Below are 56,435 nucleotides of genomic sequence, written 5' to 3'. Positions count from 1 at the left end.
CACACTTCGGATGGTGTTCATTACCTGCTGGGCACGTTTCAAAATACCCCGAGCTGAGGGCAGGCTTTGCCCTCAGCCACACCTGGAGCCCTTACCTCCAGAAATGCCCCCAAAGGCACCCCGCAGTGCCAGGGTGAGGGTGGCTGGAAGCACTGGGGCACTGCCATGCACCCGCCAGCTCCTCCTGAGGGCTTTGGGAAGGAGAGCTCAGCGATGCTGTGCGTGGGGACCGGCCGCTACAGCCCTCGGCAGTACCTAACCGCCTGTATAGGGTTAGAGGCAAGGGTGGGGAGAGCCTTTGTGGAGATGGAAGGACGTTCAATTAAACAAGCATTGCACCTGGATCCAGTTTAGAAGACAACAACAGGTAGTTAAGTGCCTTCCTTCCTTCCAAACGTAAGGCTTGCTTAAAGGTTATCCTTGTAGCTGTGGCACAGCATAACGTCTTTAGTTTGCTGCACGCTACTCATTTAGGGTACTTCGTTTACAGAGCTACCACAACATCCGTCCATCAGCAGCACAGAATTCTGCACAGCATCTTGGGCAATCTTAAAAATTAACAGTCTGTGCACTGTGATCCTTTTATGTACTGCCACAAACACCTGCAAAGTGCGCTGGCTTGACGGAAGCGCAGCTACCCACCTCGGCCGGTGGATATTAAATTTCCAGGCTGTCAAATAAGAGACTTGCAGGTCTAAGAACGAGGTGCCAAGAAAACTCCTCTTGGCAGGAAGAGATCAACACAACCCTGAGCGAGGAGAGATTGCAATGCCATCCGCCGCCTCGCTCTGCCCTGCCGCACACCCTCATTGCTCTCCTGACCTCCCCAATACAGTGCAGCCGCAACGTGCATCGCAATCATTCACTACAACCTGTAAGACGGAGCAGATCAGACATTTACATCTGTCCCATCCTCCCAGCTGTCTTCAGACAAAATCCTTGTGCCCAGGCACGTCTGTATGCCTTCAGCCAACGCTTGCTTGTCTCCCTCCTAGGAAGCAGGAGTCCACGATAGCAGAACCCCGATTATGGTAACAGGCCGGATTCACACAACAGAGCCACAGCTTCTCCCCCGTGGGTGACCCACACGCCTGGTGGGGATCTGGAAGGAAGGAGAGAACGTGGGAGGGTGCGAACAGAGCGGAGAAGACGTGCTGCACCAGACCTACTCGTGCTGGGCGAGACAGCCCTAACACCGCAGCGCTTCCCAAACCACGTGGAGGCCCCCTGCGCTGCACGGTGCCCACCACAGCTGACAGACCCTAATGCTGCCAGCACCACAAAGCAAGGTGTCTGAGAGGTCTGTTATCCTGAGAAAATTATCTGAAAAAGTTCTGTTTTGGGGATGGAGCCAGGGAACTGCCTGATGAGGAGACAACATCAGACCTCCATCTACAAACTGCTGCACGAAGGAATGATTTTTATGCCGTTACGAGCAGAAAAGCGATTGGAACTGGAGGCACTCCATGCAGTGGGGGGCTTCGATTCAAGCAGGCAAGGGAGTCACCTTGTCTCCTCCTTTCCCTGGTCCTGATGTGTGATTCAAACCTGACTGTGCTGTGGGAAACAACTCTGAGCCTGCAAACAGTGATTCACTCTTACTGAGGCTGAAGCAATTCCTGAAGAACAAAGCTGGGATTATGAACCGCCAGATAACAAATTTCTCCTTGACTGTCACACCTGGCAAGCCTTAGAGCTCTATCAAACACCTCTGAAATGCCACCCTAAGCAGTCTCTCTCGTTATGAACTCCACCAGTTGCAGAAAGGCTCCCCCAATACTCCCCAGTCTTTTTGCAGACCCCTTCCAGTGCGCTGTCTAAGAGGAGCTGGAGAAATGTGTTGCTATTTAGTCCGTACCTTCTCTTCGCCCTGACTGGCAACGTTTCAGAAACACCGAGAGAAAAAAGAAACTCAAGGCTGTTGTTGACCTCTCTGGGCAAGGCAAATTTCTGCTGTGCTTGGCAGAACTGTGGAAAGAAAGTGAGGAGCGTCCCAGATTAGCTGTCCAGTCTTCTCCATTCCTTGCTATGTTCCTTGTTCCATGAGTTAAACCTCTCCACCCCTAGAAAGGGACCCTTCATTGCAACTCCCATCACAAGGCTAAAAAACACATCCATATTCAAGTCAGAAAGTTCCAGCAGATAAATATCCCATGGTGGAAAACATTAAAACTGCTTCTAATAGGCCCAAATTAGTCCACACCCATTTCTCCCCATCCCCCCACATCCCTCCTGACACTTCAACTTTAAATTTGAAATCTTTGTTCAAATTGTACATTTATCTTACCAGGCTTCCGTGGCCAAACACCTGATTATTGGTGGCTTCTGAACAGGAGGAAATAAAAGCATACATTTGTGCCTTGGCCAAGATGAGTACTCTGCAGACAGAAGGCTCTGTGTTCTTTCATTTCCTTGGCAGGACTAACAACCTTGGCCATTTTAGGGGAGGCTACTGTATTAGCAGGAAAAAAAAAAAAAAAATCCCACAAAAAAAAACAACCCAGCAACAACAAAAAAGGTTTAAGAATGGTCTGGTGTATTTGCAGTAAGCCAGAACACACTGGCTAGACCAAAAAAAAAAAAAAAAGCTAGAAAAAAAAGCACACTGGTTACAAAAAAATGTGGAGAAGGCAAAAGGATCAGGACACATACCAAAAAAAAAAAATGATGAAGGAAAGAGCGAATAACTCTGAACGCTCAATAACACTGAACAACAGTTTGAGACCGCACAACCGACTGCAGCAGCAGAGCTGTTGATCGATTTGCCTCTTGGATAGCCCCCAAGCTGAAAGCCCCAGTTCCACATCACCACCAGGAGCCAGTCTCTTCTGCACTCCTACATCCTTCAGCCACTGATGAACGAATGGACGAACACGAGAGATAGTGGATAGAAGTTGGCTCCTCTGGCTTAAAGCTCCTGGATTTCTGCACAGAATTTCTGCTCGTGCACCAAGCCCTGTGCTCACTGAACTTACTGCTCAGGCATCGATCCTTGTGCCAGCACGTCTGGAAAGAAGCAGACTTGCTGGGGATTCACAATGGATTTGATCTACTCAGAGGCAGTAAATCTAGCGAACCAGATGATGCGGGTCGCCTCTGCTACGTGTGCTAGACCAATGAACTGCAGATAGGCAGTAGATGCTCCTGGATATTCCACAGGCCAAACCTAGCCACTGCTTTGGCCAAGCTGCCACGCATCTAAAAATCCTGGATGAGCACAGCGGAGTTGAAAGAGCTGGCGAGAATTCTTTGCCAACAGATGGAAACTCAAATTTTATTTAGCCTTGTCATCTTTCATGTTATGCTGTCGTCTCTGTTTGGGGTGGGCTGCATGGAAACAGAAGTTAAGTCCTGTTCATTTCTGTTGGAGTTGTCACTTGTAGTATTCTAATAAATAATTTGATTTCTTTAGGAAACATTAAGCTCCCTGTGCCTGGAGGCACCTTATACTTCACGCTCTTGCTTCAAGTACAGAGGATGTTCCAGCAGTGAACGGATTCTTAGCAGCAGAGCTCATGAAAGCGGTTGCTCTTCTTGCAGACAGAGCAGCAGTGCAACATGGCCACATAGGTCTTGCCATCCCACTTGCTGCTTGGCCCATCTACAACCGCAAATCCAACCCAAGAGAAACTTGTAACAGTGAATTCATCTTTCCAGCAAGTGTTCTCTAAAATGAATATTCATGAAAAGGCTCCCTTCCTCTGAGCCTGAACATCCTTCAAGTGTTTTCCTGAAACACTGAAGGCTTAAGTTCCACGAGTCACCTTGCACCTCATCTTTGCATCAGCCTAGAGAATCACTGAACTTAGCTCTCACCTCATTTAAGCCCCATCTAATTATGAAATTTAACTACAGTCAAACAGCAGTTTTGCTGCATATGCAACTCCCGTTATATTTTGATGTGGGGAGACAGGAAGAAAAACTTTATTTTTTTAAAACATTCAAGCATTTATACGGGACTTGAGTGATGTGTAAAAGATCGAGTCCTCTCCAATACATTTAAATTGGAAAAGCTTCTTCTTGCGTGTCTTGGATGCATCTACATCTACCTGAACTGAAAGGTATAAATCCTGGTGGGTTTCATGCTTATTTTTCTTCAGGACTGTAGTCTGCGAACTACAAGAACAGCAGTTTCATTAGCATGCATTAACCAGTGACTTGCGTATTACCGCTGCTGTCTCCAATCAAGGAATCATTTATGGAAAACAAGGGCAGAGGGAACAAGATGCTTTGGCAGCTTTAAGATTATACGCCCAGAGCTTTATACCCCTCTGTCTTATATTTTTACGTTAAAGTATCATGAGATATTACCATATTTTTCATTATTATTTGTGGCACTAAATACTGCAGCACACAGTGCCAGATGGCTAATATTCAGAATAAAAATAATGCAAGGCCAATCTTAGAAAGACTCAATGAGAATGCGACAGCATGTATCCATCCTACTTTCCTAATGCGCACAGCTAAAATATTAACAGACTTAAAATCTGTTTTTTCCAATTTGGAAGAACAGCACATTATAGAACTACATGGATGCATATATACAACTCTGTAAGCATGTATCAAATTTACACGTCTTTCAATTTTATTTGTGTGTTTCAAGCATCTTAACACAATACGTAAGCACATCTTCTTTCACCGTTTGTAAGGTTATTTTGCCCAGTAAGGAAAACCAAATAGTTTTGAAATACATTAGTAATATAAGCAAAAACCTTTTTCCAGAGACTGTTATTGGTACTTTTTTTTTTTTTTTTTTTTTTTTTTTTTTTAATATATAAACAGCTTGAGTCCTAAACTTAACCAGATGGAAACGTGCCTACAAAGAGTTGGCTCCAATTCAGGAGCGACTGACAGCCAATAGATGAGCCAATTTAGACCATCGTATGCCAAAAATGGTCAATCATGTTATCTTATGTGTGACTCTACCCTGGCAGATGCCAACTCTATCCAAATGACTTTAAGCATCTTTTTGGAAGACAGGATTATTTTACACACACTTAAAAACATCATAATAATGCTTGATTTTTCTGGAAATATTCCACTTAGTTTCAGCATTTTCACAAGAGATTTTTATTAATTTATTTTAAAGATTTTTTTTTTTAAATACAGCCTCCTAACAGAAAAAAATGCTTTCCAATCCAACAAAGACTGATTAAAAAACCAAACTGCAGTTCAGTAAGAATCCCCCATTTATTTTAATATTAATAAAAGGAAAGGCTTACACCTGTACAAACCAATTTAGCTTCTTTCTCCAGGTAAAACATTTACTTTTGAAAACAAAAAAAAACCACAACAGTAAGCATAAATTAAGTGTGCTTTATGTTACCCTCATCATCTCCCCCCAAAATAAAGACTAAAGTTAAAATTAATGGATGTTTTTATAGTGAAAATTGTTTGCTTTATTTTGTAACTCAAGTTCTTAGGGAATTATTATTATTTTTACCTTCTAAGAAGGAATATTGAAGGTATGCTGCTAATCTGCCCCAGACTGCAACAGGAAAGGATCTTTTCCTCCGTCTCCACTGTAACATTCACATTCCCCTTCTAAGGAATGTGGTGCTTGTATGCTGACTTCTTGTACCTAATTTAAATAAAAATAGTAAAAGGGGGAAAAAGACTTTTTCAGTCATTAGTCCGTCCTAACGGCATAGGACAGTTCAGTTAATTCTCCAACGCATCACATAACCTGTATTTAAGCCCGGTATCTGCTTTCAGCTTGGTCTCTGTTTCAATTTGGTCTGATTTTTTGCTTCACACTAAAGCCCTAGGAGGTCTCAGCTGATGAGATTTCTATCCATTAGATTGAAAGCTACAGAAACCAGTGTAAACACTTAGTAGATCATCTTCTTTCACAGGACACTTTGCAAGGCCACATTTAAAAAGATGGATGTCTTCAAATCTATTGTTTCCCCAGAGAACAACGCAAGCTTTTCTTCCAACAAGGAGGGCAGTCGATCTGCTAGATAGCTTGTAGTTTGGGTGTCTTCCTGAAAATCACGTGCAAAGTTGCAATTTCATTCCCCATTTGTACAGCAGGTAATTGCACTGCCTGTGCGAAGTAACCTTACCTCATCTGGCAAAAGGGAGTCAAGGCAATTAATCTATAGGATTTTATACCAAGGTCTCAATTTCCAACCTTTATTCATAGAACCTTTTGTGATAACAGTAATAACCCAGACTTTGAGGGCCACAGACACTAAACGTTTAGAAAGGTTTGGACATCTGCCGTATAGAGCAAATACACATTCAGTCCTTCCTGCTCCTCTTCAAAAACATGGAAACACACAGAGCTCAGCTGCAGATGTTGGCTTTGCACTTGAGGCTACTCCACTAGAAGTGCTAGGTCACCTTGGAAAGGTTCACGTACACACTCCCTGGGCATGTAGACTGCAGTCTGTGGCTGATGAAAAGTCCAGGTGTAGGTAACAGCACCCTGCTCTCATCACGCTTTTCCCTAACTAGTCCCAGTAGCTAGTTTGTGGATTATAAACCTTCTCATACCTTGGCAGCACTCTGGAATCATTTTAAGATGTGCCACCTAATCCTTATGGAGCTATAGAACTCCTGGCACTTTTAGGAACAGGCCATGACATCAGAGTGCCATCTGCATGCTGATCCACAAAGATCACTTGCCAATCTGCCCCAGAGAGCAGCTTCAAGGTGACTCATTCCATAGGATCAATGGTGCTCTGTCCCAGTCTGACCCCAGCCTGCTGAGAAGGTATGGAGCCCTTGGAAAGAACCACAAACTGCTGGAGAAGCTCTTGGGGAAAAAACAGAAAGCTCAATGATTTACTTTTTTAGTCACTTGGGCTGATTTTGTTTTAAAATAATTAGTTCATTTCCTGTGTTTATGGACAGCTAGTCAATGGGTAAAGAGATATTAGTCAGCCACAACATGGCTGATCACAGTTTTTTTCCTGTTGTGCATTCTGAACATCTGGTCAAACAACATCAAGAGGCTTAGAGAGCGCCAAGGGCTTCCTTCACATATTCACTATCTTTATCAATAGCTGTTGCCCACCTCTGTTGTATGATCTCTGACTCACAAGCTCTGGCGGTAACAGTTGGATGATTCAGCAAGTACACATTTTTTCTGAGGCCATGTTCTTTTTTTGCACCTATTTTAGAGAAGAGCACCATCTGAATTTAGTTGGCTACATTGCCACTACCTGGTAAATCACTGTTTGCTGCAGCTTCTGTGCAGCTACTCCAACAGCTCTTCAAACAGGTTCAGTAATGACAACTTTAGAACAAGTGTGCATTAAAACAAGTTGATGTTGCCTTCAAAATAAATCATAGAGGAAGCCTTGTTCCGCTGCCAGGAAGCATATACTTCAGTCACAGGGCATAACAAACTCATCTAGCAGGGAATCTTTCCTGGTAGAAAGTCACAGCTCTTCTCCTTAATTGGCCACAGTTACACATCTTGCAAGTTCAGGACCTTCTACATGGAGATGGCATACATGCACCTGTGAGCTTACATCTCTAACACTGCCCATTTCATTTTAAATCGTCACCAAGTTGCTTTGAACCATAAAGCCATTAAGCCTGCTTTCACCCCCCATGTAGATAGCACTGGTTAGCACTGGTCGTGTCAAAGCGCTCAACTGCGAGGACTCCATGAAGTTCCTCTCCTCTTGTGTTCTCCGCAAAGTTCACTGGCTAACTATTTTCACCTCATTATCTCCTGCAGTCAGAGAGAAATAATCTATTAAGTAACTACTTTTTAATCTGTCTCAAGCATTAAGAATGGGCTGTGGTCGTTTACACAGAAATTCACCCAAATGACAACATGGGGCCAAGAAGACCACTTTCTGCTCCCACTCTGGGACACAGCCACCCCACTTCCACAGCCGCCTGCATCTCACTACAGCCAACAGGGACAAAAAACAAGCGTTTACCAGATGCCGCGCACAGTTTACAGATTGTCACAGCTTTCCAACTTTCTCTAGCTGATTGTTATTACAAGATTCCCCGTAAGCCACCATTGAGCACTGCAGCCCCTTGTTCTGCTCATCACGTTCTGACTGATGATGTGAGCTGTCAGACCAAACTCAAAGTTGTCAAACAGCTAAAATTGGCAGATTTAGTAAAATCCTTAACATTTCTTTGAGCAAAGTACTCAAGAGATGCATCCAGTGGAATTTAAGGACTAAGCAAGTCTGTACGGTTTGCTAGTTAGACCAGGATCTGCGCAGGACAGCTCAAAGGCCAATAAAGCAGCTGTGGTCTAAATCAGAGATGGCTATTAGAGGTGAGCTTGCATTTCCACTGAATGGATTTCCACCAAGACTTGGATACCTGAGACTGAAAACACAGCCACTTGTAGGATTTGCTTTTCTAGACACTTATTAGAATCACATGGACACTTATTTGCAAGAACTGGACTGCTTTCCAGTAGACTAAACAGCGAGAAAGCTTGGGACCTTAAATTAAAAGGACACAAAATCCACAAAATAATCAACATAAAACACTTTTTGTCAGCTTCCAGAGCTGATCATCCATTGAGAAGTAGTGAGAACAAAAGGGAAATACAGCAAACAAGCCTTATTTGCCTTTGACTTGCTGTAAATTACTTTTATGCTATTTATACTAGGTAATCTTCTTAATTTTGCAGTCTGCCTTCAGTCGTTTCTTGTTCCTCCTTTCATTAACTGTGGTCTCTGGGTTTGTATTTAGTACACAAGGCTTGATGGTGAGGCATGATGGCCTTTTCTGTATGAATTCGGAGTCGAGTGTTACATGTGATCTGCATACACATCTGCAAAAAGATATAAAATATTTTAAACATACCACTCCAGTGTGTACGGTGCTCAAGGCAAGCATTACGAGCTGCAGTGCAGAGAAACGCTTTCCAGATTGTGGCTGAGAGCTGTTGCATCACAGAAGCATCCAGCCAAGTCTGACCGAGTTATGGTAACTCACATGTAAAGCTATGACATGAGATGCACAAGGGGAGCTTTCAAAGTCTTACCTACAGCCACGTTTTGCTACAAAAGATTTAGTGATTTGAGAACCTAACACCCATTGGAAATTCCAGCTGCTGATTCTGCTGGCAGCACAGCTCAGGCAAAATCAGGTGCTTTTAAAAACATCCTAATGTGCAGCTTTGCATGCTGCTGGCACGTACTGGAATCCTCCTCTTTAGCGACAGGTAACTCTTGCCCACGCTGTGATTCAGCAGGTGAAGTTTCAGAATTGTGCATTTGGTGCAGGAAGGCTTCGACGGGCTGGAGATTTCCAGGGGACTGGCACGAAAGCACAAGGCTGAGGGGAAATGAACTCAGAGACAAAGGCACAGCACCCAAACATGCAGTTCAACAGCCAGGCGTGCTCTTTGCAGCAGCGCAGAGCAGCAGCACAGGGTCCTATCAAGCACTGATTTGGGTGCTTGAAGAGGCTACAAGAAAAACTCCTGCAAGCAGCCACTGTTTGGTGAGGCCAAGACCAGCATTAAAAGCTTGCAGTTAAGGGATTGATTTTAAAGGTCGTTCTCCCCACTACTCCCCTGAATTTTTCTTTCTGTGCCATTTATATTCAAATACTGTCATGCATTAAAAAAAAAAAGTCATCACACTGTACAACTTCAGGTCATCATTTATTTTTGCCCTAGAAACTTAGGGGACACTGCTATGGCCAGTGCCATTTTCAGTAACTTCCATGATGGTCGCCTACGGTGCGCACACAGCACAACACTGACCGTGAACCGATGCCCTCCACACCCCCAAAAGTAAATGTCAGGAACCTGAAAAATTGCATTGTGGAATTGTATTGTGGAACACCTGATCTTTTAAAATTCTTCCCAGCCTCCACCTTAAACAAGTCTCAGATACATGCACACACTTTCTACTTCACAGATGCATAGAAGCCCAAATTCAACCATTTAAAAGTCTAAACTCTGCCAGGGTATTTCTCTTGTTAATACTACAGATGTTTGTGACATCCACCATGCAACCTCTGGGACAGCTGGACAAGTTCACCTGACATTCACCTACTTCATACAGCAGCTTCCTGACTTCGTAGCAATACATTACTTCTTAGGTTTTAGTTGTTTGGCTTAACTTGCTACCATTTATTAAGCTGTTCCTTGGAACTTCTTTCCAGCTGAGACTGCAGGATTGTCATAAGACTTGACCAGGTGCGTGTTTTTCTGGTCCAAACACCCAAAACCCATTACCCACCCAATCCCCATACAAGCTCTGAAATAAACCCATGTGAACTTTGCACAGGGTAGATACAACAACTCCAGCCTAAAACACTTTTGTTTTGTGCTCCTTCCCCTCCCTTGTATCCTGCCAAGTATCCTAGATTACTTGAACCACGTAACAGTTAAACAGCATCAACAACCCCTTGCCCCTCATCACCTTTTACAAATTCTGCAAATGCTTTTTTTTTTTTTTAAACCAGAAAGCATTCCCTGGTTTTCATTGTAAATAGGCTCAACCTTCTTCAAAAGCCAGGACCTTTTTCAAATCACTGAAGAAATAAAGATTTTTTACATCCCTGTGTAAAAACACGAGCATACATTAATAAAAATAATGAAAAGTTTTTTTTTAAATGAAATATTTTCTTTTCAACCTCAACGTTTCAAAACATTTATTGGGGCTTGCACAAGGCCAGTAAAATCCTCAGATGACACTTGTAGAGCACTTTACAATGCATTCAAAGGATGTAACACAAGTTGATATATGGTGTTCCAGCCTGTTTCTTCCTCTCCATAATGAAAGGGAAAAAATTCTCTTCTTCCCCCCCTACTCTCCAGGATAAGTCTGATAGCTTTACAAGACACATTTTAAGTTGGTGTGATATAAACGCTTGACAATTTTATGAAGGGCTACAAAGCACTGAAAACTGGAAATGAAATGTGGGGGAGCTGAGAAGTCACATTAGTCTTTTAACATCAGGGATGCTATTTTAAATTCTGCCCTGAGACACAAGTAAAAATGATTTTTAAATTATTTTTTTTTCCCCACTACCGTGCAGCTTAGTACAACCAGCACTTCTCATCTGAGAAACAGACCCTGTGCTGAAACACCAAACACCTGTGGTCATGACTCCAGCGCAGCTGTAGGTTGTAGGGAACTTACACAGCAGCTTGGAGAAGTCCTAGGTTGAATTATGCACACAAACCACGTTACACCAGTGGCTTGCCAGTGTGAGCAGCAATACTGCACGTACAGAGGGTTGTGGTGGGGCTGAGCAGATGGCCCTGCAGACAGGCACTCTGTGACTGCACACAGCAGTGTTTTGGGCTCCCTCCTGACACATCCCCCAGAAGATAGGCAGCAATACGTCCCCTCAGGTACACAGCAACATACAACAATGCTTCCAGGCATTTGGCTACTGCTTTCCAGGGCCAACCAGGCCCAGCTAGAGAAAACTTTCTTACTTTAAGCACCACTGATGGGCTCTGGCAGTGTCCTGGTGGGAGACGAGAGGGATCTCTCAGTTTCTGCTGGGCTTCCAAGCTGCATAAAGCTCCAGTCTTTTCCCTGAGTTTAGTCTCAACATCTGTGGAAACTGATCAAAAGTCATATAACAGGGATTTAATATATATTTTTCAGGCACTAAGCATCTGAGGATTTTCTTAAGAAGAAATTGGGTTTATGCACTAAAGTAGCATCCAAATTCTAAAACCTCAGGTCTACAGGACACTCAGATAACCAAAATTTCACCGCTGACAATTTCATTAACAAGACAACCATGTGTCAGAGTACTGCCAAATCACTTCACACAGCTTTTAATCACTATTTCAGAAAGATGCTCTGGCTTCTTCCAAGAAATATGACAAGCACATCAGCATGCAGTTACAAATGCATCCGGCTGCCATCAGATTTCCTGTCCTGCATGCTGGCCGAAACTGTAATTTCCAGTAGAAGTCACGATGGAAGGTAGGGAATAGTGTTTAGATGCTTGACCAACCAAAACACGTCACAGGAAACGTTTTACTGGGAAACAGTGGATAATCGATAGAATATTAAATTGTCACTTCTGCAACCATTGTGGGAACACAGATGGGATGTTAAATGAGCATGGTAACCTCAAAATGATTCCTAATTTATGTGAAGATTGGAAAATGCTAGATTTGTAATTACTGTTTTCCTTGATGCACACATGCAACTCAAATTAGCACAAATAGAAGTTATATGTATACATGAATTAAAAACACACTCCCATTATAGCTCTTCCTCCTCAAAAATTAATGACATTTTTGTCAGTAAGCATTTATAGAGTATTCCTGCACAGTACCACTAAAGATTTAAAGAAAAGCAAATGAACCTTTAGAAACAACAGCTGGAAGTTCATCCAGTCATCCTTGAAAACAGCAGCTTGCTCCTGGATCTCACGTCCTTCATTCCAGACACGCAGCGTGCTTTGTGAGACCATGCAGTGCTCGGTGACCGGAGCTTTGAAACAGAACGACAGCAGGACCAGCAGCTACTGCGGCTCGGATCAACATGGTGCACAGTACATGAGAAGAACCACCAAAACCACATGTAAATAAAAACTATATCTTGCCTTCTCATTTGATAAGGAGAAACTCGCGTTGCAGCTGCACAAAATGATCTTCAGTCAGTAACTAGACCCAATGGCACATCAAGAAAAGGTTCAAGCAAATTCGTCAAACAGATCTACTTCTATTGTTCTCAGGTTCAGTGCTAAAGAGGTAAAACAGTTCACATTTATAAAAATACAGCATTTTCAAGTAAGAAACAGTCAAGCTTTTTAACAACAGATTTTCGTTCTCATCAGCATGATGCATCTAACGTGAGTGCTCTTCATATGGCTTTGCAGCTCAGTACACTGAAATTTAAGGAGATAGAAGTTGATGGGAAGAGAATCTGTGTGCACTACACAAACTTACCTTTCTAATTGATCATCTGGAATTTGGCTGCCTTATGCTAACACACAGCCCTGTAATTTGTTAGGGATTTCATTGTCATTCCCAAACATTGCAAACAATTGCTTTCACTAGAAAAGTCAATTCAGAGCTCCCCTTGCTAGGTGGAGAAGCCATACTCCCTTAGCTGTTATTAAAATCATTTTAACAGGACACCCGTATCTATTCACAAAGATAAATCCTTTATTTAGTAATAATTATCTGTACACAGATGAACAAGAGGAGTCAGGGTAAGAAGTCTTCCATCAAGCTGTTTACACAATATGATCTTAAGCTATCTCGTTGTTCTTGAACATTATCAGCTTACTGTACAATGTATATTTTACATTTCCATTCTGAAAAGAAGTTTGCACATAATTTAAAACCTTAATTTTAAGAGATTTAGGTAACTACTAACCTATATAACAGCACTGCTGAGAATAAACTGAGGGGTCATCTGCAAGTAGCAAGTTATAAACTTCCATTTGTAACAACCAAAACACCATCAACCTCTCCACCAACTAAGCAGTTTGCTAACCTAGAGGTTACAATAGGCAAAACATGTTGTTTCCTATGCTTAAAAGATCTTGCATAGGAATTAAAACTAAATTCTCTAAGTTTACAGTTGACTATATACTGCAAGAAGCGGCCACTTTTTTATGTCTATTTTTCACAAATACATCTCCTTTATAAATAAAGCAGAAAAAAAAGTGAATGGCTTTTTCCACTCTAAAAACGCGAACGGGTTTTATAATGGTACTAGATGATTTGACTTTTGAAAATTGACCAGCTAAAAGTCCAGGGAAATTTCCAGAATATGAAAAGCTGTTGTTTAGAATAAGTGGTGTTCCAGACTACAGAGAAGCAGAATTACTAAAATTCACTGAGGTTATTAGAATGAGTTCAAAATATAGCATTTTCCTCTAAAATTGTACGGCTTTATAAAGAGATGCCATACATACCATCTTAAGACTTGATGTACTACAGTGACCAAGCCCTCGAAGACATGACTCTCCCATCATTGTGTTTTAAATGTCTGCTGAAAATGGTGACCTTTTGGAGTCACAGTACATAAGAACTCCAAAACAAACAACAAAAAGTCTGAGACAAATAAAGTTTTACCTTCTAGCAGACAGAAGACTCACCAAGCATTGCTACTACTTCTCCAAGATGCCTGCTCACAAGCTAAACACATCGCTCAGTATTTTATCACTGCAGCCATTCAACAGAATTGTGTGAGGCTGCTGACAGCAGAGGAGCCTCATTTGCTTATTTACAACTCTTCAGCTACGCATTGCCTTGTTCTGCTTTTACAGGAAGTGTTTCACCATTTAAATCGCACAGGTAACTGGGGGAACTTTTGCTATCATTAACCTTTTTGGTTTTCCATTTCTTGTGTGCTGCTGCTAAATTTATAATGGGAAAACGTATTTTGGTAACCTGTGCCTAAGAAGCGGATGGACAAGCACAAAAAACCATTCACTCAGACAAAGCAACAAAGAAGCCAGAGTGTTTATCTAAGAGCTCCACAACACAGCAAGTTATTAGACATCTTCAAAACCTCACCTTAACTCTTTAAAACAAATACTCTACTGTGTGACTACCCTTTTTTTTTTTTTTTTTTTTAAAGGAAATGTCTTTGTGAAGGATTAATAGCAGTCATACAGTTTGCTCAAAGCTTCAGCATGTGGATTGGCACCAAAAATGATGGCAGAGACAGGTAATGGCCTTACAGGTACACCAAACCTTTTACAGGTTTAAACTTTGACCGCTTCTCGTATTTACCATCTGAAAACAGTCTTTGACCCAAACCTGTAATACTCAAGACTCTTGGGGCATTTGCAGAATCCATCCGCAGTGATTAAAGACATCAGCTTTGTATAATCATTTGTTAACCTGAAAACTTACCTTCACAATCAAGCATGGCATTAAAATGGCTTTTGGGTTCAGACTGTTTAGAAGATAATGCTAGCTTCTGCATCAACTTCAGACAATTAGTAGGATGTCTAAGCCCTGCAATATGGGAAATTGTTCATCAAGAAAAAAACAACTTTTCCTCTATTTTTCAGACTTGTGGCATTTCTAAAGCTTGTGCCAAAAGGGAAAAATAATGTTCTTAATTGAAATACTATTTACAGCCTTTCTACATTATCCACTGTATGAAGCAGCAGAAAAAATATTTAATTCCAAAAGCTAGCTCTTGAGGTGTGGAGGGAGATCAGAGTAAGATGACATGTTTTCTTTGTGGGTGTGGTTTGTTTTTTTTTTAATCTATTTTTATTTTTTATTAGCCGCAATATAGGAAAGGGAGACATCTCAACACTTGCATCAACCTTTTGCTAACTGTTTCTGGCAGTTCAGAGATAACTGCACCTTTATAATCAACCATACTGCTGTTAAAAAATAAAAAAGAATTAATTAGTAAAAAGAAAAGGAAGACTGTAAGCTAAAGGAATTCTGAACTGTCACTACATTAGCAAGGCTTGCGGACTCAGAGGATGAAAATAAAAGTCCCTGTGTTTGATACAATTTTCAAGTAATTTTTAACTGGGGATTAATTACAATGGTGGGGGGAAAAACCTGTCATAGCAAGAAAATGAGTGAGTAGCAAAAAATATTAAGGTTTTAGTTCCTTTACGTTACTGTTCCTATATTTTATTGAAGAGTAGAGTATAACAAAAGAACAAATGCTATTCAGAAGTAAGTTTCCAGAAGCACCAAATTCAGTGCTTTGCTAGTGCCCAATCTAAGAAATTTTGCACCTGATTTACTAGTGTAATTATAGGGGTGTAATTATACTGGTATAATTTCCCAGAAAAAAAAAAAAAAAAAAAAAAAAAAAAAAAAAAAAAACAACAAAACAGTTGCTTTTCAACATCCAAGACTTTTTATTTTTTAATTCCAAAATGGGGAATTATACCAGAGTAACTAGTGATAAATAGATATGGTAAATCTCCTTGAAGAGATAAGGCCTAAAAAAATACAATCCCATTGTGTCTTGCAAATCACAAAGATTGAGGTTTCTGGGCACTGAAGACATTTTGACTATTGAAATCCGGAGATTCTTGCAGCTGCACTTTCAATATTATCCAGGTCATTTTCTCACACATTAATGACATAATAGAAATTCATGGAAGTTTTTATTGAATCTTAATTGCTCCCTAAGACCATCACTGAAACAGAAAGAAGTGACTGCATTCTGCTTTGACTACTATAACAGATGTTGAAGATAAGGAATCCTGAACTTGGACTTTTTTTTTAATTAAGGAAAAGCTTCAGATTCTTAGTATATACATGAAATGTTTCGTATGTTTTCTGTAAATTTTCTGTAAAGTTGTACCAAATTTTTTCAATTCCAGGTTTTTGCCAGCTCTTAAAAATATTCATGTTCTTTTTAAAAGAATACCAATACATTTCCAGATAGTCTGTTATGAGAGGTGTTTTGTAAGAGCGAGGTGGGTTATTCCAATACTTAGCTTGCTACTAGAAACCTGCAATATTTTGTTGAAGCTTTTCTTCTTCTTCACATGGAAGAAAATTTTAAACCAGAACACCACTCCAGAATTTAAATTGCATCTTCCTCACTAGCAACTGAGCTCAAATTAGCCTAATTACAATTAAAACATGACATTTATCAATCAATAATGATGAGAAAATCTAAATCAAGGACAAGTCTGTTTACAATTTAATAATCCATCTCAAAGCAACTACCAAGAGAATTTACCAATGCCTAAAAATTGCCATAAAGTACACTCTTACTTGAGAAGTAACTTTAAAGTTTTTGAAAAAAAAAAAACCTCAGCTCTTGCAGATTGCCACTGATGATCGGAGATTTGCAAAGATGTAGAATTAAAACTCCTTTGGTTGAAATTACGTCCCTCTGAGAAACTGTAAAACTGCAAGACCCAGGAAGTTTCTGAATGTTGACTTAAAAAAAAAAATAATACAAGAGCTGTGCTTCACTGTAACCTTGTGTGTATTGGAACCTGCTATAAGAGATTAATCCAGGATCATACTTAGCACGAACAGTTTCCACAGCCTTTCACACTATTGATAATTTCTTCTTGTAGCTTCTTCCTTTCCTCCTCTTTGGACAGCTGATTACTTTTCTCTCCCCAGTTTTGATCATTACGACTATTCAGTACTTTGCTGCTCTGCGTGTGCCACATTTCATAATAGAGACTGCTAGGACTTGCAAGAAGTTCTGCATGTCTACCACGTTCCACAACTTTACCCTGTAAAAGAAGGGTAGTTTAGTCAGTAAGCAGTATCACCAGAGCTTTAGGAATATGAATGCTGCCAACACATGGACCAAAGTTTCACAGTATGGATTACAACAATTCTTAGGAGAAGCTTGGGACAGCAATGGAAAGCTGAATATGTGGTGCACTGAATTGCATGTTATGTTGCAAAACAAGGAGCTGTATTCTTCTAAAACATAAGTAAACAAGAGCATAGATGCCTTGTGTCCACCTGGATAAGATTTAAAGCCCATCAACATGGAAAAGTTTACTACCTAAGCTGGAAGTGCTATTTAAAATAAACACAGAACCCTAAGAGGAGCAACGTGCTAAATTGCTACCACAAAAGTCACATGAATGTACCAAACCAGACACATATTTGCCTCTGCTTGGTAAGAAATATACTTAAGCTACATTGAGAAGCTAAAAGAGCATGCAAAGAGGGATTTGTACTAGATATAGAAAATGCATTTAAAATAAAATCCTAAAAACAGATAATGTAAATTGTGCTTCTAGATGGGTGCTCGGTGACTTCTGTCATTGTAAGTGCCATCATGAAAACTGAGCCAGCAGTTAGTTCACCTGCGCTCTTTGTTTTGAAGGGCAAAGCTGCTTTATTGACTATCATGGTGGAAACAGGAAGGAAGAGCTGGGGAGGAGAACTCAAATCCTACAGACAGTGAAACAGCACTACTGTTCAAAAAACCTGACTCACTCATCTTTTTAATTTAAGAGATACATTTGCATTTGCTGACTTCAAATTAAAATAATGTATTCGTTCTCCAGCTATTCTTTCTTTTGGGAAAAGACAGCTACATGGATTTTGTATTAGTTCCAAATTCTGATTTACAATTAAATCTACCTCCTTGTGACAGCTGCTGATGAACATGCTGGGAAACAAAATTGGGTCTTGTCACTTTTATTACTAGTCGTGCTGGTGGAATATGAACAAATATACACTTGACCAACATTAACTGCAGAATTTATTTAAAAACTAAGTGGTTAATTTGGAGAGTTCACTGTAGTGGAGACTAAGCTTTTGACTGATGACTTTTTTTTTTTAATAGCTCTTGAACAATCACCAGAAATTTAACTTCTCTGTTCAGCTTTATTAATGATATTGATCTTAATGCTGCAGTGTTTGTTTACATAAGAATTATTCAGATTTTATCTAGGCTGAAAAGATGCTGAAATTGTGCCATATTTCCACTGCTAAGCAAAAAGAGCCACAATCATCTGGTCACCTCATTTAGCTGGTTGCTAACACAGCACTCATCAGTCAAGCTGGGACAAGAGGCAACTTTCTGCTAAGCAAACGTCAAGGATGCCTCGCAAAACAGTCATCTGCTAGAAAGTGCTGCACCGTGCTGCCTTACTGATCCACTTTCTCTCTTACACTAAAATCATTCATGAAAGTGAGCACCCTAGCTGTTTTACAGTTTTGGGTTGTGCTTTTATTTTTAATTCAAGTTACACTGTAACACAAAACACACTTTTCGTAAGCTGTGAAAAACTTGCATCGAAACAAAAAAAAGTCACAGATTGCTTTATAACACGGTAAAAAACACTTGCAAGATGCTGTAACATGCAGTGACATAAAGGATACACCTTAGAAAATGATTTTTCAGCGATAGCCAAAAAAAAAAAACAAGTAGAACAAAAGCAAATGAAAAAGAGCTGCAAAGTGAGTGTTCTCCAGCACTTCAATTTGAGATTGATATGAAGCTGAAATTTGTACAGCAAAGGCAATCAGGAATGTCATTGTTTCATAAGATATTGTTATAATTTTCTGTGAAATCATTTTCTATACTGCAAGAATAATTTTTTAGATATGCACATTTTTGCTTACTAGATATACCTAAGGTCACAAGTATACACAAAGTACCTGACATAAATGAACGCAGAGTTAAATTTAACATCTCTTATCAGTAGAGCAGAACACTTCATTTTCAGCATAAGCATACAGGAAGAGTAACTATGAAGTTACAATAAGGATATTTGTTTTAAATCTACACCCAGTTATGGGTAACAGAAGGAAATAGGCTTAGGGCAGACTGAATATGAGGGCTGAATTGTGATATTAGTAAATCATACATAATAAACTTTTCTCTGTTCTTAGAAGGGAAGTATACAGGAAGGGAGTAATTGCAAATTTTCTACAGGTACAAAGAAAATGGTGTTGAGACTTATAACAATGAGATTGAACAGTCCTCCAACAGTTTTATCTGTATGGAAACAGAATATGCTGGACTCTCTCGTCATTGAAAGAAAAAAAATATGGATGTTTTTGAAAAACAGACACTCAATGAGTAATGAGAATGAAGCATAAACTGGAGGAACACATTACAAAGCCAAGCTGACAGGAACATGTAGTAAATCAGATTAGAAACATGCAACGTTCTGCCAGTCCCAGAGCAACAAGCAAAATTTGTCATAATCCTTATAAACACCTGTAATTAAATGTACTATTCAAATGAAGCAAAAATACACACAACATACAAGAGTTGGACATGCACGTTTCTACAACTGATAAACGGTTAGTTGCAAAGACCTACAGAAAGCAAAGCTTAAGCTGTTTGTTTGTTTTTTTTTTGTTTTTTTTTTTTAACAAAGTTCATCTCTACAGGAAGAGCTTTTAGTAGCTTGGCAGGGGTGTTAATATCTCAGAATGGGCACAGACTCTAAAATGAACACAGATAATGTAGAAGCTACGCTTCACAGGGCGATAGCCTCACCTGATCCAGCACAATGATTTCATCTGCATCAACTACTGTCGACAACCTGTGGGCAATGAAAACTGACGTTCGGTGTTTCACCATGTCCCTCATAGCACTGAGAATATTCTGTAAGATTAAAACACAGACATGCTCTTAAACACTTCTAGGTCGTATGGAAGAAATAAAAGGCTGTCTGGAGATATGCAAATTATTGGAAATGAGTGTTGAGAAATCTCTCTCATACTGCTATACTATCACAATAAGAAACAGATACGTCTACAAGAAACAGAAGCAGCCCAAGCATGAAATACGAGTGCTCTGAAAGTCCTCAAACAGGGGAGCAGGATGGAAAAGAAAGCTTTCATTCATAGAAAAATGCAGATATCCCAAGGGATGAAGTGTTACTTGATTTCAGGAAAAACCTCCCCCTGTGTAGCCACGTTACAAAAGCAACATAAACAACAGTAAAGACAGAAGATAAAATGATTTTCCAATCAATGAGAGCTAAAGAAAAAAAACTCTCAATACCACGCCAACACGGAACACAAAGTTAAGCAATCCTGGGATTGATCCATCTGCTGCTTCCTTTGTGAGCACTTTGCCACCTTCCCAAACTGTACTCAGTTGCAAGAAGCAAAAATTGGGAGTAGGTGCCCTCACTACAGTAACTGAAGTGCCCACTTCATTTTCCTGCAAAATGCTTGTCTTTGGCAGAAAACATTCCAATTACCTGACAGACCTTTGTGGAAATGTTTCATTTTCATTTGCTGTCTTTAAAGTGCAGCTCTGCTGTGAAGCTTTCTGCTTTGTTTATGATTCTTGCCATAAACACAGCAAAATGAAAGAGAGAAAGAATCAAGAAGCGTTCTGCAGAATAGTGCGTGTGTTATGAACGTTTCTGGTCCAATGAGGAAGCTGTACTATATTTGAATGAGGTACTATATAGGTGTACTGTTTGTACTCTGATTTCTTTATACCTGGAAAATGAAAGCAATTTAGTGATTACAGGTCAATAAATTCACTCAATAATCTGCATAAGTGAACATAAACACAGCTCCAGCTCTCGTTTTTGATGACATTAGTTTGTGAAATTACTGCTGGTGCTGAGAGTTTTGTGTTTAAGCAAAGACGTAGTTATGAAGCCTGATGCAGTTACTGTGGTAGTGTCATGACATCTATGTCACAACACTCTGATGTTTCGGAGCCCTTCCTGTGAAATGAATACAAATTAATACCAGCACTGCAGGTTACGCCCACCTGATTTGCATCTCAGAAAGATGCTGCACAATGAACGGGAGTTTGTCTGCTCTGCGTTATCTCACAGTTATTTAATACATTTTAAATGAATGCTAGATGTTATCTAAACATATTTTAAAGTGGACCGGAAAGCTTCATTCCCCTGGCCGCATTCGGAATTTGGTATCAGAGAAGAACACTGAATGGTGAACAGAACCTCCAGAGCATAAAACAGAAGATACACCCAGAGACAGAGCTGCTGTTCGTCACCGTGTCTCAAGGTGGACAGAGACACATCTCTGGTCTGGCCTTTAGAAAAAGAAATTAACCATAGGATCTCTTAACAATCCCAGCAAAACATACAATAGGCAGAAATAGGAGTCCATTTCCAGGAGGAAAAAAACAAGGAAAAAGCATCATAACCCGACATCAGTACACCACTTAAGTTTTATATTTCTTTATCCCAATTTACCTCTTCCGTAATCGAATCTAAAGAAGATGTGGCTTCATCATAGAGAAAAATAAGTGGCTCCTTTAACATTGCTCTAGCAATTGCAACCCTTTGCTTTTCTCCTCCTAAACAGAGAGGGGTGAGGGAAGAAGAGGAAAAAAAAAATGAAGTTACAATCATGACCTCCAGAATATTCTAAATTTAGCAGCGGACAAGACTTTTTTGTTTTGTTTATAATTTTTTCTTAATAAAGATCAAGTTCCTGCTCCTTGGTAAACCCAAAGTCATTCAAGATTGATTAGCTTTTTAGAAAGGGACAAAAAACTGTTTCATACATGCTACAAGGCAAGAGACTCATACACATAGCTGAGGATGACAATATACAGTAACTTACCCCACAGAGCTCCACGTATGAACTCATTTGCCTGCTCTAAGCAATGCCCTGTGCAGTAACTGAACACACAAGTCCTCTGTCCCTGCCTGCTGTATTCTACTTCATGCACCTTGCATGTGTTTTTTCTTTCACATCTCTCCTTGAAGTTCATTTGACTTTTCATTCCTCTCTGGCCCAGATTAAAAGTGTCCATACCTAACAGCTTTAACAAACAGATTTCATTTACGAGTACAATGAATACAGCACTGAAAACCACCTTCCTTGTGCAATGTACTGCCTGCTGGTTTTTGAGGTAAGCAAGTTTCAGACTAGTTTCCTTCCTTCACAATTCTTACAGACACTTACCCAAGAATAACTCAGGACAACTTTAACAGACAGGAAAACAGGTGCATTTCAGAAGTTAAAATCTGATAAACATTTGGTATGCAATACAAACATTTCACATTCATGCACTTGTCCCCTCTTGTTTCATTCAAGACTGTGAAACATTCCATTTAACATCATTACATTCCTGTTAATGTTCCACACCTATCAGGAGAGAACATGCTTTAATAAACCATTTAAAAGGCTGATAATAATCACGCAGCTCAAGTTTTAAACTGTCTTTGGCAGAACTCAGCAGCAATTAGAATTGCACAATTTACTCAGTCGATTTTAATATGCTCTCTCCTTCAAAGCATGTTCAAAACTCACAGCTTGTCAATATCCACGTTTGAAAGACATACAATGGTAACAAAATCCAAGGTCTTTCCTTACATCTGTAGCATACGGACTTGTTTCGTGTTTTTCCCCATTCACATTCAGGACTGCAGCATTTTAATTGTTTTGTTCACAAAGTCAGGGCTCGAGGTTGTTGTGGCTCCGTCTATTACACATCTATTATAGAAAACCACTGCAACACATTCTACTTGAAAAAGCCCAAACTACTACTTCACGGTAAACCACAAGATGTTCCAAACCTATTGTTGGCCAAATCCTCTTTCTAGAAAACACTACTTTTGGTAGACAGGCAGCACAAGAGAAACCTTTCATCATTATCATTGCCCTCTGCAGTGCAGTCTGTCCCTATTTTATCTTCCACTCACTCACCCAGATTTGTGCTTCACATTTTATTCTCCTTCTAACATTCCTCTCTGCATTTCCTTTTCACAAATGCCCATGCTTCCTCCTGCACATACATTCTGGGTACAGAACATAACCTCTGATCCTGTTTGAAAGAGTCCAGGTTTTCAGCAGCTGCATAGTAAGAAAAACCACACAGCTTGCTGTCTTGTAACAGGCAGTGTCTGCCTGAATACGCTGCTTTCCTGGACTCCCACCAGTCCAACACTCTCTGAAGGTCCAGTGTTGTCTCCAAACGACCTCAGTTCTTTCACAGAATTATCTAGGTTGGAAGAGACCTCTAAGATCACCAAGTCCAACCTCTGACCTAACACGAACCAGTCCTCCACTAAGCCACATCACTAAGCTCTAGTGATCTAGTCATCTAAACATCTTTTGAAGACCTCCAGGGATGGTGACTCCACCACTTCCCTGGGCAGCCCATCCCAGTGCCTCACAACCCTTTTGGTAAAGTTTCTCCTAACATCCAACCTAAAACTTTGACATTTCCCAGCTCATTGGGCCAGACCTGTCTCCCCTGTAGGGCCATACCTCATTCCCAACAGAACAGACTGCCCTCCACTGCTCCATCCTACATGGAGATGAGAACAGTTGACCCATTCTTCAGCCTACTGACCAGCAGTGTCTTGTACACGGAGTCAGGGTGGAAGAAAAACCAGCTCTGCCATGCAGTCTTACAAGCTTGCTATAAACAGGCCTTGTATTGAGGAGGAGTTATTTAGAAAGCCATGTCCTACGTGCCACCACAGTGATAGGGGGTCTCCCCAGGCAGTATGTGCTGAAGTCTCTTCATTGCTACTCTCTGCACACAGTTCAGCACTTACCAAAATCCTTCCAAACATTTTAGTTGAGCTCCCATTTATCTTAACAACTTTAAGTTTGTTGTACTAAAAAAATAAACAAGAGAAAAATTGCCCCAGCACTACTCACATTGGCTAGCAATCGTAAGCAAAAACATACAGTGCTTTGCTTTCTCAAAACGAGGCAACAGGAGGTGGCTTTAATGAAGTTTGCAACTGCATCTTATACTTCTCATAATACCCACCAAGGAGGGGAAACAAAACCCAGTGAATTCAATGGGGAAGCCTCACAAAAATTATTATCCCATTTTATCTTGCATCATTTATCTATTAAAAACTTTAAGAGCCATATGAGGATAAAGACTTATTGATGTTGATATTAAATAATAACAATGTCAGGTAATAATGGCATAATAATAATCACATACCCTTCAACATAAACAATAATTTTGATTTTGTTTTATTCTACATGCATTTCCTGTTACATTTGCGTGATGGACATCATTACTGGCTTTCTCTCAAAGCAGCTACAACTTAAGAAATTTCAACTGAAAGCATTTTATTGGAATCTTGCTGCTACCTAGAAGAGTTATACTTCAACTCCATACATTTATAATCCTATGTCCTACAATAAAAAACAGAAGAACGGGGGACTTGATTTAGACACTCCCCAGCTTCCATGTGATCCCTCATCTTAGATTATCATTCCCTTAACAATGCCACAGGAAGAACGTTTGCTTTCCTACATCATCTTCCCTAAAAAAAAATGGGTAATTGTAATATTACAGATGCCTGGAGAGAAGAAGTAGATTGGAATTGTGTAAGAGCGGCCAAAGCATGGCTAGCATGCCTAGCAAAGCCTGGCTAATGCTGTGATGCTGCTTTCTTGGGTAGGCCAGTTACACCACTTTACACGGTACATACCCAACTATGGAGGAACACTGACAACTTACACTTCACCAAGGCGGTGTTACATAAATCCATGGCTTACAAATACATAGACACCATTTTTGCATTGTTTCTTAAAAATAGTAAGATATAATTGCCTTTTCATTATGAATAAGCTCTAAAACAACTATGCTGCAACAGCAATATATCCCACAGCATTACTTACTATCAACTGCAAAGATAAATATCTCGCTGTCAGCTGCTATGAGTTTAGATTTAAAAACTCAAATTTGGAAGGTCTCCTACATGCCAAGCACACAAAGCTCCCAATTCTATTCACATGCATTCCACTACCCAAACACATTACAGGAAAGATCATTTTTATTTAGACACATCTACATGCTTAGATATTAATTTAAAACTATCTCCTGAAAACACATTCCCTCAAGTATCTTTATGACTACACTCGTCCAAACTTCAGGTTTTTGTATCAATATTTAGCCCTGCATTTATATTATAATGTAAATGAGCTAAAAGCAAGCCTGAGGAATAAATTAGGCATTAAACTTGGAGGTAGCAGAAGGGGTACAAATGCGCATGCGTACTTAAGGGCCTACCTGAGAGCTTGAGGCCTCGTTCACCAACTTGGGTGTTGTAACCATTAGGCATTCGAAGAATAGCATCGTGGATTCCTGCCAACTTTGCCACGGCGTACACATCTTCTGGTGTTGCGCTAATATTGCCATACAGCAGATTGTAATAGATGGTGTTATGGAACAGAACAGCATCCTGCATTCATGGAAAGAGCATTTGAAACAAGAAACTGAACAAAAAACCTGTCCCCAGTCCACAAAAGAAATAAATACAGAGTAGTTTGCATTTTTCTACAAAGCCCAAAGGTAAAAGCATTAGAGGAAATTTCATTTCCCCAAAACGGGCACATTTCATTGTGTCTTAAGTATATCATGCATACTTTCACCACTCTGCTAACTCATCATAGGTGGTAATCAAGTATAGAAGCACATCAGTTCATGACAATCTGCGTCCAGCTTTAAGAGGCTTAAACACGTTTGAGAAATTGGGTCTATGTAACGACACACACAAAAACTTCGTAATATTTCCAGAAAAAAAAAAAAGGAGTGACTTTCAAAGGAAATAGGCACTACCGAGTTCGGACATTCTGAGAATTACCATTATTACAGATTACGTGCGGAGAATGAAACATGTTATACCTGAGGTACAACTCCTATTGCCTTTCTCAGACTTTCCAAACTGACATCCTGTATGTTCTGGCCAGCAACATAAATGTTTCCTTTCTGAGGTTCATAGAAACGAAACAATAATCTCACAATTGTGCTTTTCCTGAAATTGAAAAGGATTTAATTTAATGTTACATTCCTGTTCATCATTTATTATCTCCAAACAGTGATGTCACAAACAAGAATAATAATCAAAACAAGAACAAACATCTAAAAAACGCCAATCAATGATGCAGAATTTTGGATTTAGTCCATTTACCCACCCTGACCCACTACCTCCTACAATGGCCACTTTCTTTCCTGCAGGGACTTCAAAAGACACGCCAGCAAGGACTTTCTGCCCCTCAAGGTATTCAAAATGCACATTATCAAAGGCGATGGCAGCAGTCTGTGGTGTGATCTGCAGGGGTGGAGCCAGTTCTTTGTCCTATTAAAAGAAGAGTGCCACTTTACATGCTGCCCAGAAAGTAACTCAAGCAGTTCAACAAGCTAAACAGTCCATTTCCTAGCTCAGAAAACGGCAAATAGACACTCTAGCTTGGATATGTTGAAAATAATTATAATCAGCCACACACGTAAGATTGGGTCGTTCCTCCTTCTCCTCAAAGAAGGTAAAAATTTCTGTTGTAAACACTCTGCTTCACAACTTCTTCTGCAGTAATAAATTCTGCATCATTAATTACAAATAAAAGCACAATGCATTGATACTTAAATAAAAAAAATCTCCATACAAACACAGCTTCCATGAAGCAACTTTTGCTGTCACTAAAAGGTTCTGCAAGAAAAAAAAGCAGCTGCTATTGCACTAACTGCACTTAAAGAAGATGCAGGACAACATCCTTCTACAACATCTTTCTTGAACAGAAACTACACCTGGAAGGTAAACACAGTGAAGTAATAGCACTGCTAGGGAACACCCCTATTAAGTAACACCATGCTTTAAAGGAAAATAAGCTACTACTTACTTTGATTTTGGTATCTACACTGAGAAGCGTGAACAGTGTATTCATATCTATAAGCGCTTGTCTTGTCTCTCTGTATACTGTTCCCAGGAAGTTCAGGGGAAGAGACAGTTGGAACAGCAATCCATTCACCATTACGAGATCTCCAACAGACAGGCTGCCTTAAGACAGGAGAGACGAGAGAGAATACGGAGGCTTGAAGGCTGTCTTGTTAGGAAGCAACAAAATAGCTTTTAAAAATAATCTAGTTTCTCGTATCACATTCCTAAAACCAGATGTCTAAATAGTCAACATATACATTCCTACTGGATCAGATTTTATATAGGCAAGCATCTGAAAAAAGTGTCAATGTTGGTGTGAATTTCACCAGAAAAGCTAAAATAGCACCTGGAAAGTAAGACCAGCAGCATTTCAGGAAATTCACAAAAAAAATATCAGATTATGAAGTTGTAAATTCAATAGCGGGAAGCAGTCTTAAGTTAAAAGCACAAGGAGAGGAACTAATACGTGAAAGCAAGCAATCAGGAAATATGGTCATTTTGAAACTGAAGTAAAACTGCAGACAAAACCAAACCATGGAATTTGATTGAGAAATCAAATGATCAAGATCATTGTTTTTACTCTAAAATCACATGGTCCTTTAGCTGAGTCTCATTCTGATAATGCAGTCATCTACAATATTTGAAGCTTGTACTCCATCCTCCTAAACAAGCAAGTTTTCCTCTATGCAGTGAATTACACCAATATAGGTAGAAAAACTCTAGCACATAGAAACGAAGTCATTTAATAAAGCACCTTCACTAATCTAACAACGTGAAGGTCACTGCTAACAAAATTACATTTCTGTATACACTGGGGAAAAAGTTCTGGTTCTTGCCAACATGGGAAGGAAGAAGGGTAAAATGAAAGGGCCCTTGTAGAAATTAAAAACTTTCCCCAAAAGAAGCATTCTTACTCATAGAAGTTTCTTCCAAAATCTATCAACAGAAACTTGCCTAAGATGCATTTTCTTAGGAACTTCCTCTAACTGCTAAACTTTTAAAATGTCTTTAGCAAAATCACACTAGTTACTGCAATATTTATCATGGAACTAATAATGCTCCAGGAAACTCCAATACTCTCAAGAAAACACAATTTTAAGATGAACTATCACATCAACCACAAGTTAATTAACACCTCTAGTATGGATTAAGGTAAAGGAGAATCAATTTTAGCTTATAGATAGATCAGTTACCTGCAACAATGCCCTGGCTAGCAAGCACCATGATGGCTGTTAAGCCAACACTAAATATAGCGCTTTGCCCAAAGTTGAGGAGAGCTAAAGTCGAGGTAGTCTTCAGAGAAGCGTTTTCATACGTCTTCAAGAATCCATCATACCGTTGGGCCTCATATTTTTCATTATTGAAATACTACAATAGGCACAAAAATAATGAGACATTCTCAATCATACCAGACCACATATCTCACTAATTACAAAATTCAGCATAAGCATACCACATGCACAGACACCCCCTGCCCCCCTGCCACAATTCTGACAACTACAATGAAAGGAAGATAAAAGATTTGTGTATGAAACCTTTATGAACTCAGGTCACTCTACAAATGAGAAAATGCAGCACGCCCCACACTGGGAAAGGAGACAATACAGAGATCCCTGCCATCCTCATATTCTACTAACACTGTCTCTCAGAGAGCTTCTACACAATTAATATCCAAGCCAAACACCAGCTGCTACTAAAAAGAAAAGTTTCTGTTCTCCAGGTAGTATCATCATTGCTACTGCAATGATGGCAAAGTCTCAAGAAAAGTAGTTCTCATACTACTTCTTTCCAGTTCTACTCTCCAATTAATAGAAGCATAATATCAACATGAGCATGCTCAGTTTCAAAACTGCACAGGAACTGTTTCGAGCAGCAGCAGAAAACTCAATAGAGACCTGGTCTTTCATGCAAAAATTGCAATAAGAGTGCTACAAGAAGTAACAGGTGAAGCAAACAGTACGCATGGTCATTTGAGAAGACTGTATGCTGCAGGTTGACATTCAGAAGAAAATTTTTGGAAACATGTACACAAGACTAAGTTTATGCTTTGCAGAAACTGATGGTCAAGAAAATTCAGTCATGAAAATCTTTTTACTCTTCAGCAGCAGTTTTTTTTAAGCCCTGCTAACAACTTCTATGCTACTCCACCAGTATCACACAGCACTCTTCAAATGAATAATGATTTTTAAAAAATGTGCTAATGCTCCAAATATGTAGCCCTATAAAAATAATCTTATGACTCATTTTACTTAGGCTGACAGAAATAAAACAAAGATCTCTCTTACCTTCACAGTCTCATAATTTAGTAGCGAATCAATTGCAGCATTACCTGCATCATTATCTGCTTTGTTCATTTCTATTCGAAACTTAGTCCTGTAAAAGGAAGGCTTAATACAGTCAAAAGTTCAGGCTGAGCAGTACTAAGCACTCTGACGAATCTGAGGGGATGGCTTACCTCCACTGTGTAATTCCTATTGTGAATGCTGCATATGCTCCCAGCGTCCCCAGGGTTACTAATGCGAACTCTGCACCACATTTGTAGTACTAGAAGATCAAAAAAAATTATGACGACTCATTTTTTAAAGTTAAATGCTTGTAATTAACTTTAATTTAGAAATATTTTTTCCACTGTCTCTCAAATTTTGGTATCTCAGTCCCAGACACAAGAACTCTGAAGATCCCTCCCACAGTCCCTGCTCTGAACCACAGGTATAAACTCACAAGTAGCAAGGATAAGAGTGTAGGTTAAAAAAAAGAGATAAGCAACAGATAATGTATAACGTGATACTAGAAAGTTATTTTTGCCATTATAAAACAAATGTTATCAGTGTTTGCGCATGTAAATATCTGTTTACAAGCTCCTTCTGTAGACTGATAGAAAGCTGAAGACAGCAGAAGAAATAAGTGGCCTTGAAAACAATTTATGAAGTGTTTTCTCTGTTTTGGAGTATAACAGGAGAGAAAAGCCATAGAAAAAAAAAATCAGGCAGGTTGGCTGTTAGCCAGCTTAATTTGCAACTTCTAAAGGTTATATAAATTTAACCAAATATCATCAGTGTTTTTAACTTATTGTCACATTGAAGTGCTTCAAGAAGAAGAGAATAAACAAATCAAGATTCTTACTTCTAATTTAGTTTAAACTGTATAACCAACACCTAGATTTTAGCATACAAATATCCAAACACCCTGATTTAAAAGACAGTAGGTGTGATTTATAAGATGAGTTTAAAATTCACCTCATCAAGCTTGAAACCTGCAAAGAGAAGTCTGTTTTCCAGAAGATTTCTTCTCTAATTTAAAATTGAAAGCTAAGATCAGCCAATATTCACTCCCCTCCCCTACTCCGAACACACCAGTATGTAACATTTCTGGATGTTCACATCCTGCCTTCTCAGTATGTGCCCAGATAGATTAGACACTTTTGTGCTCAGTTTATTTTCCTGATTTCATTTTTTCAACAATTCTTTAGAAGAACATTAAAAACTCTCCACATAAACATCATTGGCTAGAGGCAGGCATTGAGCGCGCAAATAATTTCAGGTAAGGAGATTTAAACAACTAATATTTGAAAAGTATAAATTACTCTCCTTTACAGTCGCTTTTTACAACGTATGTAAATTCAATTCATTTTTCTTAATACTTTGCAGATTTTGGAAAAAGTAAATCAGTCTTTTAATACTAAAGACGACAATTCCAAGCCACAAACAGAGTGAACACTTACCAGAATTCCACTGACCAGTGCCACTTCAAACATGGTAGGTCCCAGATTAAATACTAGTGCACTAAGAACAAAGCTGATACCTCTCGTTCCTCTGTCAATGGTTTTTGACAGAGCTCCGGTTTGCCTACTTAGATGGAATGCTAAATCCAGGTTATGAAGATGTAGAAACACATTCTTTGCTATCCTTCTGATTGAATTTTGTGCTACTTTCCCAAATACTGCATTTCTAGCTTCATTAAACAATGCCGCCCCAGCTCTCGAGATGCCATCTAAAAAAGATGAAAAATTTACAAAGTGAAAATAATTATTTTTTACAAATTCCCTTCACGCCTGAAAAGATAATGTTAGACTCATTCTTTACATATTTTCAACATTCTTACTTCAAAGCTAATTTATATTTAATTGGTTAAAAATTTTATGCTACTTTTCATTTATAAAGCACTGCATGTGTATTTTTAATCAGTTTTATTTTCAGATGGATATAGCAAAGGGTAGGATTTATAATCAACGATTGTTTCTGGAACCTTTTTTTTTTTTTCTTAAACCTGGAACAGCAAAAGCGAGGTCACAGAACATTGGAAATAAGAGGTCAACACAGAAGCCACTCCAGAATAACTATTCCAGATGCTTGGCGGTGCAAAGGTGGGAAGCTGTGCTATCCCACTGCCTTGCTGAAGGAAGTTAACACCTGTCAACAGATTTGGGAATCCCACTTACAGCCAATGAGAACAGCAGTTGCCACGGTTGCAACAGTATTTGGTGCATCACTCAGGTTCAGCACGTTTCCCGATATCTGGTTGAGGTTGTCTACTGCGTATTTGAACATGAAGGGAACCAGTATATTCATGGCCTAAAAGGCAAAACAACACCAATTATGCACTGAAACAGATATATGCCATGTGAGCATTTTTTCTGAAATAGCTGCACCGTTACACTTGGCTCTTAACCACTTCGTGCTGGTGGGCTGGCTCTCAATTTCAAGTAGAATTTTCTCCCTACTATTAAGTCTTTATTCCTGGGACTGCGGGGTCATTTGTGCGTCCCACACACAAAAGATAACTTCTACCCTAAATAAACTGCACCAGCACTGTTTACCAAGGCAGAGCGCTCATTACAGCAGTGGCAAGATTGGGAAATGTATCAAGGAGCAGACGCTGCAGGACGCACCCTCAGTGCCATTAAATGATGCTGTCATTACAGGGCGCTTGCTCTGTGCAGCAACACTTGGTCAGAACAACTCCCAGTACCCAAAAACTAAGCCACCCACACACTGCTAACTCCGGGCCAACCAAGATAGATTAGACCAAAGCTGCAGTGAAATCCAAGGAAAGAAATGAATCTCCCCTTTGTCTCTTCTGACAGTGAATATTGCCTCAATATTTAAACACTTTCCATTTGCAACATCACTACAAACATTCACTTAGTATCTACATTCATCCTAACATCTCCACTAACCCCAACAGGGACACAAAAGACTCCATAGTCTACAAGCTGCTATGAATTGCTTTAACATGAGCTTTCAAACAATTATATCCACCCCAACACGTGCTATGTCACTACGAATTTTTGTAAGAGCACCACAACCCAATTGCATCTCCTCCAGTAGCGGTGTCTGCCCTACATGTGAGAAACAAGACAGCTAAATACATAAACAGATCAACTTTAGGACTGCTTTTAGTTGCCCTCATACAATTGTAGCATAAGAAAATACTGGAAGTCATAAAGAAAGTATGAAATCTTAAGTCTTCTTAATATTTCATTATTGCACCATTCATTTATACCAACAATAAAAAAAATTCTGTTACACTTAATTAACTGAACTCATTCATTCAAACTGCTCCCCGGATTTCAGAAATACGATATACAAGTTTCTTAGCAGTTGAACAAGCATCTTAAGACTTCAAATCTGACAATCATGGCAGATGTTAAAATACTTTACAATCAACTGACCTCGCATAAGGTTGTGTTTTTTAAAATGCTTTTTTTTTTTTTGGTAATTATTTAGAAAAAACACAGGCAGATGACAAATTATTTCACATGATAAGAAAACAAAACCCAAAGCAGATTGACAAAGATATTTCAGTTCTTTCCACCAAATGTTTTGCATACCCACTTAGATCTCAACTGTTTTTAGGGACATCAGTCAGAGCTGGAAGTCCAGTCAAAATCTGTGTAAATTAACTAGAGAAAACTAAGCTTCAAGTGAAAAGAGTGGTAAAGTCTTCTATAAATTCAGTCCGAAATCAAGCTGGAAGATAAAATTTCTAGTAATTATAAGAACTATCTCAGAACCAAATATTCTCAGTGTTAAGAACCACTATGAATAGTGGAACGTAAGTACTTAACTAAAAGAGTTTTTGGAAATACTGCTTCATGCTAAAGGATTAAAGAAAAAAATAGCTAATTTATTTTATCTGTTGTTTATTTTTTAAACTCTGTTTTAGGCAAGAGTATCAAATGCAAATGAGGAGGGAATCCTTTCTCCCCTTCTCTCTCCTCTCTGAAATACACTAAGCAGAAGAAAGTACAGAAAGTTAAAAAAAAAGGCCAACTGAAGTACAGCTCCTGAGAGGAGACAACTGAGACATAACAGCATCTAGGTGAGATTATTACTGGTTGGTTTGTGGTTGCAAAATGAAATCAGCTGAAAGATCAGGTCCTATTTCAAATACAACACTCTGAAATTCATCTAGTGCAAGCCTGAGTGTCACTCACCAACGGCTCCCTAAGAGACTAGAGTATTGAAAATCTCCATTAAAAAAGTCAGATTTAACAAATACCCTCAAAGCAGCAGTATAAAATGATGACTGATAACTTCAATTATACAACAGAATAACAGGTTACTGTTATGATGTGCTTAAATGTTAAGCATGAAGCCCTACAAAGAACTGTGGATGCTATTAACAGAGATTTTCCATCTTTACAACACCAATCCAAATACATCCCCCCTAGTCCACAGTAAAATAAAATAAAAAAAAGCCTATTATTCCTTTTAGAGTTACTAAAACTCAATTTTTGGTAGCATTTTGCTCTTAATGAAGAAGAATATACTACCGTTTGTGTGATACTGATGACCAACGTGACAGTGCAGGTTTTCCTGGGAGAGACTGCTCAGTGGAAAATAAGAGTATTGTAATGCAGATTGTCTTGATTTGCTGCAGATTCTTACAAATCCCTCTGCGGGAATTTTACTCTTCAGTAAACTGTGCTATACTACAGGTAGTTTAGAAATAGAACTACAGATATATTTTAAAGTCCATTAAAAAAAAAAAAAGGATATTCTTTAAACTGCGGTTTTCCACTCCCAATTAATTTAACTGGTAACAGCCTACAACTTTGCAGAAACGTCTTCTTTCACATCAATATAATTCCACCCAGCAGAGTATTAAATGAAATTTAAAGCCTGGTCTCAGGTTATAGTTGTTCTGACTCTTGGAGGGTAAAGTCTGAATAACAGGCAGCCCAGTATTGCATTTCATTAGCAATCAAGGCAGCCTGCTGCTTTCTAGTCATAGGAAGAAAAAAAAGTTAATCTTACGAAGTTTATAGCAAGAGAGATGAGACCATTATTAGAAACAGGCCTTTCCTACTCAATTTGTAACATCCATGAGATCATGTTCACATTAATGGAAACAAAATTTTAGCCTTCTGCATGAATTCCAGCCACTTCTTTTGTAGCTTGCTGACACAGAGCACAAAGCTTTAAGCACACATAGGTACTGTGCAAAGCTACCGTGCAAAACAATCATCTCAGGCAGTGTATCTATTTGGGTTTCCCTCCTCTTCCTAATGCCTAAAAGGCTGATAACAATTCCCATTAAAAAGACCATTTAAAAATAAGTTTGTATATTTTCTATTTATAATTTTGAATGAATAGCTAATCCCTGCCTGAATTTACAGGGTATCAAATACAGCACCCATGAAGTCATCCCAACTCAACAGTCCCCAATTAACAGCACGGTACAGTGCAATACATCATGCTTAAATGAGTTTAAACATCTTTATTTTTTTAAACAACTGCACTGTTTTAAGCTGATAAAGCATCAGCATCTCTATTCACTTATGGGACTGCACTATTTTTAGGGCAAACAGTCTTATCTCTCCTTTTGTTTTTCCTAGTATTTCTTGTTTAATAAAGATGATGAATGAGTGACACGCTGAGCCCCAACATGATAAAACTGGTCTACAGCAAACTTATTTTTGGACAGTAATTCAATGAAAACCGATGACCATTATCTCTGGGCCAATATAAAAGCATAAAAGTCCATCCCATACAGAGGTAAGATTGCTAACAAAAGCTAGAAAATGTGGCCCAAAAGAGAGGCAGGGAACCCCCATCTAGTTTTGTGCCTTCTTTGAATTCACTGATGATCTGAAACAAGTTCTACAGTAGAAGAAAAACCAGTTAAAATCTAGAAACACTTTTCACCTGAAACTTGTTAAAAAACTTAACAGTCTCTGACATTTACTGTGATTATCTAATTCCATGCAATCACTGAAAGGGCTCAAACAAAGACAATGTACTTGCTGTAAGTGATCGGATAGGTATCATTAAATTTTGTCTGTGTGCAAAGATACAGTACAATACTTGCCTATTTAGCCAAACAACTTCCTCTCCTGAAACTTACAGAACTAGCAGTCACTAGAAATGCATATTTACTGAAAGACTTCTCTGGCTTATGAATAACACATACTTGTTCTGTGACCAAGAGAGACCAAAAAACATTGCAGTCTCACAGAAGTGACGAGATTTTGTCATATTCACATGTTTAATCCAGCTCCTCAGGAGCCAGAGCACTTTTTCTTCTTGTGCCAAAAAAAAAAAAAAAAAAAAAAAGGAAGAAGGAAGGGGTTTATTACACATATCATAGGAGAGAAGACAAAAAAAAGAAAGGAAAAATTAAAAATATACAAAACCTGTGCAGGCTAATCTACGCATCTGAAAACAGATAATGCCTCGTGTGCGCCTCTCACCTGTCTTCCTATTGCAACTTTCAGATCACACAAGTCTAGATAGGCAATAAATATTTAAGATAAAAATTTAAAGCATGTCATAATATAACAAGTCTTCCAAAGGAAAAAAAAGACCTTACTAGCCCTTGAGCAGACTTCATTCTGTCAGCTCCCAGTCATAAAAAGCTATACAAACAGCTCACTTTGAAGGCTAACAATACTACTAGCAGTTATGTGTAGACAAAAAGGAACCAAAAATCACAATAACTTGTGTAATGACAGGCAACTGGGCCCCACTAAAGGAGTCAAGACGGATTATAACTGCAGGCTCTTCAGTAGCTGTACGCACACTCAGCTTTTGTTTTGAAATTGAGTTTTACTGAACTGGAAGACTGAAAGAGATAAGAAATAAGACAAATTATTTCACAAGCAGCAGGAAAAGGAGGTATGTTCTCCAGCTTCTTTGTGCTTTGTGGTTAAGCAAGACCAAATCAAACGCGGTGTGAACTCCCAGAATTTTTCCTGTGGCTGAGGATTTCATAAACCACCTCCCCTCTGTGGTTTCTCTGGCATTTTCTTACAAGAAAACTGAAGCCATGCTACAGCCTCTGTCTCAGAGAGCTGCTGTTTGGATCTTTTAACAGGAAACTTAACTTCATATATAGGTATAGAACCCCCAACTCCTTTGAGTAACTCAAAAGTAGTTGACCAAAAGGCTTACAAAAGCATTTCTTACGGTGAAAGGTGACCAGTAGCAGGCATCATGACCACACAGTTCTCTGTGCAAAAGCCCTAAGAACAAGCAGTCTTTATACCAACTGCATTCTAAGGACGGAAACCCTTCAGATGCAGACAAGTTCATAGTGAACAAAGAAAGCAGGCCAGGACTGCAGCGAGGAGAAAGATACGCTGGCATTCTTGTGTTGACAACTGAATAGCTGCAAACCTCTAACTAACTGCTTGTGTGGTCTATCAAGTACATCGTAATTAACCTCACAAGCAGCCAGAACAAAGGCTCCCCAAATCGGACAATGAGGAATCCGTACAGGTTTATTCATGGTCCAGGCAAGTTACAGGTAAACTGATTTCTATTTCATTCCCTATAGGACAAAGTGACCTCTAGCTCACTCTGGATAAAGAGCACATTCAGGGCTCCAAGACGGGACAGATTTACCAGCTCTGTACCAATCCACTGCATGCCACAATAACCATGTGCATACTTTGCGTGTGTAAAATATGAAGCAGTTTAAGAAAATTTACCCCAAAAGGAAGGGTGGATATAGCTCGGGTGAGGAGGGATAACGTGGTAGATTGCAGTTATTTTATCTTTGAGATCTAATAAAGCTTTGTTATGATAGAAAAGCACAAAACAAAGAATGTGAGTAAAGGATTGCTAGAAGACATCCATGAAAGTTTTCACGCCAGCCTGTTACAATACACATCTGCAGAGAGCACATTGTATGTTTTCCCAATTAAATTCTTGTTTGCCCTCAGAAAAACTTTCTCACAAAACATTTGTTTTAACTGGCATCTCCTTAAACCCGAACAAAGCTCAACAGGTTTTCTGCTGCCTCCTTCTGGGAAGCTGCTTTGGACACCAGGGCTTCCAGGCTATATCTGAAGTAGGAAACTGAACACTTAAGAGAGGTCCAAACATCCAGTTTCTTCCCCAAAGAGCAATTAGATGTCTGATTTTCTGACATGGGACTGGGGAAAACACGCGGCTCTCCCAGCAGAGAATTCAGCTGTACACCAAACGCCCTAGCTGGTGTTCTGACCACCTGTAGTTCAAATCCGACATGGCATACCGAGTTAGGAAACAAAAGCTAAAATTCCATAACTAACCTCTCCAGTTAGGAAGCATTACTACAAGAAACTCCACAGAACAATTATTTCCAAATCTGAAGAAACAGAAAACCTTAACTGGCTGCCTAACAGGTGCTACGTACTTACAAAGAGACTTCTGTGACTGAGAACAAGAAGTGCCACCGCTGCCACAAAGGAAGTCACTTACTGCAGTGAAATAAGCTTTAGCAACATTATTAATGTCTCAGACTATGTGAGAAAGCAGGATTCATTAAAACAATCAAGAGGGGGAATCCCATGCCACCCCTCAAGCAAACCAGGTTTCTCTAGATGTCTCAGGTGACACTGTGTATTAGCACACCCTGGTACAGACGGATGCTTAACAGGAGTCCCTAATAGAAAGCTATTTGCAAGAGTCATGCATCCTGGACATCGATTTCCATTAGCACCCAAAACGCTGCCTGGAACGTTATCAGATTTCCTAAAAGCAAGGTACAGTGATGCCACATGCAGGATCAGATTCTGGATTCACATCCGCTGTCGCATTCAAATAACCCTACTAATTAGGAGAGCAGGGCTGCGAGGAGAGAAAAAGAATACTTCAAACTTCTTTCAAAGTTGCCTTCGGATTACTGTCTGTAATACTAGTAAGAGGCTTTAACAAGAAACTCAGTTAAGAGAATTTTCATATACATCTGGTAAGTGGGGCGTACCTAAAAGCAGACCACAAAATACCAACGAACCAACCATATAATCAAGTTAAATAGTACCGTGAGGGTAACCACATGGCACGTAAAGCAAAACACTCTGAGCATCTGCATTTTGAGCAGATAGCTTCCCAGATACGTTTCAATTGCAATCAAAGGCATCGCCGTAATATTTTGTACAGACATACAAAAAAAAGGTGGAATTTTACTTGCAGAATATTGCATGTTTGTACATGTTGTCAACTGCATTATCAGCAACTTCCTGAACAGCAGCAGCAGCACAAACACAAATATCTACTGGAGACAGTACCAGCTCCCACCTGATAGATTGCCTCTGCGAGAAAGAGCTGTACACCAAAAGATTGGCTCTTCCTCGTCAGCTCGAATAAATGAGCACATTTCTCTTCCAAGTAAACTCCAGCCACGTAGGTGATAACAGAGCGTTTCTTCGCTTTCTTTTCATAACACGGCAATATTGCTGAAAGCTGATAAGCTAGTTTCGTTGTACTTCCTTAAGTGCTAAAACTCACTGCTAAGTAGCACCTACTTTAGCTTATCCCAGCAAGATACTAATATTAGCCGTGGTAAAAATTGCCATTCAGAGGAAAGACAGTTGAGCCATATGTTTCACTGACACTTACAAAATTTACTCCCAATATTTTTTAATCAAATATTTCTTTTTTCCAAAAGCAAAACATTTGCAAAGTTAACAATTGCTCTTCTACATTATTTCTACAAGGATTGTACAAAATTTGAATTATATCCTCCACTGATCTGCAGAAAGCTTTTGTATGCCTATGTCCTTCTGAGAGCTAACAAACACTAGTTTTGTTGCAAGCAAGAGCACAAGTATTATAACGCAAGGAAGTATCTGTTCTTACCTTTGCACTTGCCAAGAACCCCAGAGATATGGCTACTCTGGCTCGCAGGTCTGGTCTGTCTTTGGGCCACACGTAAGACAACATTGCTCTGACAATCTTTTTGGCATCTATCTCCTTCAGCTATTGAAAAAGAACAAAGGCATCGCGTTACAAAGAGAAGCAAACTAACAGTACAATTAAGGATGAATTTTATACATTTGTGTAACTTTTGCATTTTGATAGGCAGACAGTTCTCAGTGTTTGAGCCTAGGACAACATATTAATATTTTGAACTGGAATTTTTTTTAGGCTTATAACCAGGATACTGTAAAAATAGATGGATTGTGCTTAACTCATGTCTCCTCAAGAGTACAAGTATAACATAAATGGAAAACAGAAAATAAACCAGTTGAAATTGTTCACAAAACAAATAAACTGCTCCTTGTTTTTATCTTCCCAAGATTCCTATACAGGATGCAAGGGCTTGGTATTCCTTCTTCAGAAGCTGATTTAACACAGCACAAAAACAACCAGAGGGAAAACAACCAAAAAAATTAACAAAAAGCATAAAGCAAGAAAGAAGCCTGAAAGGTTAACAAAGTAGTCTGGAGAACATTCAGTGAGTCACAATAAAATGCAGTACTTAGAAAAATCACTAGCACTGCAGGAACTTGTATGAATCCCAAACTAAACACTTCTGCTGATACACAAATTGAACTGTATGCAAATTTGAGATCAGATTAATTGCTTGCATTACTACACATTTAAGCTTCTCCAACAACCATGTGTACAGGTTTTGGTCATCCTTTCACCTCAGCAGTAAAATGAGAAACATCCTCTCATTTTTTGCACATCTTCTAGAGCTCATTTTCAGGAGCACAAAGGTTGGCCTTCAATGGGTGCCCAACGAAGGCAGGACTACCAGCAGGAGAACTACCCCTGTTGCTTCCACTCAGCTTCAAACATCACCACTTTGTTTAACAGAACGGCCCTTGAATTTGAGTAATCAGCCTTTGCCCCGCTTTTAAGATGTACACAGCCACATATTAATGTAACTGGATATGTCTTTTTTTTAATATAAAACCTTAATGATTTCTATTCTCCAAACCTCAAATATTCTTCTAATGACTACACCATGATTCAGACAAAAAAGTCTTCAGAAATGCCTTTTTTTCTCCATAGAGAGGTTATTTTATAGACAGTTTGATGCATCACTTACACTTTATATAGATATTCCACTAAACTCCAAAGCTGATTACAGCAGCTGAAGCCTAAACAAAGCTAGCCAATCAAGAATAAAAGCACATTGAGTACCAAAAATTTTTGTTGTTGTTGTTGGATAACCTGGGGTTAACTTCAGAGACGAGAAGGTTATCTAAAGCTGGAGGGAGGGCAGCAAGTAGCAGCTAATCTCTCTATTTCAGGCATTATTTTGTAACTGGGGAGGAAGGGGAAAGAAAATTCAGTCCACACTTTAAGATGACTTTTCATTACAGAAGTAGGTGGAAAGGGAACATTTTACAATGTATTTTAATGCTTCCCTTACTAGTTTGTACATTTTACATTCTCATGCCTCGGTCTGGAAAATAAAACCAATTAGAATAAAAATTCTCTCTTAAGGTCCAGTGTGAATGAGAAAGGAGAGCTCTGTGAAGAGGTATGACTGCTAAGGCAACCTGTGAAGCCAATCCTACAAATGTAAGCATTTAAAAGCACTGGAAAATTCATCACATAGTTTCTAGTCATCGCTTCAAAGGAAAGCAACAGAAGATATTGAGTATTGTCAACAACTGAAAACATATTTGAGTATTGCAAAGTATAAGCACATTTCAAGTGACTTAAAAAATGGATATATTGAAGATTTGTAAGTGAACAGAGGCTGCAAAATTATTTCTGTTGTCTTCTCTGTCTGAGGAGATGGAGCTATTTGCTGCAGCACAAACACATCGCTTTCCACTTGAGCTAAGGATATGCATGAATAGCATTTCAAACATTTGGGCAATATCTTTGATCACCTCTCACAGACTAAAAAGGAAGGTAAAAGAAATGGTATCCCATGAACACAAAAGATACTCGCACAACCAGAGTAGTTCTAATTATATGTTGCTACTGGATAGCTGGACTTTGTATAGAGAAGCTATTAAAAATAAAGAAGTACATTGATGGCAAACAAGGAATCCATTTCAGTTTCTGCATGGCTCTGAACAGCGACAGAAGAAAATTCGTTCAGAAAAAGTCCAAAGGCAGCCAGTCATTTGCCAAAGGCCTTGCAAAGGGACAAGAAGAAATATCAAAGGAGATGCAAAATGCACGCACGTTACATCAAAGTTTACCATGAAATAAATGTTCCTGTTGTACAGAAACACAAGCTGAAAAATGAAAATTGTTAAACTATGCAAGTAATAAGATTCCGAATTAAAATAAGCAATTTAATAGACTGAGGTCATTTTTTGATTTCTGTGGTATATAAAAAGGTCAAGAATAAGGTGCTTATTTTAACCTTTTAAGTAACAGTGATATGTTTTGTTTTCTTCCAAGGCTTATTTCCAAAGAAATGGAAGGAGAATTATTAGATTTATACTATAGCAGGTAGCAAAGAAAAGCCTTTTTCCCCCCTCCTTTTTAGCACAGCATGTTTTTATAACACTATGGAATACTGAAGACCAACTGGCAAAAGAACGAGCACAGACTCTCTTCCTGTCCCTACCCATTCCAGATTCTGAACCTTCTAAAATACTTTTAGAAAGGAAAAAAAAATAAAGAAAAAAGAAAAGAAATCATTCCTGTCCACAATCTCCAAGATTACTGAGTATTGCAAAGCATTTACTGGGCTGGCCCCGTGACTTTATGGATAAAGTTTGCGCTAGGAGGATGATCTATCAGCAGCATGATGGACAAAAAGTGGTAGTTTGACTTGCATTTAAGCTGTCACTGCTGATGAAGAAAAAAGGCCCTGTCCTGGCTCCCTGTGTACTCACTCACGAAGCTGTATCACCCTCTGTATTGCAGCAGCACAAGCTGCCTCACACCTGCACGAGGTAATTCTGCGAGCCACTAACAGCTTGCTTCCTCCGCTGCTTCCCCACCTCTCTGCAGCACTGACCTGCACAGCCCTGGCCCCTTTCTCACACCACTTCTGGAGCTCACAGAACACCTCGATGAGCTGATTCAGTTTATGAAACCAGCAGGAAACTCTTCAGTGTTTGCTGCAGGGTTTCTGCTCATGGAAAAGTCAGATAATTCTGCAAATTCAGTAGCACGAGACAAAGTATGGCTGAGAACGTAGAACAAGATTTATTTTTTTAAAGACTGTTTCAGTCCAGGGTATGCAACATACTTTGAGTGAAGCAGTAGAATTGCTGCTGTTACTGTGGGGGGGCACGCACACATGACACATTGTTCTCTCCCCTTTGAGCAAGTTATTTTTCAGCTGAACCAGTTCTCACTAGCTCACTACCAGACCATACAGTCACAGCAAAACTCCAGGGTGAAGTACAATTCTTTCTGGGGCTGCCAGATCAGCTGAAGTACGCGTCAGACTAGGGCCTGCATTTTTCTTCCAAACTTTGAGAAAAAAACAAAACAGACTACTTAGCACTAGCCATCCCTCCAAGGAGGGCAGGCAATGACTAGCAAACCAAATAGCAACCAGGTGAAATGGTGGCAGGGGCAGGCTAATTAGCAGCTCTCCATCATGACTCTCAGCGTTTCCATAAGAAAGTAATATACGACTGCTTAGCAACCAGACAGACACCACAGCTTCTATTCCTGTCTCTTCTGTTTACAGAAGTCTAACACACAAAAAAGAAATTGAAGATGGTAAAAGAACATTACTGTTTTCAGTTTCAGTCTCCAGCACATGGGCCGCTGTTGCACGTAAAAATTATTCTGTAACAAAACAGATGTGTAATCTTCTCTTCCAGCTCCTTGCGAGATGGAGGTAACACCTACTGCCCTTCACACTCTTTGTTCATCCTTCACATTCAGTTCTGTCTCCCCTGGAGCTGCTACAGGAGGAGGAATTGAAAACATCAGGCCAAAATCACTTTCCAAAACAAACAGAATGGTTTGTCAAAAAAAATGGGAGAGAGATACAGGTGTAATATTGCTGACGTGTATCACCTACAACTTTCCTAAAAGCGTAATTGAGGGGAAAAAGTTCTTGTGGTAATGTGAGTGCCAGTACTCCTGAGCACTGAGTACCAGCATATATGGAAGAACGGCACTTGTACCATCAGATTTCCTTCACTTTTGCCAAGAACCTCAGCTTCTGCATCCACTGTCACTCTGTTTTCCTCTCCTCACACAAGTGGCTCAGTCAAACAAGGCCTGCATTTCAGCGAGCAGGGTTTAAAGGAAGAGTAAAGATCCTGTAGCTTTTTTTTTTTTTTTTTTTAAGACAGGTCAGTCTGTGATTTGCAGCTGCAGCATATGAGGGCAAGTTCATTCTTTGTATATATAAAAGGATCTTTTCCACGGACGGGTGAAAAGATGAGGTTTTGACAGCAAACAGACAACATGCAGCTGACCAACATACCCAGGGGAAAAGAAATTGTAACAGGAAAAAACAAAACAATAATTAAGCCCAACAGACGAGTGGTAACACGGGATGATGTCCCCTTTCAATTTAGAGGAAAAATATAATCCATAGAAATTGTATTTGATAACATACACAATACAATTAGAGTAAGTAGGGAGATGAATAGCTTGCTAGTCCGTTTTGCCTAGGAAATATTTGACAGAGCCTATACGTGTTGCAGTGAGGGTCCTAAAATCACTGTGAAGTTACTGCTACATGCAGGACCAGTAATAGCACCAGCTGAAGATGTCTGACTCTCCTGCTTCCCTTTGCCTTATGCAGGAAAGATCACAGATGCCTGCTAAAACAATCTGGCTGCATTTTACGTTATGTATTCCCCCCTTCCTACAAAAGCATTACCTGTGAGTAATGTCTCCTGACTTCTGCCTGTAGCATAAATGGGTTTGGACTAAATGAAGGGATAACTCTCAGACCAAGGTTTACAAGGAAAACCTAGGTGCAGTGCTCCTCTCCTTTACAGCTACAGGAAAATGGATGGTCAGCTCTGCCAGGCTGCGGGGAGCGGTGTGTCAGAGCAGGAACGAACCAGCACTGAAACACCTGGGATTTGCACTGAGCCCTGTTTGTCATCAGCGCAGTCTGTGCTAGTCCAAGGAAGATCCCACTGAAGCTTGACCAAGTTCTAGTCCCCACGTGGCACCGTTCCTCAAATACACAGAGCACCTGAAGGAGGTGCAAGTGAGAAAAGCACAGCAAGAGGAAAAACTGGGAAGTTACATAACCCAAGCTCTTTGATCTTGTAATTTTAATAGCGCAAAGTTTACACCGTGTTGTTTTCACCAAAAGCCTGCTTCTTTTTTACCTTTAATAGTTTGGTGTAATAAAAGATTGGCTTCTCTCCTTACACACCTATCATCACTATTTTAGCACATGTGCTTCCTGAATGTAAATTCAGTCGAGTGTATCGGCTGCATCAGTGTTAAATCAAAGTAAAACTAATTCAAGTGTGCTTATATTTTTTTCCCCCTCTTCAAGTGCAATTTCACCAACTAACGCAGCAACTTGCACCCACAAGCTAATTTCTGCTATTCTGAATGCCAAGTCGCAGGCAAATATCAGAGCACATTAAGTGGCAATGGAACATACTTTCCATGAAAAAAACATTAACATAATGGAGGCAAGTTACAAAGCAGTGTGCAACACTAGCATTGCATTTTAATAAAACCGAGGAACTTGAACAGTTACAATAAATGTTTGGTCATCTAAGAACTAGTAAGCTTACATTAACAAGTAAAAAGAATCTGCTATGCTACAGCGTTCACTTATCTACCAATAGGTTTTCAAAAATTGCTATGTGGGGTCTTTGGCTTTTTTTTTTTTTTTTTTTTTTAAAAAAGATAAAAGCAATACTAATTAAGAAATTTCTTACCCCTTCCTTTGGATCTGTGTGAAGCCCTCCACCTGCATGACCATGCCAACACATTCTCTTCTCTATCAGTTGCAACCTTGGGAAGATCTGTGTGAAAAAGAAAAGTTAATTTGCAAGAACCTCAGGAAACCTGCATTTAAAAGCCAACAGAATGAAGAACTACTGGTTCTCCTTACCCTCCAACTGTATCAGTGTACATTAATAAAAGATAGTATCTCAAAAACCTTGCCTTGCTTACGGAAACAATAAGAGAAGGACTGTAAATCCAGCATTACAGCAAAGAGAATCTTCCAAGCAGTCAGGAGGTAAAGACAACAGAGTTTTAAATATTTAAGTTAAAAGGACACCTACAACTGAAAAGCAGAATAAGGAAACAATATAAAGAAAGTTTTGGAAGATAACTGTACTCGGATGTGTTAATGAATAAAATGGGACACACTTAAGCAATAATCCTTTTTCCACATAGAAAATATAACTTCGCTGCTGTAGGTCAAAACAAACAAACCCGCTTCACACTTCCCGTTCCCGTTGGGATGCGAATGGCTTACTGGCACCGTGTGACAGACATGTTTACCCACCCCAGAGCCCCTGCTGCAATCCAGAACAGCATGTACTGGAGCAGTCAGGAGAAGAACCTGGTTTTTAAAAGCAAGTATTCATTCTCCTTACCATGTGAGCAAGATCTTCTGCTAAATAAATATGGACAAAAATTTGGAATTTATTGATTCAGGTAGATGGACCAAAAATAACAATTCACTATTACTCATTCAAGTGCAATTTCAATTCACCTGCCACAAACAACAGGTGCGTCAAAGCTCTTCAAAAGTGCCTGCATTTTGTTTAAAGGTTTTGCTACATTTTCCACTTCCATTTCAGTAAAAGTTATGTAAAAGCTCTTTATCAATCCATCAGATATAAAACCTAAAGAGCTCAGAGTTTCCCAAAGCAAAATTTCACTTTCCATATATTAAAGAATATCATCAGTGTTAATTTCACACAGACTCAATGACTCTCAAAAGATTTTAGCTTAAGGTCATTCATAAGTGGTTAGCATAAGTCCACTCATAAATGTTTTTCTTTTTTTAATAATAGTAATAAAAAAGACAAATATGTTGTAGTTTCATTCAAGCCAAGGGTACTACTTAGAAATAAGTCATGATGATTCCATGAACAGTAAAAAATAAATTCTCCCTATGTTTACATTAGTATTAAGGCAAGCAGACTTCAGAGGAATAAGAGCCTGACAACCTGTCACTCAGAATGATGAGAATAAATTTGTTAAGTTTCTTGGTATTTCCTAACCTAAACAGCATTTTGAAGCAATAAAACCCTATGTACTCAAGGAAAACTCACAGCTTTCTACAAATCGGTACTTTCTATGTCTGGCACCATGAACCTACATAAAAATGTAAATTTTCTGCATTGATAAGGACTCTGCTTTATCACTGACTGTATTATCACTAGTTTTTAGAGATTCAAAAAGCCTTCTTGAGGGGTATATAAAAGGCTGAGTCTTCTAAGCAAAGTTCGCTCCAGAGCCAGAAACATAACTTGTCATTTAACTTGCTGTACTTCAATGTTGTAAATAGTGAAATAAAAAGGGAAAAAAAAAAAAAAAGAAAGATGCTCTAAGAGCTTGATTTTCCTTCCCCTCGCAAAAAACAGGAAGAATTTCTACCTACCTCTGATGCCTCCAAGAACGGTCTTGAATAACCTCCCACCAGACTCTGCCATGATTTTTGCTTGCAGATTGGTAAAATCTACAGAATAGAAAGGAAAAAAAAAGGTGGAAAATGGAGCAATGCAGAACATGCAGAGAACATTCATCCAATTTACATGAACAAGCATAACATGGGAACAAGGCAGACGGCTTTGTTTTCTGACAACTGACCACCAAAAAGGAAAACTGGTGGGAAGCAGGTGTAAACTGTATCACATTCACCCGTTAAAAATGCTAAATGACAATGAATCTTTCCCTTCCCTAAAGCCCACAGACTTTATTTCTTTTGTATCACGCAAGCTCCAAAGTTTTCCTTCTCATCTTTATCTTCTCCCAGGTTGTCTTCTGATTTCTTTCAAATATTCTTTTGTTCTATTTTTCATAATGACTTGTTATTCTGACGCTCACAGGTTCTGCCACCTTCAATCCCTCCCAGCTCAGCCGCTACCACGCCTGCCCAGCAGACCATGAGGCTAATCAAAGCTGCAGCTCCTCGCCAGCAGGCATCAGCACCACCAGAGACAGCACCACAGCTGTCTGCGAGCATCAGGCGGGCAGGGTACAAGACACCAACATCCACACAGCCATCGATGCGTCCTTACTGGGTGTGCTGTGAGGCACCAGCTATCGCATGCTTTACACGGCACATCAAAAGCAATTTGTTTTCTCTAAGTGTCTAAGGAGCATTTATCTTCCCTAGGTGGACCAGCTGCAGTGCTTCCCCAGTGGCGAACCAGTTACCTCTTTCGGTTACAGTGCTGGCTCCACATCCTTGACACATTCAACATTTAATCTTGTACTGCTCCGTTCCAATATTACGTAGCGTGAGCATGAACACTGAGCAAAATAGTAAAGAACTGCTCATCACCCCAAGGCACTGGACAAATGTCCAAAAGGTGTTAAAAGTAACAAAAGCCCCTTGCTCACAAAGGATATTTTTAACCTTGGCAAGTAGCAGCACTGCCATGTGTTTTATACCTTGCCTTAAGACATTCCTTTGCTCCTGTCCTAAGCCGCACACCAGAATTCATTTTTCAGGAAATGAAGACAGTTCCCCCAGAAGTCACCACCTAGGACATGCTCATTTCAAACGCTCCAGTTCTGTGACAGCACAGGCAGAGGAAGAGTAAACGTTAGCACTACACGCTGCACGCTTAATAGAGTGCACTGGCCTGGGTCAGCCGTCCTGATGCTGCCAAGACCTGAGCTGAATTAAGGAGGTGCAGCTCCTTGGAGATAATCTTCAGTTAGATAAGCTTCAGTGTCGTGTCAACAGGGGGGATTCCATCTAAACAAATGCACTCTGGATGAATGGTGACAGCTTCATAAACAGAAAATATAATGGAAAGGGACAAGGACTTCCGAGAGGCCTCATTACGTCCCAAGTTGCTGCAAATTAATCTGTTGTGAAGGCACAGTTACTTTGGACAAAAGCTCCCACCAACACGCAAGAAGAGGATTAAGCACTCCTTGCAGCAAGCACTACAGTGGCACCTGGGAACAACCCAGAGTCTAACACCAAATTAAGCTGTAGGACCAGCACAAAAGCAGCAGCACTCCCTAATTCAGCAGGGGCAATTATGTCACTACAGCTCCTCCTGCCTCCCCAGCCACAGGCAGACACCGAACTACAACAGCCTACAATTTATCACAGAGCTGTGGTCGGGGCTGAGAGGCTCACTACAGTTATCCAGCTCCTGCCTCCTACGGAGGAGCATGCAGCGTGCTGAAAGCCTCGGTGCCTTTACGCCAACGTTTACACTTCAGGCACGTGATGCTGATAACGGGCTGCTGAGACACCACGCCAAAGAGGTTTCAGGTCTGGTGATCCAACTGCTCAGTGCTTTGGCTTCTCCCAAGACACAGCTGGAACCTCTCCTGGGCAGCACCATCCCGTCCCGCTCGGCTTTGCGAGAACAAGAATATATTGATCTCAAGTATTATAAAGGTTGAAGCACAGGTAGCTAACTCAGAGTGTATTTGTTTTTGTTGGATATTCCCAGTACATGAGAGCAGACAACCAATGCTCCAACAGCTATCGGAAAGGAACTATGCACTGTTCTTCAAGAACGTACTCATAGGTCACACCAAAAATGTTTTACTAATAACTTGCATCCTCTGGCAAAGCCCACACATCTCCTCCTGACTGAAGCACAAGAGAAACATCCCAGAAACAAGTTCCACTGACACACCCACAGACCCAGGCTCAGTTACTGCATTAGACAGCCTATTTCATTGACTGAACCTACAAACCCTCACAGGGGTAAGAGATGGATATAGCGAAAAGAACACATGATTTGCACAAGCTACACAGGGAAACAGAAGATTTTATTGCTGGTCTTGTGCCTGGAAGACTGGAGGCTTCCGCTTTCCTCCCAAGCTCCTGTTAAAAACCAAGTCCCAGCAAAGAAACCAGGAATTCAACTCTGACGAGGCGAGCAGCTCGCTGCACTGGTAAGGCTTCCAGGCATCACAGAACAACCAGAAAAACCCACAGCAGCAGGACCACCGCACTCCACACATCCCACAAGCAGACCTGGGGCTCCACCATCCCTCCCTGCAACTCTTCCTAACAGAGCTGGGCTCTAGGAGAGCCCCCCTGGGACCTTACTGCAGCAGAGCTGCACTAGCGAGCTCCTCTTCTGCAGCCTGAGTGCTGTTTATTCCAGAATTGAAGGAATTCTTCAAGGAACATTCATTCTGGCCTTTCCTACCTTCTGAAGGGCTAACTCTGCACTGTTATGTTCTTCTAATGTATTTTTGGATGAACCTACGTACTCCCAAGGATGAAACAGATGTCAGGTGCTGACTGCACGTGGAAGTCACATTGCTGAAGTGCCGTGACTGCTGGTGGTAGTTGAAACGCTACCGACACAAACAAACAACAGGGATTAAACACATTTGCACAAGGTCAAGTCCACACTCCGAAGCTTCTCTGTGCAGCACACAATGTACCTTTGGTGAAAGGTGAAAATAGGTGAAAATAGGTGAAAATACCCTAGTAGGCAGAATACACTGCCCTGACAAGCATAAACCAACCGTACCAACCCAAGCAACACAAGCTTCACTGCAGTTATGTTTAACCACGTGCAGGTGCTCTGTAGGCAAATCCAGAACAAAAGAAACCAAGAGTATCACAAAAAATACCTATAGTTTCCCCGTAACATCATCTTGCTAATACACACTCACATTCAGGTTCTTCTGGTGAAGCCCACCCCAGTGGCAGGAAGAAAACCCACACAGCACCACCCCGTGCAGCCCAACAAACACCACAGCAACTTCCACTGCAGCGAGTGCTGCTCGCCCCGTGCCCCCCAGCACTCCCCAGACGAGTTTCGGATCCCATTCCCATATTTCCATCTGCTCTGCTCCATTATACAGCCTTCCTCGCAACAATTCTCAGTATAATTAGATGTCTGATGCTTTTATGGATAGAAATATGGGATTGTTGATCTGCTCAGCAGCAATATTTCCCCTATAAAGGGAATTTGAAAATACAATGAATTTCAACTACTCAGTGTTTTAGGCATATATCTGTGAGTAAAGAGACTACTAAAAAGGTCTTACAACGAAGCCAAGGCTACTGGAAATTAATTTCTGGTCTTGCCATATATATATTTTAACTATGATATGCACCCTGCTCAACAGAAGACGGAGACAGTTGAGTAATCAAACATCAAACTGCTCAGCTACACCAGCAGAACATCTAGAGAAGTGAATTTAGCAATGCACACAGACACGTGAAACGACGCCCAGGCAACGAGCAGCAGTATAATTTTCCAAGACAGAGCAGGCTGCACATAAATTAGTAAATTTATCCAAAGTACCTGAAGCTTCTCTTACAACTACTTCCAGAGCAAGGGATATTATTAACTTATGCACAAGAACGTGCTTTATCACACCCCATGTGGCAGCTGGAAGGCCAAGATAATGCAAGGAGAAAAAAAAAAAAAGAGGTCTGTTCTACCTTTTGCCGTTACACTTCACAATAACTTACAAAGTCCTGCTTTTTGTAACTGCTGAAGTCATGGCTGAAAGCAAGCTCTCGGTGTAGTTCTTGGTTTATGCAGATTCATAGTAAAATAATTATCCTGATTTGAATACTGTTGGGCCTTTCCAGTCAAATGCTCGTTTCCCCCATTTAAGCTTTATTTAAATATGATTTCCCATTGCTTTTATTTTGGATGCAGGCAAACCAACCTATAAAAACCACCCCCACGCACAAAACAAAAACAACACAAACAAACAAAGAGACCATAAAGCTTCCTAGAAGGCACGAGAGTCACACCTGGTTACTTCCCAAAGCTCACCGGGCAGACTGCTCCCGATACAGCCACCTTCACCATCACTACCAGCACAGATCCTAAATTCACAGGGAGCTCTGATGCAATGAACCCCTGTCCGCTGGGGCAGGGTGAGGTGAAGGAGCTACGTTCATGGAAATACAAACTGATCTCAACATCAGGAAATGGCGTCTGATCACAGCTCCACAGCTTTTACAATACCTGTTGTGCCCTTCCATAAATGCAGCTACTTTCCTCTCCAGGATACAAGTGTTACACGTCTTATTGCTCAGAAAAACAAAGCTGATCAAACCACTGAAAAACGCACGTTTTGAGGGAAGAAAGACGCGGATTATCATCTGTAACACAACAGCATCCAAACAGCTCCACTCCGCTTGAATCTCATTGCAGTAAGCACCACAGAGAATACTTAATGCTGTCTGGCTCTTAAAAGGAAAACAAAAAACACTCAGATGGATGCAAAGTAGAGTGGAAACATGATCAGATGACACTGAAGTGTTTTAATTCCACCATTCTTAAAAAGAACAGTTAACTTTTCTTTATGATCCTATTTCTCCAGAACTTTTTCCTGCCTTTAACCATTTTTCTCACGACTTAACGCCACGTCTACAGTGTTTACCAGCCTGAGCTGCGAAAGGCACGAACCTTGAGGGACACAGCTGTGCTGCCACCGCCCTCTGCAATTTGTGTAGTTACACCACTGAAGGCAGAAGCGTGGCCGTGAGGTTTGTTGTACTCACAAGAAGTGGTTTCACTGCGGCACTGAAAAGCACCGCGCTGCTGGTGGAACTGCCCCACACCAGGTGCTCCCTCCTAGTAAAACACGAGGTATTTGGGAACATCTGGGGGACAATGTGGCATTAAAGCCAGACATCAGGACCTCACAGGTGGCTGGGTCCTGCCAGTCTTCCCTATCACGGGATATTAAAAGGCTGGATCGTCAGCATTTTTTCCCCACACTTGGTGCCCTCTGATCTATTCAACCAGCTAGTGCAAGGTCTACTCCACACCCGATCCCTGGAACAGAGCAGTAAATGTCACACAAGAGCTCTTGCACACACTAAAGAACATATAGCAAGGCGTGTAATGGAAACAACTGCATAAAAACCAGAAAAATGCGTTAAGCACCTCCTGCTTTCTTTGCTGTTACTCCAGTATGCATGATTATAATTACAAAAGCCCAAACCTACAGTAAAATCTTTAAGTAACGCCGCAGTAACTAAAGAGAGTAAATTGTAAGTGGCCATAAAAACATCCCTACGCTAACGGAGGCTGTCGTCACCCAGCAGCCTAAAGATTTTCACAAAAACACACGCTGTATCCACTGCTTTCATTAAGCCTTAAACCCAAGTGACTGCGAAACGTGCAGCTTAAGATCACAGCAAACAAACTTAAGTTGTTTCAAATGCAAAAAATTAAAGTTCTGGCTCTTTCTGTTTTTAATAACAGGAAAGCTTTCAGAACAAGCCCATTAAAAAGACTTACAGTTATCATTAGGGCCTAAACGCAGAGAAACAATTAAATAGCTGGAACTCTCATAGGATGCATTGACTTGCTCCCAGAAGTTTTTTTTACGTGCTGAATTCCCTAATTGATAAAAGCCGGTGGCTTTCGGCTCTGACCTACAACCTGTTCAAGCTGACAGCCAACTTTTGGCAGTCACCTCAAGAAATTCCATGCCTGCACCAACAGAACTTGCTGCAAAAAACAAAACAAAACTGGAATGACAGGACAGCGCATCTTCCTTGGTCAGCAGATTAATAAAAGGTTAAACAGTGTTGTCAGCTTGTCACCACGTGTTGAAGGGCATCATAACCTAGAACTCCAGAGCACGCAGCTTGAGCCTCCTGCTAGACAATAATCAAATAAATTGATCTGGATTGCACACCACACAAAATGTGCGGCCTTTTTGTCATAACGGGGCACAAAGAGCACCCCAATAGAGCTTGATGCACAAGCAAAGTAAAAAAAATAATCACCAGATTGTGTATTAAAAAGAAAAATAAATAAATAAATGCCTAGTTCACCACTTTTTAACACAGAAAACCACAGAAACTAAAAGGTCAAATAGCTGAATGCGTCAATACACTGCAGGTACAGCCTGAGCTCCCTCGTTCAGAAAGTCCAGTGCAAATCAAGACACATCAGGAGGAATTGACATTTCCACATGAAAACATTCAAAAGGAAAATAGGATTCAAATAAATACACATATCACCGTGCTTACATTGTTGGTTACTCACTAGACATTTGAAGTAAAACACTTGGTCTACATCACCTTCAACTCCCAGCTACTTGTCTTCCACGGGTTTCAATACTAAAAGCCCTACCAATTTACTACTTCAGTCCTGCCCGTCTCTTCTTCTAAGTAACAGGAACTTGACTGCGACAGAATTCTGCCTGTCAGGGGCAATTAATAGTGAGAAAAATCTCAAATAATTTTCTTCAGACAGGATCTTCTGTGAAGCTCTTTTATTCACCATTGCAATGGCAGGCGGCCTGTCAATCAGGAGCACATCCCAGCAAACAAATCCTAACCTTTTATTCCCTATTACCCCACGTCTGATCACCTCCCCTGTTTCCTCACTGGCTGAGTACTGCAGGTTCACAAGCTACTCGATGCTCCTCTATACCATGTATGTACAATTTTTCTTTTTTTTCAACCCTTTAATTTCTCCTTTCTTATGTTTTGAGAACTCAGGATCTTTCTTTGACTGTTCTCACACTGCTCAGCCTGTTTTTCTCAAGCTTCTATCTTATTTTGGAAGAGTGAGGCCTTCCACTGTCCACTTATCTACTTAGCATTTCTCCTTATTATGACTACACAACTACCTTGGAATACAGAAAAGTAACTCTCTACTGCAGAAACACAACTTTGTCTCTCACATTATGACAGGTGACGACAAAAAGCCAGTCATAAAGAGCAGCGCGCTTGGAAGAAGAAAAAAGGCTTGATGTTATTATCAAACGAAAACAATAGCTGAGAGTTTATGGAAAGTTCGCTCATACAAATTTCGAGATGCACTTCCTTCTCTCCCTGAGAGATGCAAATAAATTAGTGAAAGCTGGACCCATTCCGTTTGAGACACGCACTCCATTCTCTATTTGTAACCCAAAAAAATTATTCACTGGAACACGTTACAGCCTTCTGCTGCTGACAGCAGGAATCCTGGTTTGTACAGCAGTTATCCTGGTTTGTACAGCAGTTACAAGTGGCTGTCTAGAGCATGAATTTATAACATCCAAAGACGACTGGGGCAATTTTTAATGCAACAACACAGTAAAATGTGAGTAGTCAAACACTGGCACTGCAGCACAAAAGACAGTGTCTATTTACTGGTACTAGCACAACACAGCCACGCTTTCACTCAGGAAGTTACTATTAAGGTCCAAACAGAGAGGATGGAAATTGTTTAGGTTCAGAGGATGATCTGATGCTCAGATTTAACCTATTTCCTGCGCTGGTAGCAAGCTACAGACTGCTTTATGTTTTTAAATTTATACTATTAGAAGCGTGGGAACAGCATTGCTGCCCACACGTTGACAAACAGATGGAGATAAGAAAGGAAAAGGGGGGTAACACAGAGACTGCTCAAAAACATAGAAAAGGGGGGAAAAAAACACATGAACTCAAACTGTGTGCACTCCATCATCTGCAAATGAGCAGCTCACTAAGAAACAACTTCCTCAGCGCGGATCTTGTAGTCCCAGGGTTAAATGCTGAAGCTACTTTAAAAGGTAGCCGACCACAATGCTGAGGTGAAACTCAAAAGCAACACTTCATGTTTCCAATTCATCACCACCAGCAACTTCCCTATGCAGAGGCTGAGCACGGGAGCAGCTGATCCCCACCAAGCAAGTTGCACAACATCTGGCAAGGAGAGGCCATAAAACGTGCGGCTTTACGAAGTCAGCTGGAGGAAGGAAGCCCTTCCAGCTGCAGGCTCTCAGGATCTAACAGCAAGGAGGAGCACGGGCAGGGGACCAGCTATGTCCCTGCGTGATGAGCTGCTGCCAGTCCCAAAAAACCTGCTGCCTGGTAGAAGTGGCTAACACAACCCTTCTTTTAGGGCCCAACCGTGCGCTGTGCAGCTAAACCACAAGCCAGGCAGGGGAACCTACAGCTGCTCAAATCTGGGGCAATTCCACGTGGTTTGGAGCAGTTCAAGGGCCAAAGCATGGTGCTGGGATACGTTATGCAGATGCATCCCAAAGGGATGGAAGAAGTTTATTTAACAGCACCCTCAGGGTCCTTCCTTCCTCCACGTAACGGCAAAATCATCTGTCAGCACAGCCCTGGCCACCACAGCCCACCCACACAGGTACTTTCCGAGTGCCTGTCTGCAAAAACCGAACCCCAGCTCCCAGGGACACAGAACCCCTGGCCGGACAGGAGCACAGCACCTGACTCCCAGCCTGAAGCCCAAACCCACCCAAAACCACCTCGCCACCTTCCTCAGAGCCCCCCACACCTCTCAGAGCCCCCCTCAGCCCCACACCGGCCCTCTCACCGTCCCCCTCAGCCCCTCACCGCCCCCTATAGCCCCTCAGCTCCCCCCTCAGCCCCTCAGCGCCCCCCCGGCCCCCCACCGCCCGCCTTCCCCACGCACCTCGCCTCCCCCCGGGGCTCCCCGGGCCCGCTGCCGCCCCCTCCCCACCGCCCAGCCGTGCGAGCAGGCAGCAGCGGGCGGGGGCCGCAACAGGGCGAGGGCGAGGAGCAGGCGCCGCCGTCGTGAGGCGGCCGCCGCCAGGCTCGGCGCGGCGCCCAGCAGCGCCATCTTGGGCGGGAGGCAGCGCAAGGCCTTGTGGGGCGGTGGCGGACCAAGGGGAGGGGGAGGCGGGAGGGAGGGGCGGGTCGCCATGGCAACGCGCGGCCTGGTTGGGGGAAGGCCTGACCAGGAGATAACTTGTTAATTGCGCTTAGTTAAATGATGCTACAGCTGCCTCCACGCAATGGGAAAGTTCAGTCTTGTGGCTGGATGCTGAAAATAAAGTTCTGTCACTCACTTCATGCTAAAAAATTAAAAAACAAACAAACAAACAGCAGAAGACTGGTGAAGAGGAGGAGATTCATTTTCAAAAGGAGATTAAAAGTGCTAAATACTTTCAGCTTGGCTTACACATAACTGTGGGTTTAATATTTCCAATGCCATAAACATTTAAGAGGATGAGAAATTATTGGTGATACAAGGAAGGAGTGTTGGAAATAAAAGGATCAAATTAAATACAGGAAAGTTAAAGATAGCTATCTGTCAAATCATTGTCATAATGGAAATACGACAGGCAAAATCAAACAAACAAACAAAAACCACATAATATGGTAGTCAACAGCCCCTCATTTATGCTATTTAGAATTAAAATGGCTAAGAAGTGAGAAAGCAATCAGAACTGAAAAGTCTGGCA

At 40.5% G+C, this 56,435-nt stretch overlaps 1 protein-coding gene across 1 annotated transcript; it reads right to left on the bottom strand.

Moving 5' to 3' along the window:
* Positions 1–13,065: 13,065 nt before the first annotated feature.
* ABCB7 (ATP binding cassette subfamily B member 7) lies at positions 13,066–55,846 on the bottom strand. Its single transcript, XM_027464995.3, has 16 exons — positions 55,643–55,846; positions 46,693–46,770; positions 45,011–45,097; positions 39,063–39,182; positions 31,433–31,565; positions 30,716–30,984; positions 29,450–29,538; positions 29,280–29,367; positions 28,188–28,362; positions 26,957–27,114; positions 26,255–26,418; positions 25,965–26,094; positions 25,350–25,521; positions 21,550–21,653; positions 19,860–19,967; positions 13,066–17,118 (listed from the first exon to the last, which is right to left on the bottom strand). Exons 1-16 carry the CDS (start codon positions 55,808–55,810, stop codon positions 16,900–16,902), a joined length of 2,262 nt encoding a protein of 753 aa, XP_027320796.3. The 5' UTR covers positions 55,811–55,846; the 3' UTR covers positions 13,066–16,899.
* Between the last annotated feature and the right edge of the window lie 589 nt (positions 55,847–56,435).

This window comes from Anas platyrhynchos, chromosome 10 (genome assembly GCF_047663525.1).
Source record: "Anas platyrhynchos isolate ZD024472 breed Pekin duck chromosome 10, IASCAAS_PekinDuck_T2T, whole genome shotgun sequence".
NCBI lineage: Eukaryota > Metazoa > Chordata > Aves > Anseriformes > Anatidae > Anas > Anas platyrhynchos.
Note: the sequence above shows the minus strand (reverse complement) of the source record. Positions and strands in the feature narration are given on the sequence as shown.

Excerpts from the sequence above, each read along its gene's own strand:
- ABCB7 (XM_027464995.3), bottom strand. The coding sequence starts at position 55,810 with ATGGCGCTGCTGGGCGCCGCGCCGAGCCTGGCGGCGGCCGCCTCACGA. Across the intron at positions 45,098-46,692 it reads CGTTCTTGGAGGCATCAGAG|ATCTTCCCAAGGTTGCAACT; the intron begins GTAGGTAGAAAT and ends TTTTTCACACAG. Across the intron at positions 17,119-19,859 it reads AAATCATTGTGCTGGATCAG|GGTAAAGTTGTGGAACGTGG; the intron begins GTGAGGCTATCG and ends CTTCTTTTACAG.